Raw genomic sequence first — 72089 nt, 5'->3', positions numbered from 1 at the left:
GAACTGTGCCAAGAATTCAAGATCCAACACCACAACTCTTCCCCGTATCGGCCAAAGATGAATGGGGCAGTCGAGGCAGCCAATAAAAACATCAAGAAAATAGTGCAAAAGATGGTTGTCTCATTCAAAGACTGGCATGAGATGTTACCCTTCGCTCTTCATGGTTATAGGACTTCAATACGTACATCTACAGGAGCTACTCCATTCTCCCTCGTCTATGGGATGGAGGCAGTTCTGCCTGTCGAAGTCGAGATACCTTCTCTAAGGGTAATCATGGAAGCAAAACTTTCCGAGGCAGAATGGGTTCAAAGCCAATACGACTAGTTGAATCTTATCGAAGAGAAACGGTTGAACGCCATATGCCATGGTCAAGCCTATCAGAGAAAGATCAAAAGGGCTTTTGACAAGAAAGTCCACCCTCAAGTCTACCACGAGGGAGAGCTGGTAATGAAGAAGTTACTACCGGCTCAAAAGGACAAAATCGGAAAGTGGGCCCCAAATTACGAAGGACCATACGTGGTGAAGCGAGCCTTCTCAGGAGGAGCATTAATCCTCACGGTCATGGATGGAGAAGAACTTCGATACCCAGTCAACGCTGACGTGGTAAAGAAGTACTATGCTTGAAGACATTGCTTGCATAGGCCCGCTAGGATGAAAACCCGAAAAGGGCGTCCTAGGCAAAAGTTAGGGCAAAATAAAAAGCCCGCCAGTACAAGGGTACTAGGTAAAACAAAGGCAAATTTATCCCCGCTAGGATACGTCCTAGGCAAAAATTAGGGGCAAAAGAATAAGACACAAAAACAAAGCAAGCAACGATTACTTGAACCAAAAACCGAAAGGCGGTTCAAGTGATTATCTTCTAGAAGCAAGCGTCTTGCAGTGTCTACACTCCTGGCTCAGGCATCTCACCCGAAGCAATTAGGGGAACGTAAGAGCAACAATTACAGATATAATTGTTAAGCCCAATGTATATAGCCTACCCTGGCCATCCATTCTTCAGAAATTCCCTCTATATATCCTTCTATAAAAACATTTGTGAATATCAATAAAATATCTATTCATTTCTCTTCTCTCTTGACCATGTGATTATGCCTCTAAATTGGTGTTTCTTTAAAATTGTACGAAATTCCTTTAATAATCGGTCAATAAAGAAAGTTGGAGGGGTTCCTATAAAATCCGTAATCTCCTGCGCAAGAGGCTCACAGAAATCCTCCCTCACGTCGACGACAGAAATTCCTCCAAAAAGAGGAGGATAGGGAGAGCCATTCATTTTTCTAAAAACATTAACAAAATAATTAAACTTGCATTTTATGCATCACACACATTAGTTGCACATTCAAAGACCTTATTACGAGGCAATCGCATAAAATAGAAAAATAGGAAAAATTCTTGTGTATGACAGCAGAAAAACAGAAACAGCCGAAATCGACAAAAAAGGCAGAAAATTCAACAAACTGAGCCTGGAGAGGCTCGCCGAAATAATACTCCCCAGAGACATCTCAGCTCGCACTCTTGGGCTGAATTCCCAATGAAAGCTATCAAGAGCAAGATCAGCAAGATTCCCTAATGGAAGCTTGATCATCCAAACAGAATATCCGAGTCACAGGACTCAGACTTCCTCAGTGGAAGATGGCTTTCCAACTCAAGCGACGAGTGAAGCTAAGCCTGCAGAGGCTTTCTAAATAATACTCTGGGATTCACAAGATCCTCAATTCTCATTCGCCTACTCAGAGGCACCCCTTCAAAAAAGGAAAATCAGAAAAGATCAAAATAACATAATCCCCCAGCGGACAACAGCCTACGCAGAGGCAACAAAACCAGCACAATCAAAAAAAAGTCACCCGAATAAGGATAACCGGGATACTCCACAAACGCCGAAAGGACGTCAGCCAATCATAAGGCATCGCTCACATCAGAAAGAGCATCTTTGTGTCTGTATCCCCAAGGAATCAGAATTTCCCCAGTGGGCACCAACTACGCAATGGAAAGTTGGGACACAAGAACCTATGAGTAACTGGACATCCCCTAGACGGATCCCTGCATTATCCAGCCCTCAGCGGCACCAAAATCGAAAACAACTGTCGAAGCAGCATCGTGGACTGTGGAGACAAAATCATCACAAAACCCTGGAGAGGGAAAACTCAAGCTGCCGAGGTTGTCAGAAACACCGAGGTATGCAACGAGCCTGGAGAGGCGACGACTAATACTCAGCTACCCCGTCGTCAGAAACACGGAGGTATGCAGCTGCCAACGTCGTCAGAAACACGGAGGCATGCAGACCCTGGAGAGGGAAAACTCACGCTACTGAGGTCGTCATAAACACCAAAGTATGCACGAGCCTGGAGAGGCGACGACTAATACTCAGCTACCGACGTCATCAAAAAAACGGAGGTATGCAGCTACCGAGGTTGTTAGAAACACCGAGGTATGCAACGAGCCTGGAGAGGCGACGACTAATACTCAGCTACCGACGTCGTCAGAAACACGGAGGTATGCAGCTGCCGAGGTTGTCAGAAACACCAAGGTATGCAACGAGCCTGGAGAGGCGACGACTAATACTCAGCTACCCCGTCGTCAGAAACACGGAGGTATGCAGCTTCCAACGTCGTCAGAAACACGGAGGCATGTAGACCCTGGAGAGGGCAAACTCACGCTACTGAGGTCGTCAGAAACACCAAAGTATGCACGAGCCTGGAGAGGCGACGACTAATACTCAACCTGGAGAGGCTACTCAACAGTTTTCCCACCTGAAGACACTACAAGTCAGAAGGGTGGTTACTCCCTAGACTATTGGGTCAACTCCTTTACTTGTCAACCGGTACACCAAAAAGTCGTTCGACTAAGTAAAGGGCGGGCAGCTGTAGACCCCTAAAATTGTCCGGGTCGGAAATAAAGCTCAAAGACTCTCAAAGACCGAAGGAAAGTCAGCCGGAAGGACTTCTGGAAGACCCTAGGATGATTCTTTGTAGGTCTAGAAGTCTTAGAGTAGCTTAGAATAAGGGTGTGTGAGGATTGGAGCTCAATACGCCCTCCTAGAGGTTCAGTACGGCCGTATTGAGCTTTTTGAACTACAATACGGCCACACTGAAACCAATACGGCCGTATTGGGCTTTTTGAACTACAATACGGCCACACTGAAACCAATACGGCCGTATTGAAGTTTTTGAACTTCAATACGGCCGTATTGAATTCAATACGGCCGTATTGTAGTTCAAAAACTCAATACGGGCCGTATTGACCTCCCAGGCCGTATTGCGCCTCAATCCTATAAATAGGACGTCATTGGCACGTCCTCCCACACTTTTTACACATTCCTCAACCCTCCTGCTGAGGATTCTTGGGTTTTTGAGCTATTCTCTGCCTAGAAATCTGTCCGGGAGCCGATCCGACGAAGTTCTTGAGTCATGAGCCATTAGCTTGAGATTCGAACAAGTCGAAGGGAAATCTCTCTGATTTCCATAGTAAAAATTATCTTTAGGGGAAAGGAGCGAGCGGACGTGTAGTGGGAAGGAGCGCCAAAAAGCCTCCTAAACTTCATTTTGAATATATAAAAGCCCGCTTCGAAGGTTTCTTTCTAAATCCTTTCCTTTACTGCTTTTATTTATTGCTTTTTGATTATTGCATTGCATGTTTAGAGCTTTCATCATGTAAATATTTTATCTATAATCGTTTCTAAAAAATAGGGGTAATCTAGTAATTTTACATTGTTATTTATGAAATAATCCGTCATAGGGAACCCGAAAGGGGCGTTGTGGGGTGCTAACACCTTCCTCGCACGTAACCGACTCCCTTACCCGACTCTGGTTGTAATGGCCAAAGTTGATTTATGAAAATCAATTGCCTTATGTCTTTTTCCAATGTTTTGAGTAAAATATTGGTGGCGACTCCAAGAACCCTTCTTTTTACGAAAACCACTAATCCATGGAGGGTCCCGCTTGGGATTAACATGGATTGGTGAGAGTCATTTAAACAAAATTGTTAGCTCGATGAGGTCTCAGTTTGAGAATAAGTCGTTCTAACAATCCATCATTTTTCAAAACTTAAAAAGCGTCCGACCATCGTCGCGAATGCCAATGTCCGTTTCGGCGGGTGGCGACAGGAGGGTTTTCGTCTGAAGATAGTTTTAATTGACGATAAGCGTTAGACGAAGTTTTCAGTATATTAAATCAATCAAATAAAAGTGTGACTGAAACATAAAAATATTGCAAGTATTTTTATACTGGTTCACTCAAACTGAGCTATATCTAGTCTCCTTCAAATGAAGGGTTTCAGCTAGATAATCAATTAAGTATAAGTATTGTTTGTTTAGCCTCTTTAGGCTCGCAATGAGTATTATAGACCACCTAGGTCACGACCACTCCTGGTCCCAAGTATTCTCAACCACTTTTGGCTCGTTAACTTCACTCGCAGACGCTAGTATTCTTAAACCACTTCTAGTTGCCCGAGTATTCTCAACCACTCTTGGTTCGTCAACCTCACTTGCTGACGCTAGTATTCTTTGCTCAACCACTTTTGGCTCCCAGTGAGTATTATCGACCAACTCCTGGCCCGCCAGCTTCACTCACTAGAAGCTAGTATTCTTTAATCAGCCACGTATTCTTTGACAAGCCTCTCCAGGCTTTACAAGTGTACTATCCGTACCGCTATGCCGAGCTTGAGCTCGGCATCACAGCGCGGAGTGACCTCGGACACACGCTAGGCGACATCGGCTCGCTATCCAATTAGGTCATAAACTGATCTCGGGCCCAAGGCCCAACAAAACCCTAATACACACAAAGGTACATGCATTACTTATACGAGACTCATACACCGACAAACACTAACTTTAGCATCGGAGTCTCTTTTGCAGGTACCACCCCCATCTTGGAGCATCAAGCGTACCAGCGAAGGAGGCTCACCAATCTTACTCGGAGGATCATCTCTACAGCAGATTTCCGGTAAGAACATTTGGCGCCCACCGTCGGGCCGATCAAGACAGCTCTTATCGACCACTCTTATGGTTTCTACCAGAAGCCATAGCAGACACGCAACAGACGACCTAGATCACGCAACTACCATGGACAACGAAGCATTATTGAGAAGGCTGATCGAGCAGGTCGAGCAGATGCGGTAGCAACACACCGCCGATCTGCAAAACATGCGTGCCAAGCACGAAACTGACCTAGCCGCGATGCGAACCGCCAATGAAGCAGACCTAGCGGCGCTGCGCGCCGAGAATGAGCGTATCCGTGCTCAGCTACCACGACGCACCTCTGATCAACCCCCTCAACCGAGTCACCTAAACGAGGAAGATGGGCACTCGGTTTCTCAACCGCCAATAGCGCATAGGACACCGACTCCAAAGCCTGCCACGCATCGATCTCATGCACCGACACATAAATCGGCCTATGAGGTCAGTAATGCTCCTACTCATGTCGCGGGGGATCAACCAACTTTCTGCTGTCATCCTTTTGTGGATGGCATTATGGAGGCGCCACTCCCTCTCGGATGGAAGCCTCTCCACCTCGACCGCTACGACGGCCCGACAGACCTAGATGAGCACATCAACCTGTACACCACACAGGTAAACCTCTACACCAATAATGATGCTATTCTGTGTAGCGTTTTTCCGACCTCGCTCAAAGGGGCCGCGCTCAACTGGTACACCCAGCTACCTGCCGAGTCAATTGACAGCTTTGACACCCTGGTCAGACGGTTGATGACGCAATACGCAACGAGCCGACCTCATCACATCACATCTGCCGCCTTGGCCATCCTCAGACAGGGCGACAACGAACCATTAAGGACATTCATGGAGCGCTTCGCTGGCATCTCCGTCAAAATCCGCAACTTAAACCCCGAGGTCGCACTGCACTCCATGCTCATGGCATTGAAGCCAGGACCTTTCGTCGACAGCCTTTGCCGACGACCTCCTCCCGACATGGACGAGCTCCGAGCTCGCGCTGCTGGGTACATCCAAATGGAGGAGCATGCCGAGTTCCGCAAGGCAATTCGCGACAAACCGCAAGGAAAGCAAGACCAAGGTCAGGCCATGAACATTTAAAGTTGGCGACCTTGTTTGGCGATTACGGGGAGAAGCAAGAACAGACCCCTCCAAAGGAAAATTTGGAACTTGGAATTCCACCCACCTCAAATTTTATTTCTCTTAACTTGTAAATTCAGGGGATGTACTCTTTTTCCTCCTCAGCCTTTTTTCCCACTAAAGAAAAGGGTTTTTGGCCAAGGAAGGTTTTAACGAGGCACCCCTCAAAAATAAATCAACAAAGCAACTCCATTCCCATACATTTTCGGTATTGGCACATTAACCATGACGACTAACCAAGGTCGAGTTCGAACCTTGATATGCCAAGGTCGAATCCGAACCTTGATGCTAAAGTCGAGTTCAAACCTTGAGATCACATTTTCTTAACCAAGGTCGAGTTCGAACCTTGATATGCCAAGGTCGAGTTCGAACCTTGAGATCACATTTTCTTAACCAAGGTCGAGTTCGAACCTTGATATGCCAAGGTCGAGTCCGAACCTTGATATGCCAAGGTCGAGTTTGAACCTTGAGATCACATTTTCTAAACCAAGGTCGAGTTCGAACCTTGATTTGCCAAGGTCGAGTCCGAACCTTGATATGTCAAGGTCGAGTCCGAACCTTGAGATCACATTTTCTTAACCAAGGTCGAGTTCAAACCTTGATATGCCAAGGTCGAGTTCGAACCTTGATATGCCAAGGTCGAATCTGAACCTTGATGCCAAGGTCGAGTTCAAACCTTGAGATCACATTTTCTTAACCAAGGTCGAGTTCGAACCTTGATATTCCAAGGTCGAGTCCGAACCTTGAGATCACATTTTCTTAACCAAGGTCGAGTTCGAACCTTGATATGCCAGGGTCGAGTCCGAACCTTGAGATCACATTTTCTTAACCAAGGTCGAGTTCGAACCTTTATATGCCAAGGTCGAGTCCGAACCTTGAGATCACATCTACTTAACAAGGTCGAATTTGAACCTTCAAACAACAAATTTGGGAACTCCTCAGAAACCCCTTTGCTCTTACATCACTCGGTGCTTGGGGGGCTAGTGTACTGGCTAGCCGAGTTTCCGACTTGTCCCTCACCAATTTGCTGACTCGGTCAAAGGTTTACTAGCCTAACCAAGTAGTAAGCTCATTATTGCCGAGCTCCTCAGCCCGACCATGAAACATGGACATCGGAACACCACATTGGCCCAAAGAGGCCATGTCATCAAACAAATAAAAATACAATCTTGTCACCGCGCTGCCCACGCGTTATGGGAACGAGGTGACGATTATGACACATGGCGTCATGAAAAATAGGTGTACGTGAAAAGGCACGACCCCTTGTCAACCTCGGTCTTAACTCCGAAGACCTACGGTCTTCGGAGCTCGGGGGGCTAGTGTACTATCCGTACCGCTATGCCGAGCTTGAGCTCGACATCACAATGCGGAGTGACCTCGGACACGCGCTAGGCGACATCGGCTCGCTATCCAATTAGCTCATAAACTGATCTCGGGCCCAAGGCCCAACAAAACCCTAATACACACAAAGGTACGTGCATTACTTATACGAGACTCATACACCCACAAACACTAACTTTAGCATCAGAGTCTCTTTTGCAGGTACCACCCCCATCTTGGAACATCAAGCGTATCAGCGAAGGAGGCTCACCAATCTTACTCGGCGGATCATCTCTACAACAAATTTCTGGTAAGAACAACAAGTGTTCTTTCCCTAGCCTCTTCAGGCTTTACAAATATTAACTAGGCAAGTTTGGTTTGAGTGTTTAGGTTACTCTCATAGAGAGGATACACGGGTTGATACACTCACTAAGGTTTGCATCCTTAGTTTTTGCAACGATTAAGTGTGGTTTACTCTCACGGAAAGGATACGTAAACTTGTTACACACCCTAAGGTACATGTTCCTAAGTTACACTTAGAACTCCTTAGTCTACAGAGAGAAATACACTAAGGTACATTTGACTCTATATGCTCTGTCTCTGGCTTCGTTGCTATATGGGCTTGATATCACTTTTGTTCATATTCGAAAAGCCCAGGGCTAAGCCAACCTTTTAAGGTTTGAGGTAGTGATATATATAGTCTTGCAAAATCTGCCCATTACAAGTGTCCGTTGAAGCAGATATAATCATTTATGAATAGTTTGATCTTCTCCGATCACGTAGCTGTAAGGCGTTGTCCTTTTCTGAAAAATTAATGTACTTTTTCTGACACATGCATGCTTTTACTTTTGCATTCGTTTCTTCTTCTTCTTCTTTTCTTCCTTTAATCACACTATTACGTTGAGAGTACTTATGTGATCGTAGACGATGCCTGAATAGTCCTTTGAGACTTGATTCTTTAAGTGTTGGCATGGTAGTCTTCGTCTGCGTCTATTAATCTCATGCGTCTCATGTCTTGTTCTTTATTTGAGTATTTGAAGTTGATATTTTGACTTCTTCTATGGTCTGGTCAAAATTTTAGATGGACAAATTTTGTTTTTGTCTAGAATATCTTTCAGTCTGTGCTGTCCTTAGTCTGATGCATGAATGATTTTCCTCTGACTTTTGACACATGCTTTGTCTGATTTTCACTTTCGAGCAGTTGCACTTGACATTTTTTTGTTTGTGTTGCAGGTTGTCCTTGACATACCTTTGTCTTGATATTAGACTTTATGATTGTAGACCCCTAAAATTGTCCGGGTCGGAAATAAAGCTTGAAGACTCTTGAAGACTGAAGGATAATCAGCCAGAAGGACTCCTCGAAGGCCCTAGGAGGGTTCTCTGTAGGTCTAGAGGTCTTAGAATAGCTCAAAATAAAGAAGTGGAGGGAAAAAGCCCAATACGGCCGTACTGAACCCCAATACGGCCGTATTGAAGCTTCAATATGGCCACAGTGAACTCAATACGGCGTATTGAAGTTTCTGAAACTTCAATACGGCCGTACTGAAATCAATACGGCCGTATTGAAGCTTCAATACAGCCGTATTGAATTCAATACGGCCGTATTGAAATTTCTGAACTTCAATACGGCCGTATTGAACTTCAATACGACCGTATTGAAGTTCAAAAATTTCAATACGGCCGTATTGCCCCTGTAGGCCGTATTGCGCCTATTCCCTATAAATATGACGTCAATTGGACGTCATTCCACACTTTTTGACTGAGTTTTGACTCCCTCCTTGAGTATTCTGGGGTTTTTGAGCAGTGTTCTGCCCTAGAAATCTCTCTGGGAGTCGATCCGACGAAGTTCTGGAATTCCGAGCACTTAGCTTGGAGATTCGAACCTAGTCGAAGGGAAATCCTCCGGATTTCCATAGTTAAAAGTTTTAGGAAGGAGCGAGCGAGCTTGTAGAGCGAGGGAACGCCAAAAAGCTTCCCAGTTTTACTCAATATATAAAAGCACGCTTCAAGAGGTTTCTTCTTAAATCCTTCCTTTTACTGCTTTCTGTGTGCATATTTAAACTGTCATCATGTAGATAGTTAATTTATAATCGCTTATAATAAATAGGGGTAATTTAGTAATTTTACGTTGTTATTTTAGAAAATAATCTGTCATAGGGAACCCGAAAGGGGCGCTGTGGGGTGCTAACACCTTCCCCACGCGTAACCGACTCCCTTACCCAACTCTGGTTGTAATGGCCAAAGTTGATTTATAAAATCAATTGCCTTATCCCTTTTTCCAATGTTTTGAGTAAAACATTGGTGGCGACTCCACGAACCCTCCTTTTGCGAAAACCACTAATCCATGGAGGGTCCCGCTTGGGATTAATATGGATTAGTGAGACTTTTAATAAAATTGCTCGTTTGGCGAGGTCTCAGTTTGAGAATAAGTCATTCTAGCAATCCACATTTTTAAACAAAATAACGAGTCCAACCATCCTTCGCGAATGCCGAAAGCCCGTTTCGGGCCGGTGGCGACAGATGGCGACTCCACTGGGGAAGCCTTGAGAGTCAGTCCCATTTAGTGACAGATTATTTTTAACAAATAATAGTTAAAATTACTTTATTACCCCTCACTTGTATGATAACATGTTTATCTATTTGGCTTTAATAACTGTTGTATTTTTAAATTTACGCAATTGTTTGAAATAAAAACTGTACACAAACCTTTGCACACAACAGTTCCCTCTATACCCGGGGGCATGAGTGATTAACCATAGGGAGTGGATGTTAGTACGGCCGGTTGTCGAATGGGTCTATAGGTGCCCGTAGACCGTTGTCGGAAAACATCACTCAAGGTGATAACCATGAACTTGAGTCCGACGGTGCGTTGGAACTTTCCATCGACCTACGACGAGAGGAATTGGGTCCCTATAATGGGGGCACCTTGGGGGCCTTGGACTGGTGAGAACAGTTAGAACCTACCTTGAATATGCACCATTTCTGCAGGAGACCCCTACCTCGTGATTCGCTCGTGACTGTTCGTGGATGAGTGAATTGTTTGTGTAAATGTTTACGTGCAATTGTTTGTGCATTAATAAATAACCTCGTGATAAGGTCTAAAAATAATCCCCATGCATAAAAAACCATGACATGAGAGGAAAGACCATGTGTGAAAATATAATAAAAGTGAGAAGCATGTACATCATTACCAATAAGACATCATGCATCCTCATAAAAACATACATTTTAGGATCACCAATACCTCTTGACATGAGTGAAAGAGACCCATGACTATAGAGATTCTCCGTTGGGGAGAAATCATAGACAAAGAAGGGTGGTAAACTTCCGTCTTAAAAAGGCAGCGCCTTAAAGATGGAGGTTTATCAAGCTCATGTTAAAGAGTGTATTCATTCCGTAAAATAAACTAACTAAACATTCATTTTAGAAAGTGGCTGGTCATCTCTCTGTCCTTACGCGCGCACAGAAAATCAAGAAAATGGAAGCATTGGAAGAGCAAAACAAAAAGCTCACAACCGAGCTTTCACAGCTTAAAGAGCAAATGGCGCAAATGATGGAACTCATGCGTCACCACAACGTCCATGGATCTCATCACAGTGAGCATGGGTCCCATCATGAGGAAGAGGAGGAAGAGCATGAAAAAGATCCTCCAAACGCCGTACCCCTTGGGGCAGGAATTATAATAAAAGAGCCCGAGGTATCAAAGGAACAATTCCATGCCCTCGAGGATCGGCTAAGGGCTATGGAGGGGCACGACTTTGACATTAAGGATGCCGCCGACATGTGTTTAGTGAGGGACATTCAATTCCCTCCTAAATTTAAAGTGCCAGATTTCCCAAAGTACGTGGGATCGACTTGCCCTAAAAGTCATCTCACCATGTACTGTCGCAAGATGGCTGCATATGCCACAAATGAAAAGCTCTTGATCCACTGCTTTCAAGAGAGCTTAGCTGAAACTGCACTCAACTGGTATATGCAGCTAGATGGAAATCTAGTACACACATGGAGGCAGTTGGCCGACGCCTTCCTCAAGCGCTACAAATACAACATTGACCTAACACCCGATAGGTCTGATCTTCAAGCCTTGAGTAAAAAGAACGATGAATCCTTCAAGGCGTACGCCCAACGTTGGAGGGAGTTGGCGGCACAGATAGAGCCCCCGCTGTCGGATAAGGAGACGGTGTCCATATTCATCAACTCGTTGACCGGTCCCTATTACGATAAAATGATAGGGAACACAACGACACTCTTCTCGGACATCATCACCATTGGGGAAAGGGTGGAACAAGGATTGAAAAGTGGGAAGCTAGCTAAGCCTTCCCAATCATTCGAGGCTAAGAAGACCTTCAGGAAGAAGAATGAGGGAGGAGTCAATGCTATAACCATATCCTCCGCTTCTTCCACTTCGAAGTCAGGAAGATCGCAATTCATCCCTGTGAAGAAGTTTGATAAACTTCCGACCACTTATAGCGATCTCCTTCCGAAACTAGTAGAAGCCAAACTTCTAGCTCATGTTCCACCAAGGAAGATCGACCCACCTTACCCCGATTGGTACAAGCCACAAGACAAATGTTTATACCATTCGGGGGCACCAGGGCATTCAACAGAGAGATGCCTAGCTCTCAAATACAAGGTCCAAAACCTTATTGATGCTGGGTGGGTCACCTTCGATTCGACAGCGCCCGACGTGAGCAAGAATCCTCTACCAAAGCAGGAGTAGAGAATGGCAAGCCACAATAGGGCCCCTTCATATTTTTCTTTTCTTTTAAGGGACTCATGATCAGTACCCGAGATCATGAGAACCTTTTCATGTAAATAAGGGTTTTACAGTTTTTTAAAATATCAATAAAGAGGCATTTTTCACATTACTCTCTTTTTTGTTCTTTTCTCTCTTTCCTCATTAACATTAATAATTCTAAACCTAAACAGAACCAATAAAATAATTATGTCTGTAATTGTTCGCTCTGACCGGGATCCGAAGGTGAAAGGGTTGAGTTGGACAGTGATGAGGAAACCATTTCTCTGGATCTGCAAAGATTGCTAGATCAAGAAGCTCGTCAAGAGAAATTGGAGACTATAAATTTGGGGCATGGCCGAAAGATAAAAGAGGTCAACATTAGGACCCATACCAGTGATGAAATAAGAACACATGTTTCCGCTATGATTATAATAAAATCATTCTTCATTGCTTCTTTTCTTGCTTATAATAAAATTCTAAACCACATTATTTTTAACCCTGTTTGAATAAACATGAATGAGGTTAAAATCATCTTAATGATAATAAACCCACATCATTTTTATGTGGAGGTGTGTGCGACAACTTGGAGCACCTTCCCTTGGCCTCGACAAGTGCCATCATGGGTAAAAAGAAATCTTTCAAAATAAAAGAAGCTCGGCAGGAAACCCAAAAAGGGGACTGCGCAAAAATAAGAGCAAAAGACCCGCTAGGAATCCCACGAAAGGGTGACCTAGGCAAAAGTTAGGGTTACAATAATAAACAAAAACAAAGGTCCGCTAAAACGCCACAAAAGGGTGTTTTAGGCAAAAATAAGGACAATCAAAAAACAAAAGAAATCCATGATGGTACCATGAACCAAATTCAAAAAGAAAGGTTCAAGGGAAGCTATCCAAGTTGTCGAATCACAACACGATTTTTTAACTTCATAAGTGTTTAATCAAACAAGCCTAAACACATAAGCCTACCTTGGCCATCCATTCTTACAAAAACTATTTTGAAAAATAAATCCCCTCTAAAACACAAACTTCAGAATAAAAAATATTTTTCCCTTCTTTTCTCTCTTGTCCCAAAAGATTTTAGAATAATCTAGTGGAAGCATGGAGAAATAAATCATCACTGATAATGGATCTAATCTGAACAACAAAATGGTGGAAGAACTGTGCCAAGAGTTCAAGATCCAACACCGCAACTCTTCCCCATATCGGCCAAAGATGAATGGGGCAGTCGAGGCAACCAAAAAGAACATCAAGAAAATAGTGCAAAAGATGGTTGTCTCATTTAAAGACTGACACAAGATATTACCCTTTGCTCTTCATGGTCATAGGACTTCAGGAGGCAGTTCTACCCATCGAAGTCGAGATATTCTATCTAAGGGTAATCATGGAAACAAAACTTTCCGAGGCAGAATGGGTTCAAAGCCAATATGACCAGTTGAACCCTATCAAAAAGAAACGGCTGAACGCCATATGCCATGGTCAAGCCTATCAGAGGAAGATCAAAAAGGCTTTTGACAAGAAAGTCCACCCTCGAGTCTACCATGAGGGAGAGTTGGTAATGAAGAAATTACTACCAACTCAAAAAAGGCAAAATTGGAAAGTGTGCCCCAAATCACGGAGGACCATACGTGGTAAAACGAACTTTCTCAGGAGGAGCATTGATCCTCACAAACATGGATGGAGAAGAACTTCGATACCTAGTCAACACTGACGTGGTAAAGAAGTACTATGCTTGAAGACGTTGCTTGCATAGGCCCGCTAGGACGAAAACCCAAAAAGGGCGTCCTAGGCAAAAGTTAGGGCAAAATAAAAAGCCTGCCAGTACAAGGGTACTAGGCAAAACAAAGGCAAATTTACCCCGTTAGGATACGTCCTAAGCAAAAGTTAGGGGCAAAAGAATAAGATATAAAAACAAAGCAAGCAACGATCACTTGAACCGAAAACCGAAAGGCGATTCAAGTGATTATCTTCTAGAAGCAAGCATCTTGCAGCATCTACACTCCTGGCTCAGGCCGAAGCAATTAGGGGAACGTAAAGAGCAACAATTACAGATATAATTGTTAAGCCCAATGTATATAGCCTACCTTGGCCAGCCATTCTTCAGAAATTTCCTTCTGTATATCTTTCTGTAAAAACACTTGTGAATATCAATAAAAATATCCATTTGTTTCTTTTCTTTCTTGACCATGTGATTATGCCTCTGAATTGGTTTTTCATAAAAATTGTACGAAATTCCATTAATAATCGGTCAATAAAAGAAAATTGGAGGGGTTCCTGTAAAATCCATAATCTCCTGCATAAAGGCTCACAAAAATACTCCCTCGCGTCAATGACAGAAAGTCCTCCAAGAAGAAGAGGATAGGGAGAGCCACTCACTTTTCTAAATAAATGAACAAAAATAAAAAATTGTATTGCATTTGTGCATCACACACACATTAGTTGCACATTCAAAGACCTTATCATGAGGCAACCGCATAAAATAGAAAAATAGAAAATTGCTTGTGTATGACAGCAGCAAACAAAATGCAAAGATTCAGAAAATCAACAGCGTCATACAGAATAACTGAGCCTGGAGAGGCTTGCCGAAAGAATACTCTCAGAATAACTGAGCCTGGAGAGGCTTGCCGAAACAATACTCCCACAGAATAACTGAGCCTGGAGAGGCTTGCCGAAAGAATACTCTCAAGATAATTGAGCCTGGAGAGGCTTGCCGAAAGAATACTCTCAAAATAATTGAGCCTGGAGAGGCTCGCCGAAATAATACTCTCTCATAATAACTGAGACATTTCTGTACAGAAAAAGCCAAAAAACAGAAAAGGCAAAAATACAGAAAAAGCCAAAAAATGACAAAAAAGGCAAAAACACAGAAAAAGCCAAAATCGAAAAAAGGGCAAAATACAGAAAATCCAACAAATCATACAGAATAACTGAGCCTGGAGAGGCTTACCGAAAAATACTCGTACAGAATAAATTGAGCCTGGAGAGGCTCGCCGAAATAATACTCCCGCAAAATAACTGAGCCTGGAGAGGCTCGCAGAAATAATACTCCCCAGAGGGAACCTCAGCTCAAGCTCACGGAAAAATCCCCAGCGAGAGCTATCAAAGCAAAATCGACGCAATCCCCAATGGAAGTGCGATCATCCAAACAGTATATACAAGTCAAAGGACTTAACACTTCCTCAGTGGAAGATAGCTCTCCGACTCAAAGCGCTGAGCGAGGCTAAGCCTGTATAGGCTTCCTAAAAATACTCTGGGGTACGTAAGATCCCCAAATCCCCAGTCGCCTACTCAAGAGGCATTCCTACAAAAAGCAAAAGATCAAAAATTTCAATAAATATTCCCCAAGCGGAATGCGGCACTCAGCCAAACACTGAACATCAAGATAATTCGCCTACTTAGAGGCACTTCTTCAAAAAGAGAAAATCGAAAAGATCAATAATAATTCCCCAAGTGGAATCTGGCTCTTAGCCAAACATCAAGCGTCAAGATGATACGCCTAACAGAAGAGGCTAATCAAAATGAATGACAAAATCCCCCAGCGGACAATAGCCTACACAGAGGCGACAAAAATCAGAAAACCCAAAAGAGATACCCGAATAAGGATAACCGGGATACTCCACCAACGTCCAAAGGACGTCAGCCAATCATAAGGCACTGTTCATCTCAGAAAGAGCATCTTCGTGTCTACACCCCAAGGAAACAGAAATTCCTCAATGGGCGCCAACTACTCAATGGAAAGTTGGGACACAAGAACCTATGAGTAACTGCACATCCCCTAGACGGATCCCTGCGTTATCCAGCCCTCAGCGGCACAAAATCAGAAAAACAAACCGTCGAAGCAGCATTGTGGACTGTGGAGACAAACTATACTCAACTACCTCATCTTTGAGAGGCAAAGTCTGGAGAGACGATACTCAAACGAGGTCTGGAGAGACAATACTCAAACAAGGTCTGGAGAGACGGTACTCAAACAAAGTCTGGAGAGACAGTACTCAAACAAAGTCTGGAAAGACAGTACTCGAAGTCTGGAGAGACAGTACTCAGAGTCTGGAGAGACGATACTCAAATAAAGTCTGGAGAGACAATACTCAAACAAAGTCTGGAGAGACAGTACTCAGAGTCTGGAGAGACGATACTCAAATAAAGTCTGGAGAGACAATACTCAAACAAAGTCTGGAGAGACAGTACTCAAGGTCTGGAGAGACAATACTCAAGGTCTGGAGAGACAATACTCAGCCATCAGCGTCGTCAGAGGCACGTTGGTGTTAAAATCAGCTACCGAGGATGTCAGAAGCGCCGAGGTATGCACCCACCTGGAGAGGCTACTCAACAATTTTCCACCGGAAGACATTACAAGTCAGAAGGTCGGCACATCACCCGGACAATTGGGTCAACTCCTTTACTTGTCAGCCGGTACACCAAAAGGCCGTCCGACTAAGTAAAGGGGGGGCAGCTGTAGACCCCTAAAATTGTCCGGGTCGGAAATAAAGCTTGAAGACTCTTGAAGACTGAAGGATAATCAGCCAGAAGGACTCCTCGAAGGCCCTAGGAGGGTTCTCTGTAGGTCTAGAGGTCTTAGAATAGCTCAAAATAAAGAAGTGGAGGGAAAAAGCCCAATACGGCCGTACTGAACCCCAATACGGCCGTATTGAAGCTTCAATATGGCCACAGTGAACTCAATACGGCGTATTGAAGTTTCTGAAACTTCAATACGGCCGTACTGAAATCAATACGGCCGTATTGAAGCTTCAATACAGCCGTATTGAATTCAATACGGCCGTATTGAAATTTCTGAACTTCAATACGGCCGTATTGAACTTCAATACGACCGTATTGAAGTTCAAAAATTTCAATACGGCCGTATTGCCCCTGTAGGCCGTATTGCGCCTATTCCCTATAAATATGACGTCAATTGGACGTCATTCCACACTTTTTGACTGAGTTTTGACTCCCTCCTTGAGTATTCTGGGGTTTTTGAGCAGTGTTCTGCCCTAGAAATCTCTCTGGGAGTCGATCCGACGAAGTTCTGGAATTCCGAGCACTTAGCTTGGAGATTCGAACCTAGTCGAAGGGAAATCCTCCGGATTTCCATAGTTAAAAGTTTTAGGAAGGAGCGAGCGAGCTTGTAGAGCGAGGGAACGCCAAAAAGCTTCCCAGTTTTACTCAATATATAAAAGCACGCTTCAAGAGGTTTCTTCTTAAATCCTTCCTTTTACTGCTTTCTGTGTGCATATTTAAACTGTCATCATGTAGATAGTTAATTTATAATCGCTTATAATAAATAGGGGTAATTTAGTAATTTTACGTTGTTATTTTAGAAAATAATCTGTCATAGGGAACCCGAAAGGGGCGCTGTGGGGTGCTAACACCTTCCCCACGCGTAACCGACTCCCTTACCCAACTCTGGTTGTAATGGCCAAAGTTGATTTATAAAATCAATTGCCTTATCCCTTTTTCCAATGTTTTGAGTAAAACATTGGTGGCGACTCCACGAACCCTCCTTTTGCGAAAACCACTAATCCATGGAGGGTCCCGCTTGGGATTAATATGGATTAGTGAGACTTTTAATAAAATTGCTCGTTTGGCGAGGTCTCAGTTTGAGAATAAGTCATTCTAGCAATCCACATTTTTAAACAAAATAACGAGTCCAACCATCCTTCGCGAATGCCGAAAGCCCGTTTCGGGCCGGTGGCGACAATGATTGCCTGGTGCATATTCATATTCCATATATTCATCTGTTGACGTTCAGTTTCCTCTATAATTTACTTCATCTACTATCTGTCTTGACTTGTTTGATCCTTATGACGTGCCTTGCTTCGATTATTCTTCATCTGAGTTGATCGTTGGACTTTATATGAAGGTTTCATGAATTTTGTCTGATGTTCAACCTTTTTTTGTCTTGTTCTTGATTTAGTCTTGTTTTGGTGCTTGTCTGGCCTTTGTTTGATACTTCAAGACTTAGACTTGTGGTAAGCCTTGACTAGTACTTGAACCTTTATCTGGCTTTTGATCAGATTTAGCCTTGTTGCTTGATCAATCGTTATCTAATGTTCTAGTTTTTATTCGTTCCATGTGTAGACCCCTAAAATTGTCCGGGTCAGAAATAAAGCTCAAAGACTCTCAAAGACCGAAGGAAATTCAGCCGGAAGGACTCCTGGAAGACCCTAGGATGATTCTTTGTAGGTCTAGAAGTCTTAGAGTAGCTTAGAATAAGGGTGTGTGAGGATTGGAGCCCAATACGCCCTCCCAGAGGTTCAGTACGGCCGTACTGAGCCATTTGAACTGCAATACGGCCGTAGTGAACTCAATACGGTCGTACTGAAGTTGTTGAACTTCAGTACGGCCGTACCAAATTCAATACGGCCGTACTGTAGTTCAAAAACCCAGTACGGGCCGTATTGACCTCCCAGGCCGTATTGCGCCTCAATCCTATAAATAGGACGTCATTTGCACGTCCTTCCACACTTTTTCCACATTTCCGGACCCTCGTGCTGAGTATTCTTGGGTTTTTGAGCTATTCTCTGCCCTAGAAGTCTCTCCGAGAGCCGATCCGACGAAGTTCTTGAGTCATGAGCCATTAGCTTGAGACTCGAACAAGTCGAAGGGAAATCTCTTTGATTTCCGTAGTAAAAATTATCTTTAGGGAAAGGAGCGAGCGGACGTGTAGTGAGAAGGAGCGCCAAAAAGCCTCCCAAAACTTCGTTCTGAATATATAAAAGCCCGCTTCGAAGGTTTTCTCCCAAATCCTTTCTTTTATCGCTTTTATTTATTTTTTTGCTGCATTGCATGTTTAGAATTTTCATAATGTAAATATTTTACTAATAATTGTTTCTAATAAATAGGGGTAATTTAGTAACTTTACACTATTATTCATGAAATAATCCGTCATAGGGAACCCGAAAGGGGCGTTGTGGGGTGCTAACACCTTCCTCGCACGTAACCGACTCCCTTACCCGACTCTGGTTGTAATGGCCAAAGTTGATTTGCGAAAATCAATTGCCTTATATCTTTTTCCAATGTTTTGAGTAAAACATTGGTGGAGACTCCAAGAACCCTTCTTTTTGCGAAAACCACTAATCCATGGAGGGTCCCGCTTGGGATTAACATGGATTGGTGAATCATTTAATAAAATTGTTAGTTCGATGAGGTCTCAGTTTGAGAATAAGTCGTTCTAACAATCCACCATTTTTCAAACTTAAAAAGAGTCCGACCATCGTCGCGAATGCCAGTGTCCGTTTCGGCGAGTGGCGACAGATGGCGACTCCACTGGGGAAGCCTCGAGAGTCAGTCCCATTTAGTGATGGATTATTTCTAAAATAATAGTTTAAAATTACTTCGTTACCCCTCGCTTGTATGGTAATATGTTTTATCTAATTGGCTTTAATAACTGTTGAATGTTTAAAATTTTCGCAATTGTTTGAAATACAAACTGCACACGAACCTTTGCACACAACAGTTCCCTCTATACCCAGGGGCATGAGTGGAAAGCCATAGGGAGTGGATGTTAGTACGGCCGGTTGTCGAATGGGTCTATAGGTGCCTGTAGACCGTTGTCGGAAAGCATCACTCAAGGTGAAAACCATGAACTCAAGTCCGACAGTGCGTTGGAGCTTTTCATCGACTTACGACGAGAGGAATTGGGTCCCTATAATGGGGGCACCTTGGGGGCCTTGGACCGGTGAGAACAGTTAGAACCTCCTTGAATATGCACTTTTCTGCAGGATACCCCTACCTCGTGATTCGCTCGTGACTGTTCGTGGATGAGTGAATTGTTTGTGTATAGGTCTATGTGACATTGTTTGAGCATACATTGCATTCTTTAAACATACAACATTCCCTTTTAAAATAAGAATAAATAGGAATAAGAATCTTCCATTACATGGTGTTAACATCTACCTTCATCACATTCATATAGGTAGTTTCCCTTTTCACCCAAAAAAATACAAAAAACAAAATACCCAAAAAAGATATTTATCCAAACCAAGCAATATCATGCATCATCTTAGGAGCATCCCGAAAACATGATAATGCTTAGTTGAAATAAACACAATGCATGCATATTCAACACCATCATCTCATATCATGCATTCTTATCGAAGATCATGGAGGGATCTAGGGGAGTGCATTGCATACATCTCTCCTAGTAATTCATTAATAACATTAATAAAAAGAAAGGATTAATCGATGCGTATGTTCAGAATGGATCGCACGCCGTTTGTTATTAAGTGTAAGCCAACAACCGCGCCAAGCGAACGCACATCAACTCCGTTGTTGGTAATCAAGACGAATAAAGGGGAAGGTCCGACACCGTTAAGGATTACTGCTCCAGGACCTTTTCCCTACAAATCGAATAAGGCTGTGCCATGGATATACGACATCCATTCTTCTGCCGACAGCGATATCTCTAACATCGCTGGACTTGGGGGCATGACTAGGAGTGGCAGGATCTACACTCCCGAAGATCTTCATGATAAAGCTCCCAAGAATAAAGGAAAAGAAAAAGAAAAAGAGAAAACTGAGGAAAATAAAGAATCCGAGGAGGAGACTGACGAGCTGTTAAAATATATCCGACAGAGCGAGTACTCCATCGTGGATCAACTTCATAGGACGCCTGCAAAGATTACTCTGTTGTCGTTGACCCTAAGCTCCGAACCGCATCGACAAGCTCTGTTGAAAGTCTTGAACGAGGCATACGTGTCGCACACTATCTCCCAAGATAAGTTTGAGGGGATTGTTAGTCACATCACGGCTAATGATCACCTCACTTTCACCGATGAAGAGATCCCCGCTGAGGGACCGAATCACAACAAGCCCTTGCACATCTCTGTAAAGTGCAAGGAATATCACATCGCTAAAGTCTTGGTGGATAATGGATCTTCCTTGAATGTAATGCCAAAAAGAACGTTCGATCAAATGGCAATCAAGGGAATCCAAATGCGCTCGAGCAACATGATCGTCCGAGCTTTCGACGGTTCTAAAAGAGAAGTGGTGGGAGAAATCAATCTTCCAATCCAAATTGGACCCACCATCTTTAATGTCGAATTTCAAGTGATGGACATTACTCCCGCATACAGCTGTCTCCTCGGCCGACCTTGGATTCATGATGCGAAAGCTGTTCCCTCTACGCTCCACCAGAAAGTCAAATTCATAGTGGGTGACAAGCTGGTGACCGTACAAGCTGAAGATGACATACTTATCAGCAAGCCATCTGCCATACCTTACGTGGATGCAGTAGAGGAAGCTCTAGAGACCGCCTTCCAAGCATTGGAGATCGCCAATGTTGAAACGTTTCCCCGAGAAATGAAGAAGGTAGCCTACATGCTCACCAAGAACGGATACTTGCCTGGACAAGGACTTGGCAAGGATTCCCAAGGAATTCCCGAGCTACCCATTATTAAGGAAAATCCGGGGAAACAAGGGTTAGGATACAACCCTAATAAAGATCAAAGGACGAAGAGGAATCAAGATCCTTCTCGACGTTCTTTAAGCCAGATCTTTAGGAAGGCCGGTTCACAAGCGTCAAGGCCGGTCGTCGTCATCAAGTGCTCTTCTCCTTCCGATAGGGATGTATAGACCTGATGACTGTTAGAGATTACTCCTCGGGGACAGCCCGACCCCCGAGCCTCGATAGGGCACATGTTTCCGCTATAATTATAATAAAATCGTTCTTTATTATTTCTTATTGCTTCTTTTCTTGCTTGCAATAAATTTCTAGACCACATTATTTTTAACCCTGTTTGAATAAGCATGAATGATGTTAAAATCGTCTTAATAACAATAAACCCGCATCATTTTTATGTGGAAGTGTGTATGACAACTTGGAGCACCATTGCTTGGCCTCGACAAGTGCCATCATGGATAAAAAAGAAATCCTTTAAAAACAAAAATCATAAAAACAAAAAAAGCTCGGCAGGAAACCCAAAAAGGGGGCTGCGCAAAAATAAGAGCAAAGAACCCGCTAGGAATCCCACGAAAGGGTGACCTAGGCAAAAATTAGGGTTGCAAAAACGAACAAAAACAAAGGTCCGCTGAGACACCACAAAGGGGTGTTTTAGGCAAAAATAAGGACTATCAAAAAACAAAAGAAATCCATGATGGTACCATAAGCTGAATTCAAAAAGAAAGGTTCAAGGGAAACTATCTAAGTTGTCGAATCACAACGTCAATAACAAGACTTTATTAACTTCATAAGTGTTTAATCAAACAATCCTAAACACATGAGCCTACCTTGGCCAGCCATTCTTACAAAAACCGTTTTCAGAACAATAAATAATCCCCTCTAAAACACAAACTTTTGAACAAAAATATCTTTCCTTTCTTTTCTCTTGTCCCAAACGATTTTAGAATAATCTAGTGAAAACATGGAGATATAGTGGTCAATAGGAAGGTTAATACATCTTCTAAAGGAAGGGAATGATCACTGGGTTGATGACACCAATCCCGATATAACACGCATCATTCCTCGGTTACAGAAATCGGCAGCGCACAGCCCATCTAGAGGAATGACAAAATCCAAGCAAAGAAACGCATCGGTTAATTCTTTTGAAAAATAAATCAAATAGAATTAGGTGCATCATACCGCATACATGCATACAGATGATAGGTGTACTAGAAGATCACTTATTCTCTGTTTATTGAAAAAAATAAAATAAAATAAAATAAAATAAAAAATAAAAATAAAAAATAAAAAATAAAAAATAAAAAAATAAAAAATAAAAAAATAAAAAATAAAAAATAAAATAAACTTCAGAAAAAAACAATGCGCCCGTACCATGTTCAGTACGCCCGTACTAAAATTAGGGTTATGAACAAATTTTCAACTCAATACGGGCGTACTGAAATGAATACGGCAGCATTGGCCATAACGACCACACCAATACGGGCATATTGAATTCAATACGGCCCGTATTGGCCCATTCTTTTGTACATCAACAATAAGATCAGTACGGCCATACTGAATTCAGTATGGGCCGTACTTTTTTCTATAAATATGTCCCTCCTCCTCTCATTCATCACAACATCTTCATTCCTCTGCATACTTTATCTGTGAGTGTGTTTGAGATCCTTCCGATTCCGAAAAAAGCCGAAATCGACGAAAAAGGAAAAAATTCAGAAAATCCAATAATCGTACAGAATAACTGAGCCTGAAGAGGCTTGCCGAAATAATACTCCCCAGAGACATCTCAGCTTGCACTCTTGGGCCGAATTCCCAGTGAAAGCTATCAGAGCAAGATCAGCAAGATTCCCCAATGGAAGTATGATCATCCAAACAAAATATCCGAGTCAAAGGATTCAGACTTCCTCAGTGGAAGATAGCTTTCCAACTCGAGCGACGAGTGAAGCTAAGCCTGCAGAGGCTTTCTAAATAATACTCTGGGATACATAAGATCCTCAATCCCCATTCGCCTACTCAGAGGCACTCCTCCAAAAAAAAAAAAAAGGAAAATCCAAAAAGATCAATACCCATTCCCCAAGCGGAATTCGGTATTCAACCAAACACCGAACGTCAAGATAATCCGCCTAACAGAAGAGACCAATCAAATCATACGACAGAATCCCCCAGCGGATAACAGCCTACGCAGAGGCAACAAAACAAAAAATCAAAAAGTCACCCGAATATGGATAACCGGGATACTCCACCAACGTCGAAAGGACGTCAGCCAATCATAAGGCATCGCTCACCTCAGGAAGAGCATCTTTGTGTCTGCATCCCCACGGAATCAGAATTTCCCAGTGGGCACCAACTACGCAATGGAAAGTTGGGACACAAGAACCTATGAGTAACTGCACATCCCCTAGACGGATCCTTGCGTTATCCAGCCCTCAGCGGCACCAAAATCAAAAACAACCGTCGAAGCAGCATCGTGGACTGTGGAGACAAAATCATCACGACAGAATTCCCCAGCGGATAACAGCCTACGCAGAGGCAACAAAACCAGAAAATCAAAAGAGTCACCCGAATAAGGATAACCAGGATACTCCACCAACGTCGAAAGGACGTCAGCCAACCATAAGGCATCGCTCACCTCAGAAAGAGCATCTTTGTGTCTGCATCCCCAAGGAATCAGAATTTCCCTAGTGGGCACCAACTACGCAATGGAAAGTTGGGACACAAGAACCTATGAGTAACTGCACATCCCCTAGACGGATCCCTGCATTATCCAGCCCTCAGCGGCACCAAAATCAAAAACAACCGTCGAAGCAGCATCGTGGACAGTGGAGACAAAATCATCACAACAGAATCCCCCAGCGGATAACAGCCTATGCAGAGGCAACAAAATCAGAAAATCAAAAAAAGTCACCCGAATAAGGATAACTGGGATACTCCACCAACGTCGAAAGGACGTCAGCCAACCATAAGGCATCGCTCACCTCAGAAAGAGCATCTTTGTGTCTGCATCCCCAAGGAATCAGAATTTCCCCAGTGGGCACCAACTACGCAATGGAAAGTTGGGACACAAGAACCTATGAGTAACTGCACATCCCCTAGACGGATCCCTGCATTATCCAGCCCTCAGAGGCACCATAATCAAAAACAACCATCGAAGCAGCATCGTGGACTGTGGAGATAAAATCATCACAACAGAATCCCCCAGGATAACAGCCTACGCAGAGGCAACAAAACCAGAAAATCAAAAGAGTCACCCGAATAAGGCTAACCAGGATACTCCACCAACGTCGAAAGGACGTCAGCCAATCATAAGGCATCGCTCACCTCAGAAAGAGCATCTTTGTGTCTGCATCCCCAAGGAATCAGAATTTCCCAGTGGGCACCAACTACGCAATGGAAAGTTGGGACACAAGAACCTATGAGTAACTGCACATCCCCTAGACGGATCCCTGCGTTATCCAGCCCTCAGCGGCACCAAAATCAAAAAGAACCGTCGAAGCAGCATCGTGGACTGTGGAGACAAAATCATCACAAATCCCTGGAGAGGGCAAACTCACGCTACCAAAGTGACCAGAAGCACGGAGGTATGCAACCCTGGGGAGGGCAAACCGCAGACCCTGGAGAGGGCAAACTCACGCTACCAAAGTGACCAGAAGCACGGAGGTATGCAACCCTGGGGAGGGCAAACCGCAGACCCTGGAGAGGGCAAACTCACGCTACCGAGGTTGTCAGAAACACCGAGGTATGCACGAGCCTGGAGAGGCGACGACTAATACTCAGCTACCCCGTCGTCAGAAACACGGAGGTATGCAGCTACCGAGGTTGTCAGAAACACCGAGGTATGCACGAGCCTGGAGAGGCGACGACTAATACTCAGCTACCCCGTCGTCAGAAACACGGAGGTATGCAGCTACCGAGGTTGTCAGAAACACCAAGGTATGCACGAGCCTGGAGAGGCGACGACTAATACTCAGCTACCCCGTCGTCAGAAACACGGAGGTATGCAGCTACCGAGGTTGTCAGAAACACCGAGGTATGCACGAGCTTGGAGAGGCGACGACTAATACTCAGCTACCCCATCATCAGAAACACGGAGGTATGCAGCTACCGAGGTTGTCAGAAACACCGAGGTATGCACGAGCCTGGAGAGGCGACGACTAATACTCAGCTACCCCGTCGTCAAAAACACGGAGGTATGCAACTGCCAACGTCGTCAGAAACACAGAGGCATGCGGACCCTGGAGAGGGCAAACTCACGCTACCGAGGTTGTCAGAAACACCGAGGTATGCACGAGCCTGGAAAGGCGACGACTAATACTCAACCTGGAGAGGCCACTCAACAATTTTCCCACCGGAAGACACTACAAGTCGGAAGGATGGCTTACTCCCCGGACAATTGGGTCAACTCCTTTACTTGTCAACCGGTACACCAAAAAGCCGTTCGACTAAGTAAAGGGGGGCAGCTGTAGACCCCTAAAATTGTCCGGGTCGGAAATAAAGCTCAAAGACTCTCAAAGACCGAAGGAAAGTCAGCCGGAAGGACTCCTGGAAGACCCTAGGATGATTCTTTGTAGGTCTAGAAGTCTTAGAGTAGCTTAGAATAAGGGTGTGTGAGGATTGGAGCCCAATACGCCCTCCCAGAGGTTCAGTACGGCCGTACTAAGCCATTTAAACTGCAATACGGCCGTAGTGAACTCAATATGGCCGTACTGAAGTTTTTGAACTTCAGTACGGCCGTACCAAATTCAATACGGCCGTACTGTAGTTCAAAAACCCAGTACGGGCCGTATTGACCTCCCAGGCCGTATTGCGCCTCAATCCTATAAATAGGACGTCATTTGGACGTCCTTCCACACTTTTTCCACATTTCTGGACCCTCGTGCTGAGTATTCTTGGGTTTTTGAGCTATTCTCTGCCCTAGAAGTCTCTCCGAGAGCCGATCCGATGAAGTTCTTGAGTCATGAGCCATTAGCTTGAGACTCGAACAAGTCGAAGGGAAATCTCTTTGATTTCCGTAGTAAAAATTATCTTTAGGGAAAGGAGCGAGCGGACGTGTAGTGAGAAGGAGCGCCAAAAAGCCTCCCAAAACTTTGTTCTGAATATATAAAAGCCCGCTTCGAAGGTTTTCTCCCAAATCCTTTCTTTTATCGCTTTTATTTATTTTTTTGCTGCATTGCATGTTTAGAATTTTCATAATGTAAATATTTTACTAATAATTGTTTCTAATAAATAGGGTTAATTTAGTAACTTTACACTATTATTCATGAAATAATCCGTCATAGGGAACCCGAAAGGGGCGTTGTGGGGTGCTAACACCTTCCTCGCACGTAACCGACTCCCTTACCCGACTATGGTTGTAATGGCCAAAGTTGATTTGCGAAAATCAATTGCCTTATATCTTTTTCCAATGTTTTGAGTAAAACATTGGTGGCGACTCCAAGAACCCTTCTTTTTGCGAAAACCACTAATCCATGGAGGGTCCCGCTTGGGATTAACATGGATTGGTGAATCATTTAATAAAATTGTTAGTTCGATGAGGTCTCAGTTTGAGAATAAGTCATTCTAACAATCCACCATTTTTCAAACTTAAAAAGAGTCCGACCATCGTCGCGAATGCCAGTGTCCGTTTCGGCGGGTGGCGACACCATGCTTTGTAAATCTTGTATTTAATGCATTTGATCTTGCATTAAATGTTTGCTTGCCAGGTCTGTGCCATGAGAAGTCTTTTGTGCAGTTTGTTTACTTCTATGTATGACTTTAATCATGACTTAGATGTGTCTGTACCTCTTCTAGCATTTTGGCTGTGAGAGTGTTGTCTTTCTCTGAAGAGTGGTTGTACTTGCTCTAACACACGTAGCTTTGACTTGTGAACTCATGGTTTTCTATTTGTCTTCTTTTTCTTCACACAATTTGATGTCTTTGTATCTTCTTCTTATGCGTGTAGATGCTATGTACCATTTCTTATTGTTACTTAGCTTAAATTAAACGGTTTTCCATGCTCTTCGTTTGTATCTGAAACTTGAGTCTCCGTCTCTGAACCATTTCTTCGTCTCCTCTTTATCCAATGTCTGATATTTGATCTTTGACCTTTGAGCTTTATTTTGATGTTTGTTCAGTACTTGATCATTCTTTTTGGTCTTAATTCATCCTTTTGTCTAATGTAGTCTAGTATAGTTTGAGCGTTCATTTTGCTCTTGATCAGACTTGTTCTTGTATCGTTTGAGGCATGATCATTTTCCCTCTTGTGCTGGGCTTGGCTTTATTTAATCTCTTCAATTGATGTCCTATAGCTTTTACCCTTGGTCTTAGTTCTGATGTGGTAAGGTTGCACATGGTTCATTTTACCTGTTCTTATGTTTATTTGTGTTTTACTGAAACACTAACACACTTGTTAGAAATAACAATATGTATTATATTTGTCTCATTCAAAGCCTTGCTGGGATTGCTTCGTCTGACTCAAAAATCTCCCCCTTTTTGATGATGACAAATATAATTGATCAAATTGTTTCAAATAAAACTTAATAAGAGAATTTCATGATTCATAGCAAGTAAGTTCATATATTGCTAATGTATTACGGCTCTCCCCCTTAGTGTATGCTCTCCCCTTTGTCGTTTTGATTTAGATAGTGTTCTTACTGGAGATCTGTCGTAGGGGACGATCTGCTGGGTAAGATTGGTGAGCCTCCTTCACTGGGTACGCTTGCTGCTCCAAAGTGGGGGTGATACTTGCAAAAGAGACTCCGATGCTAAAGTTAGTGTTTGTGGGTGTATGAGTCTCGTATAAGTAATGCACGTACCTTAGTGTGAATTAGGGTTTATCTGGGCCTTGGGCCCGAGATCAGTTGTGACCTGTTCAGATGATGGGCCTTTGTCATGGCCGATGTCGCGTGATGCATATCCGATGTCAAGCTGCACTATGATACCAAGCTCAAGCTCGGCCTTGCGATGCGGATAGTACACTAGCCCCCCGAGCTCTGAAGACCGTGGGTCGAGGAGTTAATGCCGAGTTCAACGAAGGGTCACGACGCTCCGTGTACGCTCCCTTGACGTGATGCCATGTGTCATAAGTGTCACCTCGTTCCCCGAAACGTGTGGGCGGCGTGTTAATGGGAGGTGACAGTTATGTAATCTTGGGGCGCACTCGTCATAATGGCCCTCATTTACTGTGGCGTCAGTTTTTTCGTTTCCACCATGTGTCACAACTGTTTTTGATTTTGCAAATTCCCTTTTCCCTCTCTCCTCCGCGCCCTCTCAGATTCACTTTACTCTTTCTTCTTTGGCGTGTTCTCGATGCTTTAACCTTCTCCGCTCACTCTTTATCTTCTACCTTCCTCGTCTCTACTCTCCTTCGTTGTTGCCGTTTCCGGCAATTAGGTCCTTGTCCTTCGCCATTGTTCTATCATTGTCAAAGGAGTACCAAGTACTTCGCCTCCTCTGTCTTCTCCTCTTATTTTCCCCTTTTCGAGTCTTTTCGTCTCTCGATGGCTGGTGAGAGTGGTGCCGCACCTTCTACGCCAGCCAAAGGTAAGGGCAAGGCACGCGGCAAGGCGGTGGCTGACGAGATGGCCGCCACTGAAAAGAAGAGGGGTGGGAATAACCCTAAAGATTCTCACCCCGCCATTACCGTTCCGGGCTATGAGTGGGTTAGAGGGGACGTCGGAGAGTTCCAAAGTGTCTTTAAATCATTTATTGAGGTCAATCCGATGTGGAGATCGCATAGAATCTTCCAAGCGTCCATTTCCAAGCTCATCCAGGTTGAGCCTTGTCAACCCGGTGAGCGTGTGTATATGGGGGGTACTTCCACTATCCCTTTTTTCTACATGTACCAGTGTTTCTTTAGGGATTTAGGTGTATGTCTGCCCTTCACACACTTTGAGTGTGATTTTTTGAATTTCATCAACGCGGCTCCCTACCAGTTGCACCCCAATAGTTGGGGTTTTTTTAGGGCTTTTCAAGTCCTATGCTCGACCCTGGGGATAGGGTTGTCACTGCCCGTGTTTCTCCATTTTGACCAACTCAAGTTGGGTGACCCTCCCCTGGGCTGGGTGTCTTTGAACGGGGGTAAGGTTGGGGGATTGTTCTCGCTTTACTCCAAGTCGTATAAGGGCTTCAAACAAGAGTTCTTCTGAGTTCGGCCTAAGGAAGCCAACCCGCTAGTTGATGAGGTTTTTCACTTCGGTGGGTTGCCGAGGTTCCCCCTTTTTAGGTAGCAGAATCCGATCAATTTCAATGGGTTAAGCGGTCTCCAGCTATCGGAGTCAAATACTACTGCCATTGCCGATCTAGCTGCGCTCCCTCGTTCGTTGGATTGCAAGCTCGTCCTGTCGCTTGCTAACTTTGCGGACAAGGAAAGGGATTTAGATAGTGAGTATTTCGTCCCCTTAGTTGTTAGATTCTCTGTCTTTTTCCTTCTGCTTATGTGTTTGGTTTTTGTGCTTATAGGTATAATAGGGAGAAGCAAGTGGCGCGAGCTGAAAGCCCGCTACAACGTGGAGGAGCTCGAGGTTCCCGAGGTCACTGAAGAGGAGGTCGCTCCCCTTGACACTCGTAGGAAAAGAAAGAAGGGAGAGAGTAGGGTAGGGGAGACCTTGGCTCCTCGTGACTCTGAAGAGGTGACCTCGAAGGCCGCTGATGCCGACCCAATCGTCCTAATTGGGAGTCCTCCGCCTGAGGGATCATCCAGAGTGGCCGTGGAGGAGGTTGCTCATGAGACACAGGTTTGTGTCTTTATTCTTATGGTTTTTCTTCCACACTGTGTGATTTCCTTGTTTAGTAACTTAGTAACTTTTTCGTGTTTTGTGTAGGCGGGCTATGCTGACTTCCGCCGAGGCTTAGGTGGAGCCGAGCTCAGAGGCGCCAGGGCCAAATGCCTCAGCTGCTGCGCAGGAAACACCCACTTCAACTCCTGCCGAGGCCCGCGGAGAGGGGCCGAGCTCTAGGTCCCCAACGCCAACTCTGGCGACCGCTGTGCCGCCTCCTCCTCTGCCAGGGGCGCCAAGGGGGAAATGCATCGTAAAACGCTTCGATGTTACTCGCCCCCTGGCGAGGTTGGACCATGTGAGCGTGTCATCAGATGTGGACTCGATGTGGAGCTCGAAGGTGACCGCCGAGACCTTCTACCCGAGAAGTTCACTCCGCTCGGCTGGCAAGGCGATGATTGAGAAGGTCGGGCTAGTGGAGGGCCTAGACTCTGCGGAGGTCTTCATGCAGAGGTCGATCACCATTTTGGACCATTGGAAATGCAAGTGGTTGAAGCTACAGGGGGAGCTTGAGAGCGCTAGGAGCTGAGTTCAGCCGCTAGAGGAGGAGAACCGGGCCTTGGGGGCCGCTCTGAGTGAGGTGGTGAAGAAGAATGAGCCAGAGCTGCAAGCCACGAGGAGGGATCTTTCAAGGACTTAGAAGTCTTTGGAGATTGCTCTGAAGGCTAATGAAGTTTATGCTGCCCAAGTGGGTGATCTGCAAGAAGTCGCCAATTTTATTCGAGGCCGGGCACGCTCTCTAGAGGACGAGGTCTCGGCGTTGAGGGCTGAGCTGGCGGAAGAAGCCGAGAGGCGTCTTTGTGACGAGGTACTTCTAGTTGGAAATGAGGAGGAGGTCAGTGCTCTGAAGGCTGACCTTGATAAGATGGTCGCGGCTAAGGCAGGCCTAGAGAGTAAGCTCGTCGAGACTGAGTGAGCTGTTTTGGTGGAGCACAAGAGGGGTTTCGTCAAGGCAACTCATCAAGTGAGGTTACTTGCACCAGGGGTCGACCTCTCTACTATGCATGTAGAGAAAGAGGTGCGAGGTGGGCAGCTGGTGACGGAAGACGACCTCCCTGATAGCTCGAGCGAGAATACCACTGCCTAGGCTGTTGTCTTGTAATGACTTAGTTTATTTTCTTGCTTTTTGAACTCATGTTTTTTGTTGATGAACTTGTTATGTATATAATTTGCTTTTCTCATTTTCGGTTCTTGTCTCGCTCTTTTGATGATTCTCGTTTGGATAAGGTTCAAGTTTGACCTTCGACTTTAGTCTAAGAATTGAATCTAGATTTTTGGGCTTAGTCGTAACCTGCTTTTGAGGTTCGAAACATGCCCTGTATTGTGCGCTTTGAGGCTCAAGCTTGTCCTGTGAAGGTTCAATCCTGACCTTTGTTTGTGATTTTGATCGTGTCAAGGTTCGAACTCGACCTTGACCTAGAGTAACATGATTTGCGCCGAGGTTCGAATTCAACCTTGGCTTAGCGTGATATAGGTCGTGCCAAGGTTTGAACTCGACCTTGGCTTAATGTAATATAATTTGCGCCGAGGTTCGAATTCGACCTTGGCTTAACATGATATAGGTCGTGCCAAGGTTTGAACTCGACCTTGGCTTGGAATTCAACCTTGGCTTAGCGTAGTGTAGTTTGTACCAAGGTTCGGATTCGACCTTGGCTAAACATGATATAATTTTTGCTAATGTGGTGCAAAATTAAGAAAATATAAGTGGAATGAGTCATTTTATTAATGTTGAGGGTATGCCTCGTTAAAAACCCTCTCAGCCAAAACCCATTTTTCTGTTTTTTGGGACAAAAGACTGAGTCGGGAAAAGAGTGCATAACCTATTTGTACATTTCAACTGAAGTAAAACTTGAGATGCGTGGCATTCCAAGTTCGTGGGATGGTTTTTCCGCTGAGCTCTTCTAGTAGTCGCCACACCAGGTCGCTGACCCGGAAAGAGCGAGGTCGGACTCGTGTGTTGTATCTTCTGGAGGCAAGAAGTTTGTAGGCTTCTTCATGGATTCGAGTTTCCTCTCTGAGCTCGTCAATCAGGTCCAGGTTGACTGCCGTTTGTTAAGCATTCTGCTCGCTGTCAAAGGTGTGGCGTCGATGAGACGTCTCACCGACCTCCGCTAGGATCATGGCATCGGCTCCGTAGGTCAACCTGTAAGGCATTTCCTGCGTTGTTGATTGTGGGGTACAGTGGTACGCCTAGAGGATGCTGGGGAGCTCGTCGACCCATTGTCCTTTGGCGTTTCCTAGCCGCTTCTTTAGCTCTCAGAGTATTACCTTGTTAGTGGCTTCGACTTGGCCATTGGTTTAGGGATGCTCCACCGAGGTTGGAAGGTGTTTAATTCTGAGTTCTTGGAGGAAGTTCTCAAAACTTTGCGCGATGAATTGCCTGCCGTTGTCAATGACAAGGGAATGTGGGAGACCAAACCTGCAAATAATGCTCTTCCAGGTGAACTTCTGCACATTCTCGGCGGTAATCTTCGCAAGTGGGCACGCTTCAATCCACTTGGTGAAATAGTCGACTGCTACAAGGAGGAACTTGAGTTGGCCTTTCACGAGGGGAAATGGTCCGAGGATGTCCATTCCCCACTGGGCAAAGGGCCATGGTGACACCATCTGGTGGAGGACTTCATGATGAAATCATACTTGGGAATGCAAGAGGTGACACACTCAAAGATCCAAGAGGAGTGGGCTAGACATGGAAGATTGGGCCAGTCAAGGCCCAATGGGGCCTATGGGCTTGGAAGGCCCAAACCAAGTTTCAACATGGGCCTATCTTGTTATTAACATTCTTATTATATTTTTGTTAGCATAGTTTGAATATATTTTGGTCTTGTATTTTGGACCACACAGAGTAGCATTTTAGGTTTTAGGCTTGTTGGGCCTAGTTTTGGGCTTCATGGGCCTTTGGGCTTTTGGTACCCAATATTGGGCTCATTTTCATTCTTGTAATTTTTACTTTCCATTGTAATTGTTTGACCAATGTAATTAGGTCATTAGAATAGGAAAATACAAGGAATACTAAAGTATGCTAATTAGGTTAAATTAGGTTTAATTTGGAAGTCATTTAAGTTACATTTGAGTCACATGTTTAGCACCATGGGTGGCTGAACATGTGCCACTCAAATTAACCCTAAATAAATTTCAAATCAAACCTAAATGCACCTTGGTACCTAAATTTTCGGACTTACACATGTGCACCAAAGTTTGAATTCAAATTTCAAATTTGAATTCAAACTTTCGGCGCCAATTTGTGAGGCTTTAGTTTAGGCACCTATGGGTCACAGTTCCGTGCATACTTAAGCCTTTCTTTCACCTTTTGTATTCACTTTTGAGAATAATGAAATTTGAGAGCTTATTCAGCTAAATTTCGTTCAAGAGTCACCATGAGAGAAAGCTTCACCTTAGGAACCCTACTAGGTTTTCCTCCTCTTTGAAGTGAGCTTTCCCTTGCACCTTAAGCTTGGATGCTTCCATCCAAGGCTTAAGCCTCTTCCATCCGTGATACTTCCTCTTTCTTTGGTTCATTGGTTCATCATTTCGTGTTCAATCTCCTTTGAAGAAGATCCGAGTTTAAGGAGTAGCTAAGGAGAAGTCAACTGTCACTCCACCTCACCTTCTCCATCAATTTTGGTATCAAGAGCAAGGTTCTTCAAGGAGATAAGTTTTTCCTAAATTTTTTTTGTCCATGTTTTATGTTCATTGTGTTCTTCTTGTCTTGTTTGAGTTTATTTTCGGATCTATATGTTTTGAATCACATTTTGCTCCATAGTCCATTGGTTGATTGTTTTTGAATTTTCTTCCACAATCAACATGTTTAGGACCTATTAGCTTGTGCTTATTTTTGAATTTCTTTGAGTCTCTCCATTCTAGTATGTGTCCGTGATTGGACTCCATGAATTGCATTAGATTTTGGTTTTTAATCCATGTTTTGTCTTAGGATGTTTGTTTAGTCCTTATATGTTCAAAAATTCCTTGAATAACATGTTGACCTAATTTGCTTTTAGTACATTGTTCATTTTGTTGCTCTCGGTTTTGCTTCTCTTTGTGCTTACCTATATGTGCTTTTCCTTTTACCTTATTGAGTTCATAATTTGCTATTAGTTCTAGCAAATTTCTTTAGAGTTAGGTTTCTTTTATGTACTTAAGTTTTCAAATCACTTTCCATTGAAAAATCTAAGAAAATTTGTGTTACTTAAATTTTCAAGTGCTTAACCTACTTCTAGTGCACTATTTCTTGTGGATTCAAATTAAAAAAAAAAAGAGTATTAAGGCTGGAAAACAGAGTGAAATACAGAGCCTAAAGCGTTTCAAAAGATCAAAGAAAAGTGTACAAAAGAATCCAAAACAAAACCTAAAAACTAGTGCACTAGTTTCCTTGTTTTCACTTGAATTTTGACCTAATTTTGTAGTCACGGTTTCTATAGCTTGGAATCATAAATTTTTTTTAAACAAAAGGCAAATACCTTCTCTGGAATCTCAATTTGAATATATAAAAAATAAAGAATTAAAAAAAATAGAGAAAGCATTTTAAAGTGAAAAAGCCGAGAGGTGTTCATTGGTAAAAATTCACTTGATTCCTTGATATTGTTTTGACTACTATTTGTTCTATACTTATCCAATTGCTTTCAAATTTTTTTGGTTTTGCTCATCTACTCTAGTACCTATCTAGGAACCTTCCTAAATGTGTGCTAGCTTTATTTGGAGTCTTAATTTTCAGTTTTACTTGTTGAACCTCTTGAGTCTTGTCACATACACCTATTACTCTTCATTTTTTTGGTATAAGCTTTTCAAATTGTGCTTTGTTGCTTGTCTAGTTTTCTTTCATTAAATTCTCTGTGCTGGAAGTGGCCTCAAATCCTTGCTTAAGGATCAAGCATTTCTCAACAAAGAGTAGGAAAAGTTTGGACACTAATATCACAAAAATTTGACCTAATTTAGTGACCTAGCTTCTCCTAAACTTCCTTCACTTGAGTGATCATTCCTTTCACCTTGTGAGGCAGCCACCATTAATCTCTTTTGTTTTGTTTATTGTGCAGGTCCAGGCATCTGATTTGAAGGATTAGTGGCGGATTAAACACTTAAATAAGTGTTAGAAAAGTTCAACAACAAATCCGTCACTAATTGGTCATCAAAACCGCCATTTATTGCTTTCTAGGCTAGTTTAAATTTTGCAATCTCTCTTGTATTTTTAAAACAATTTGTAAAGCTTGGAGGGAGTATTAAGAAGCTGGTCAGGTATATCTAACTCCTTGATAGCCTTCTCACGTGTAGTACTAGTGGAAGTGGCTTGGAAATTTCATATGTTTCAAGCTTCCACTTAGGGTTATACGACTAGCTACTTATCCTTGCTTCTTTTAAGTTTCTTGTCCATAATTTTGTTTAATTTGCTGCCCTAATTCGTCTAGAATTGTGTAGTTTTAATTGCTCACATTTAGTTAGTTTCAAAAACAAACAATTTGTGAAAAACATACAAAACTTTTTGTGAAAAGTTTTGGGGAATTGGAAGTACCACAAAGGAGTTTAGTGATTTCCACTTGAAAAGGCTTGGTTATTAAGTGGCTCTTTGTAGCTCACCTCCCTTGATAGCGCAACTTGTACACTTAGACTCCTAAGTGCTATTTTCATTCCTAGAAAATAACAAAAACATTTTATATCTTTTTGCATAGCATACAAATTCTTATTGCTTAATCATGAGTCATCATTCTCAAAGTAGTAGTGACTTTGAAACTCCTAAAAGTTTTAAAAGAATTATCAAGGAGGTTGAAGCACTAAAACTTTGGAAGCATGAAGAGGTACTTCAAAAACAAAAAGAAAAGATTCAAAGAGAAGTACAACTTATTGCTTTAGAGGAAGAGATACAAAAGATTAAGCAACGAGAAGAAAAACTTTTGAAAAAAATAAATAAAAGTAAAAGTCAAAAAAGTTCCTCAAGGAGCTCAACCAAGAGTTCTAATGATTCTCAAATCCAAGAAAATGATGGTAGTTTGAATATGGATGCATACTACCAACCTACACCTAGGAGAGTCATTAAGGAACCCAAAGTGAGGGAATCAAGGGTTGATCTCCCTTACTTTCATGAAAAGAGGATGTAGATGCCTACTTGGATTGGGAGATGAAAGTGGAGCAAATCTTCACTTGTCATAAAGTAGGTGAGGAGAGAAAAGTTTCCCTAGCCACCCTAGCTTTCCAAGGACAAGCCATGTATTGGTGGACATCCTTGGAAAGAGAGAGAAGACTTCACAATGACCCTCCAATCACTTATTGGAATGAGCTGAGGAGTGCTATGAGAAGAAGGCACATTCCTTCTTATTATAGTAGGGAGCTTATGGATAAGCTCCAAAGACTCCAACAAAAGAACATGAGTGTGGAGGAGTATAGATAAAAAATGGAGTTGTATCTCATGAGGGCTGGGATAAGGGAGGAAGAAAGATTGACCATTGCCAGATTTTTGAGTGGTCTAAATTTTGATATAAGAGATAGGGTTGAGTTACTCCCTTATAGGGACCTTGATGATTTGGTCCAACTTTGTATAAGGGTGGAACAACAAAATTTAAGAAAAAATTCTTTAAAAGGAAAAACTCAAGCTAACTCTTATATCAAGAAGGACTACAAGAGGGAGGGTCAACATGACTCTTCTACAAACTCTAGTAAGGGTCTAGAAAAAGAAAAAGATAATGAAAAAGAGAAAAATAAAAATGTCATCACTTCTAGTAGTAAGACTAGTGACATCAAATGCTTTAAATGTCTTGGGAGAGGCCACATAGCTTCTCAATGCCCAACTAAAAAGGTAATGATTTTGAGAGGGCAAGACATTTATAGTAGTCTTGATGAATCTAGTTCTACCACTACAAGTGATAGTGAGACTAGTAAGGAAGATCATCCAATTGAAAAGTTATATCCTGTTGATGGTGATCTTCTTATGATCAAAAGGCTTCTTGGAAGTCAACCTTGTCCCACTTCACTATCTCAAAGAGAGAACATATTTCACACAAGATGTTTGGTTTCAAAAAGAAATTGTTCTCTCATTGTTGATAGTGGATCATGCTCTAATTGTTGTAGTACAAGGTTGGTTAACAAGCTAGCCCTTACCACTATTCCTCACCCTCAACCTTATAAACTTCATTGGCTCAATGAAGGTGAGGAATTGGAGGTGAACCAACAAGTGAAGGTCAAGTTTTCTATAGGGGGATTATAAAGACAAAGTTTTATGTGATGTGATCCCTTTGAAAGCTTGTCATATTTTGCTTGGTAGGCCATGGCAATTTGATAAACAAACTATACATGATGGCCTTACTAACAAAATAACCTTCACTCATAAAAAAAAGGAAATTGTTTTTAATCCTTTAACACTGCCCCAAGTGTTTGAGGATCAAAGGAAAATGAAAAGAAAAAGAAATAAAGAAAGAAAAGAAGGAAAGAGTGTGGAAGAAGGGGATTCCACTAAAACCTTTGTGACTAAGGAGAGTTATTTTATGACCAAACAAGACTTGAAAAGAACTCTCTTTATTCATAAAAGTTTTGACTCTTATCCTAATGCTGCCACTAATCTTAAAGTTGAGAATGAGGAACAAAATAAATTTCAAACAAAGAATTCTCAACTTCGAGATATAGTGAAGAAGGAGTGAACTATTCCTAGTGTTACTCCTTATACTACTTCCTTGAAGGTGCACAAGGAAGGAAGTATTTATTTGAATTTCATAAAGCACCCAATTTTCGGTTTACATTGTTTAGTAGGTACAACTTGTAATAATCTATATCCTATGTTTGATCTTATGGGAAGTTCTTACTCTTTTGAACTTAATATGTTTCCTTCCCTACAAGATAAATATAGTTTATATGATTATGAGTATCTAGTAAATAATCAAATTCAAAATTGTTTACGGCCTTTTCTAGTAGTTTTTTCTTTATATTTTAGGAAAAGCCTAGGTTACCATTTAGGGTACTTTAGGCAAGATATTGTAGTGTTTAAAAATCAATCTTTTCGTTGTCTTAGTCATAATATTATCATATTTTTAGGTTTTACTTCTAGGTTATGCTTAGGAGAGGAGCCTATTTCTATTTCTAGAGAGTCTAATATTTTATCTTTCTTTGTTAGGTTAGATAGTAGGACTCCTCTTAGGATCCATGATTTCTTCTCTTACCATGTCACTTCTTATTCCTTGCATGTTTTACATGTAGGTGCTAATTTTTCTTCCATGCATCCTCTAGATTTGAGGACAAATCCTTTTCAAGAGGGAGGGGATGATGGAATCATACTTGGGAATGCAAGAGGTGACACACTCAAAGATCCAAGAGGAGTGGGCTAGACATGGAAGATTGGGCCAGTCAAGGCCCAATGGCCCTATGGGCTTGGAAGGCCCAAACCAAGTTTCAACATGGGCCTATCTTGTTATTAACATTCTTATTATATTTTTGTTAGCATAGTTTGAATATATTTTGGTCTTGTATTTTGGACCACATAGAGTAGCATTTTAGGTTTTAGGCTTGTTGGGCCTAATTTTGGGCTTCATGGGCCTTTGGGCTTTTGGTACCCAATATTGGGCTCATTTTCATTCTTGTAATTTTTCCTTTCCATTGTAATTGTTTGACCAATGTAATTAGGTCATTAGAATAGGAAAATACAAGGAATACTAAAGTATGCTAATTAGGTTAAATTAGGTTTAATTTGGAAGTCATTTAAGTTACATTTGAGTCACATGTTTAGCACCATGGGTGGCTGAACATGTGCCACTCAAATTAACCCTAAATAAATTTCAAATAAAACCTAAATGCACCTTGGTACCTAAATCTTCGGACTTACACATGTGCACCAAAGTTTGAATTCAAATTTCAAATTTGAATTCAAACTTTAGGCGCCAATTTGTGAGGCTTTAGTTTAGGCACCTATGGGTCACAGTTCCGTGCATACTTAAGCCTTTCTTTCACCTTTTGTATTCACTTTTGAGAATAATGAAATTTGAGAGCTTATTCAACCAAATTTCGTTCAAGAGTCACCATGAGAGAATGCTTCACCTTAGGAACCCTACTAGGTTTTCCTCCTCTTTGAAGTGAGCTTTCCCTTGCACCTTAAGCTTGGATGCTTCCATCCAAGGCTTAAGCCTTTTCCATCCGTGATACTTCCTCTTTCTTTGGTTCATCATTTCGTGTTCAATCTCCTTTGAAGAAGATCCGAGTTTAAGGAGTAGCTAAGGAGAAGTCAACTATCACTCCTCCTCACCTTCTCCATCACTTCAGGTGGTTGCCGATGTGCGTTACTGAATTGCTGACATTCTTTGCACTTCTGTACGTTAGCTTGGCAGTCCAACTTTAGTATGGGCCAGTAGTACCCAACTCGAAGTACCCTGGTCGCCATTGAGCAGGCCCCAGAGTGCATCCCACAGATCCCTCGGTGGATTTCTTCGACGACGTAGGTGGCCTGGGATTCTGTTAGGCATTTCATAAGTGGAGTGGAGATGCCATGTTTGAACAGCTCGTCTCTAATTATGACGAACTTAGCCGACCTTACCCTCATCTTCCGTGCTTCATCTCTGTCCTCGGGTAGAGTACCCTCCTTTAAGTAGTTCCATATTCCTGTCATCCATCCTTGGTCTTCACTGTCACTAGCGTTGACAGTTTCTCGTCTAGACTGGGTGAATTCAGGGTCTACTAGATGATGGTCCGATGTTTCCCAGGGCTCTTTATGATGGCAAGCTTGGACAGGAGATCAACTCTGGCATTCTGTTCTCGGGGCACATGGTGTATAGTGAACTCGTCAAAGGATGAGATCCTCTGGGATGCGACATGAAAATACCTTTGTAACAGGTTATCCTTGGTCTGGTATGTCCCACTGAGTTGCTCTACCATGAGTTTTGAGTCGCTATTACAACTCCCTCGTTGTGCTCCGAGGTCGTGTTCCAACCTCAATCCTGCAAGTAACGCTTCGTACTCTGCTTGATTGTTGGTGACTTTGAAGCCGAACTTGAGAGATTGCTTTACGATGACTTTATTTGGTCCCTCCAAAATGATACCTGCACCACCACCTTTAGAGTTGGAGGATCCATCAACGTGTAAAGTCCATACCTGTTGTTCTTCAGCCGAGGTTGGGGTGAGTTTAGCCACAAAATTTGCTAGGCACTAGGCTTTCAAGGGGCCTCGACTTTCATATTGGATGTTGAACTCGGATAGCTCCACTGACCATGCTATCATGCACCCTGTGAGTTCTGGTTTTCTCAATATCTGCTTGATTGGGTAGTCAGTTTTGACGACCACCTAGTGACTCTGGAAATAAGGTCGGAGGCGCCGAGCTGCGGTGACGAGTGCTAGTGTCAGCTTCTCGATCTTCTGATATCGTTTCTCCATGTCTTGAGGGACTCGGCTGATGAAGTAAATGGGCATTTGCACTTTATGGTGTTGTTGCACTATTACTACACTTATTGCGCCTTCTGCCACGACCAAATAGAGGAGGAGGTCAGAGTGGTGATCCAGCCTTTGAAGGACTGGAAGAGTGGTGAAGAAAATTATGAAGCTCTTGAAAGCTTCTTCACATTTCTTAGTCCACTTGAAGTTTTGCGGCTTCCGTAATAGGGTGAAGATGGGCCCTGCTATCTCTGCCAACCTGGGGATGAAGCGAGAAAGAGAGACTAACCTTCCTGCCAAGCGTTGGACGTCCTTGACAGTCTAGGGACTCTATATCTGTATAATGGCGTTGCAGTTCTCCAGGTTGGCTTCAATTCCCCTGCTGGTAATCATAAAACAAAGAAATTTACCTCCCTGGATGCCTAAAACACACTTCTCTAGGTTTAGGCACATGTTGTGTTTTTGGATTTGGCTGAACACCTCGACCAGATCGGGGATGTGAGCCTTGGCAGACAGTGTTTTGACGACCATGTCGTCCACGTATACCTTCATATTTCTCCCAATTTGGTGCTGGAAGACCTTATCCATCAAACACTAGTAAGTGGCTCCAACGTTCTTGAGGCTAAAAGGCATCATTCGATAGAAAAAGCTGGCATGATCGGTGATGAAGGTTGTGTGCTCCTCGTCTGGTGGGTACATCATGATCTGATTGTACCCGAAATATGCGTCGAGGAAGCTGAGGAGGGCATGGCCGGACGTGCCGTCAACCAACCTGTCGATATTCGGTAGGGGGTGCGAGTCTTTGGGGCATGCTTTGTCGAGGTTGGTATAGTCGACACACATGCGCCACTTCCCCGAGTTCTTTTTTACTAGTACAATGTTTGCCAGCCACGTGGTGTATCTGACCTCGCAGATGAAGCCCCCGTTCAGCAGCTTTTGTATCTCGGCGATGATGGCATTGCGTCTTTCCCCTCCGACTTTCCTTTTTCTCTGAGCAATCGGCTTTGCTTCCTTGTGGATGGCTAACTTGTGGCAGATGAGGTTAGGATCAATACCTGACATGTCGGCACTCGACCATGCAAAAAAATCAGTATTTTTACAGGTTTCCTCTATGAGCCACTATCGCATCTCTGGGTTTAGCTGATGGCTTATCTTCATGCACTGTCCAGGGAGTTTGCCGACCTGAAGGTCATCGAGCTCTTCGATGGGGCTTGGTCGGTCTTCGTGGGATTCCGACCTTGGATCCAAGTCAGTAATGTCAACCTGGGTTATTTGGGCTACTGTAGGGGGTCACTTCTGTGGCGCTCCTTGGATGGCGAGACCTTCAAGCTTTCAGCATAGCATTGTCGAGCTGTCTTCTGATTTTCTCTGACTGATATGATCTTGCCATTGCTCCCTGGGAACTTCATCGTCAGGTGTGGGGTGGACACCACAGCTCCGAGTTAATTCAGGGTCGGCCTGCCGATGATGATGTTGTACGACGTGTTGGCCTCAACGAGGAGGTATCTGACCATGATTCTCCTTGAGTCAGGAGGTGTCCTAAAGGTTGTCAACAAGTCAATGTATCTGCAGGTGTGGACTCGCTCTCCTGCAAAACTGACTAGTGGTTCTGTGTGAGGTTGGATAAAGGAGTGAGGAATGTCTAACCTTAGGAATGTCGGCCAGTATAGGACGTCAGCCGAGCTTCCCTAGTCGATCAACGTCTTGTGGACTTCCCAATTAGCGAATTCCACTACGATGACCATGGGATCATCCAAGTTTGGACAGATGCTAGTGTAGTCGTCGTCCGTGAAGGTGATGGGTGGTGTGTTGTGGTGCGGGGCCGAGGTGGAAGTATGGACATTGTTGATGCTGCGCATGTGTCTTTTGCGCACCGAGCTACTAGAGCCTCCCCCCGCGAAGCCACCTGCAATTGTATTGATGACTCCACGTAGGGGAGTCATTTCTGTGTCATGACTTACCTCAGCCTGCACTGCTCCACTGGTGTTCTGTTGAGACCCGGAGGGTTGGTCTGTTCGAGTCCCGGAACCTCGACCTCGTCCTCGTCCTCGTTCGTGGTAGCCTCCTCTGTGAGATTCTTATCGTTGGACGTATTGTCCGAGGTGCCCTCCTTGGAAGAGTTCCTCGATGCGGTCTCTGAGTGCGCGGCACTCCTCGGTTGTGTGACCATAGTTTCTATGGTATCGGCAATGCTTAGATTTGTCCGCACTGTTGGGACTATGTCCGGGCAGTGGTAGAGTGAGTAGATTGGTGCTGCTGGCCTCTTCCAGGATGTGTACTCGAGGCGCATTCAGGGGGGTGTAGAAGTCATACCTCCCTCCTTTGTTTGCCCTAGCAGCCTTCTTGAATTGGCTATCGTTGGTGACTTTCATCTTATCTTTGTGGTCGTGGTTTGGCTTCGCCTGAGATTTTCCACGAACTTTGTCGCGGAAAGCGGTGTGCTCTTCCATCTGAATGTACCCTACAGCTCAGGTATGGAGTTCGTCCATATCTGGGGGAGGTCGTCGACACAGGCTGTCAACGAAAGGTCCTAGCTTGAGTGCCATGAGCATGGCGTGAAGGGCGACCTCGGGGTTTAGGTTGCGGATCTTGACCGAGGTGCTAGTAAAGCGCTCCATAAATGCCCTCAGTGGTTCATCGTCGCCCTGTCTGAGACTGGCCAAGGCAGCGGACATGATGTGATGAGGTCGACTCGTCGCATACTGCGCCGTGAATCATCTCACCAAGGTGTCAAAGTTATCTACCGATCCCGCTGGTAATTGGGTGTACCAAGCAAGTGCCGATCCCTTAAGCGAGGTCAGGAAAACCCTACACAGAATAGCATCATCGTTAGTGTATAGGTTTACCTAGGTGACGTACAGGCCGACGTGCTCATCTGGGTTGGTGGTGCCATCATAGCGGTCGATGTTGAGAGGCTTCCATCCAAAAAGAAGGGGCATCTTCATGATGCCGTCAACAAAAGGAAGGCGGCGGATGCTTACCCTATGTCCTGGGGCTTGGGCAGGTGCATTGCTAACTTTGTGGTCTAACCTATTCGTCAGTACGTGTGATCGATGAACAGTAGACCTATGGGTTGCCGCCTTGGGTGCAGTTGGTGGCTAGGAAACCGAGTGCCCCTCATCCTCGTTTTGATTACTCGGTGAGGGGGTTGATCTGAAGGGCACCAGGGAAGCTGGGCGCGAATGCGCTCATTCTTAGCATGCAGCGCTGCTAGGTCGGCTTCATGTCGGGCATGGATGTTTTCCAGATCGATAGCGTGTTGTTGCCGCATTTGGTTGACTTGCTCGATCAGCCACCTCAATGTCGCTTCGCCTTCCATTCTGGTTGCCTGATCTTGATCATCTATTGATCGTCTACTATGGCTTTGGGTGAAAACCATAAGCGTGGCCGATAAGAGATGTCTTCATCGACCCCACGATGGGCGCCAAATGTTCTTACCGGAGATCTGTCGTAGGGGATGATCTGCTGGTAAGATCGGTGAGCCTCCTTCGTTGGGTACGCTTGCTGCTCCAAAGTGGGGGTGGTACCTGCAAAAGAGACTCCGATGTTAAAGTTAGTGTTTATGGGTGTATGAGTCTCGTATAAGTAATGCACGTACCTTAGTGTGAATTAGGGTTTATCTGGGCCTTGGGCCCGAGATCGATTTTGACCTATTCAGATGATGGGCCTTTGTCTTGGCCGATGTCGCGTGACGCATATCCGATGTCAAGCTGCGTTGTTATACCGAGCTCAAGCTCGGCCTTGCGATGCGGATAGTACAGATAGCATATTTGATTAATTCTTTTCTATTTCTCTCCCTTTGTAATCATCAAAAAGAAATAGATACCAGAGTAAATATCAAGATTATTTATCATAGCCAAACCATAATGTTTGATCGGAGCATGAATATCAAAACCTTTTAGCAGAGCATTCTATTTATCAAGATGTTAACTTTGCATGAACCATATATACTTAGTTAAACTAGATTAAGTTGAACTGCAAACGTACATGGGAGAGAAAAAATGTGTACGATAAAAATAACATCTTATTATTTTTCTCATTTGTAGTCATCAACATGGATGAGTTTCTAAGGGTAATCAGACATCAGAATGTTAAGTCAGACAAAGCAATTCGTAAGCCCCACTAAGGTTTTGAATGAAGACAAATATAATGCATGTTGTTATTACTAACATGTGTATTAGTGTTTCAGAAAAATATGAGAACAGGGATTGGGCTGAACGAAATATCATACAAGACCATGCCAATGTACATGATTAAAGCCTGCGAAATCATCAGATGAAGCATGACAAATAACCAGACAAAGAACAGACAAAGATGTAGGTCAACTAAGGTGCCAAGAGAACAAGTAACAAAAGATGAAGAAGCATTCCAAACGAAATCATAATCGTCTATTCTCACACTGGACCAAGACGGAGTCTAGAGTCTACCTCTCAGACAAAGATTTAAGTATCTAGATGAAGTTGGAGAATAGTGAAACATGTGTGAAGCTCATAGCAAACATCGTCCTCAAATCACAAAGAAACACACGAGGACATCAAGTCTAAAAAAGAGAAAGATTAAAGAATAGGCAAGCGCAAATCCACAAGTCAAAACTACGTATTTTATAAGAAGGACACCTACTCTTTAGAGAAAGACAACGTTGTGCAGTCACACTAACGCACAAAGTACAAGGATGCCCAAGTCATGATTAGAGTCAGACATTAGAAGGAAACAAGTCGTTCAGAGAAATCTCACGTATATAAGCAAATGCATTAAATGAAAAGATCTACATAACAGTGAAGAAATCTTCTATGTCCATCAACAAAAGAGTTCCTCGTTAGCAGACACATCCAAATTCAGACGACGAGCAGATTTATGTGGCCAAAATCATTCAAAAATAATAACAATAAGATCAAAGGACGGAAAGGATGAACATGCGCCAGACGCAAATTAATAGCAGAAAAAGGTGTACTATGCACAATCGAGAATGCAATATACTAGGTGAAAGATAATAAATACAAATAAGAAGAGTCAGCTGCATGACAAGAAAAACAACACAAACCAAAGAAGAACTTAGACAAAAACAAAGTCTATCTACAGAGTTGACTAGACTAAAGGAGAAGTCAATGCATCAATACAGTGACGAAGTTCAAAGTTCTAAATTACGCATTGACTAATCTAATCAGAGAAAGTTTGTAACGACCCACCCTAGGCCGTCACATCCAGAACCAACCAAAGATAAATAATATATATTAAAGAAACTAGAACAAGGGCCAACTACACTAGAGTGTAAATATACAATAACATATAAAATTATTTCTAAAATATATAACATATTTTTATAACAAAGTCATTATCCTCAGTAAGGTTATACAGTAATCCAAAAAGGTAATATAATTACAACGTCATGAAGACATCAAAATAAGACACCCTAGGTGCTGGTCAAGCTCTAAACCTAGCCACTTCTCAAAGCAGCTATCCAAAAGACTCCTTGCTATCCCAAGGCCTCATACCTGATCTGCTCCCCCACATAGTGAGATCATCACAGTCCATCATGGAAATATAAGGGTTAGCACATATAAAACCAATCATAGTACATCATAATAAAATATCATTAAACAGATATTTATCCATAGTATTTATCCAGACCAACAAGTCATTTCCAAGCTAAATATAGACCAATCCAAAATATAATGTATACACATCCATGCCAACGCACACATATTTTATGATAATAAAGAATCCATAACCAATGTATACAATCCATACCATATGTATACATATTCCACATCCAAAACAAAGTCACACCACTGTATAATCCATGATGTAACCAACACATCCAAACCAAATGTTGGCCTCAACACATCCAAACCAAGTGTTGATACAGTGAAACATGTCATCAACCCATGTTTCACGCCTAAGCTCTCATGGAAAATATACAGTTGGATTACGTCGTCACGTAACCCTGGTGATCGTGGCCACCTCATCCATCGGTATGACTCGGCCTGGACCCATACCGGTAGCAAATAGAATACTTAGAGGAGTACTTTAGAATCCACCTAACATCTGAAGTGGTTTATTATATAACCTTTGGAAAAGTTCCATATTGGAATCCTCACCATGGGACTCCTAATTCCATATTTTTCCAAAGATTATATCCTGATCTCACCAAGAGATCTAATCCATACCATAACCTTACTCCTCTAAGTTCTATTAGCTTTCCAAACCACACACATATAGCATATTCCATAATTACATACAAGCTTTTCCATAACCATGCCAAATCATTCAATATAATAACAAATAATTAAACACCTAAAACAACCATTGACTTAAACACATGACAATCTTCATATAAAAAAAATAGCATATTAAAAATTATACTACCCCTATCATGCTCATACATACTAGATTAAGTCTTATAAGTACTACCCTTACTTGGATAAACCTGAACTGAAACTCGGGCAGAACCTCCTCTACTGGATTCCTCTTCCTCTCTTTCCTCTTTTCTTTCCCCTCCTCTCCCTTTCTCTCTCTAGGAATTCTTCTCTCTCAAGGCATGCAATTCCAACACCCCAAGGCCCCTATTTATAGCATTTTTGCCCCTCCTACCCGGAACGGCCCGTTCCAAAAGCGGAACGCCCGTTCTGGGCCTGAAAAATCTATGAAAATTTTTGAAGTGGAACGGCCGTTCCGAAACTAGAACGGCCCATTCCGGGACTCATCCAAAATGGTCCGTTCTCCTTCCAGAACGGTCCGTTCCAACTATGGAAACGGCCCGTTCTACTACTTCAAACTCAGTTCATTTTTGGTGCTTGGAACGGCCCGTTCCGGTTTTGGAACAACCCGTTCCAAGTTACCAAAACACCATATACCTTAAAAAAATTTACGAAAATTTCATTAATAGATAATAAAAAAATGGGTATTACAAAGTTAGATGAAGATCCAAAACTTGAGAAGCACATGAAATGATCAAACGTAGACAAAAATTATCATGAAGAATAGAATCAAATCTCAGAGGAAAACTTAGACATCGTCCACAATCATACAAGAAGCTCTCAACGTTAAAGGAAAGAAAGAAAGAGAAGAGAAACAAGTCAAAATAGAAAGCATGCATGTGTCAAAAAAAGTACGTTACTTTTCAGATAAGGACAACGACTATATTCCTACATGACCAGAAAATGATAAACAATTCCTAGGTTATCAGATAAAGTCAAACACTGCTGCCAACAAGACAAAGAACAATATACGCAATGTCTAAAGATAGGAAGCAACATTTAATGCAAGATCTTGAGAATTAAATGAAGGATCAAACTGGTCATGAACGACTATATCAGCTTCAACGGACATATGCAACGGGTAGATTCCATGAGCCTACAAATATACAATAACCTCAAACCTAAAGAGGCTGGCAAGGAGCAACGAAAGAATGACTATAGGCATTGCCCTGGGCTTTTAGCATTAAGCACCAAAAGTAATATCAAGCCCAAAACAAAAAATAGAGAAATTAGAGATTGATTCTTCATAGTCAAATCTACAATGTATCATTGTATTCATCTTTATAGTCTAAGGTGTTCCGAGTGTATCTTAGGAAGGAGACCTTAGTGAGTGTTGTAATCTTATGTATCCTCTTTGTAAAGAGTAACCCACACATTCAGAATCTCTGTAGGACTAAGGTAGTGAAACATTAGAGAGTGTAAATCATATATGTATCCTCTCTGTAAGAGTAACCCAAACACTCAAACCTAATTATACATCTATCATCTATAAAGCCTGAAGAGGTTAGGGAAAGAATACTTGTAAAGCCTGGAGAGGCTAGTCAAAGAATACTCACTGCTAGCCAGAAGTAGCTGATAAGAATATTCTAGCGTCGACGAGTTAAGCCAACGGGCCAGGAGGTGGTCGAGAATACTCACTGCTAGCCAGAAGTGGATGATAAGAAAATACTAGCGCTGGTGAGTAAAGATGGCGGGCCAGGAGTGGTCGAAAATACTTAGAGAACCAGAAGTGGTTTAAGAATACTAGAGCTGGTGAGTGAAGCTAGCCAACCAGGAGTGGTCGTGACCTAGGTGGTCTATAATACTCATTGCTAGCCTAAATGATAGACTATGTCCAAGGCCAAGGAATCCAAGAGGTGATATTTTAAAAGAACCAAGAGGAATGGGATGATCTTAAAGACCTTTTCATATGTTTGTACATATAGTAGTTTCTTTGTATAGGCTTATTTTTGCCATTGTATTTGTGAGGCACTTTACTTGCTTTTATTAGTGATTGGATATTGATTTTAGGGTGGGTTACTTGGAGAGTTTAACTCCATTTAACCTCCTTTGTTAATACATTCATTTTATATTTTTTCAGTAGGGAAAAAGGGGTGGCTTTTAGCAAGGCTTGAGGGTGTGACTAGTAATTGGGCCAGAACTGGGCCTAGGCAAAATTTTGCATATTAGACTCATTTTGCTCCTAATTTTTCATAGATTTGATTTAGCTAGGTCTCATCATCATATGATGAACCTAACTAAACCAAATCAAATATTTTTGAAATAAATCATGGAGCATTTTTGAGCCTTGACCGCCTAGCTCATTCCTTTTGTTCTTGGCCGAAATTTCTAGCTTCTCCTACCATCTTTGAAGCTTGCCTTCCAAGCTTCTAAACCTTAGTAGGTTTGGCTGACCTTACCATGGTTCTTAAGTGAACCATGGTCAAGGTTAGCTTCTCCTACAAGTTTTAGAAACCATGGATGGTTAGCTACACCTTACCATGGTTCCTAGTGAACCATGGTTAAGGTTAGTTACACTACAAGCTACCTCTCCTTATATATTTGTAATCTCTTCACTTGTATTCACTTTTGGACATTTATGAGAAAAAGAATTCAGAATTCTCTCTCATTTTTCAAGAGTCAAAACCGTGAGAACCTAGTTCCTAGTTCTCTCTCAAGGTTCCTTCTCCTAGAAGCTTGGTTCCTCAAGCTTCTTCACTTCTTCAAGAAGTGACCGAACCTCTCTTAGGTTCTTCTCCACCATTGGAGAATCCTCCAAGGTGTTTCCACCACTTCAAGGAGTCCAACCTCAAGAACATTTCGGTCCTTGCATGGAGAGCTTGGAAGAACATTCATCTTCTCCAAGTGTTTCCATCATTTTTGGTATCTAGAGCCTAGTGCTCTTGAGGTTTTGTGTTCTAACTTTTTTGAGTGAATCCGTGTTGTATCTTCCTTCTATTACATGTCTTCTTATGTTTTCTGAATGGATCTAGATTTTATATACATTTTGATGGATCCAAAATGTCACATGATAATTGTTTGATTCATATTTTCTTGTTCTTCTAATTCTTGAATCAAACCGGTTTTGTTGTGCACCTAGGTTCCTATACTTGTGCGTTTTATGTTTTGATTGAGTCTCTCCATTCTATAACATGTGTCCGTGATTGGACTTCATTCACATTGCATTAGTTTTATTTTTGAATCAATTGTTTTGTCTTAGAAGTCATGTGTAGTCCTTTACATGTTGTAAATTCCTAGACTAGCTTGTTTGACCTAATTTTGTGTGTTGTTTGTGTCCGAAATTTTTTGTGTATTTTTCTTATTGAATCTGAACCTTACCTATATGTGATTTTGTTTTACATATTTGTGTTCATAATTTTCTATTAGTTCTAGCAAATTTCCTAGAGTTAGGTTCCTATTATGTCTTGTTAAAAGTTTTGGCAAAAAAAATTACTAAACACTAATTCCTATTAGGTTTCCTTGAGTCTTATTGTGTGGCTGAAACTTTTAAAAAAATTTATACATTAGAAACAGAGGCAAAACAGAGGTGTATGTGTTCTAAATGCATGAGAAAAACAAAAGAATGAGTGCTTAAAAATTTAACCTAAAAACACTACAAAATTGTGAAGCACTAGTTGAAATATGCATGTGAACACCTCTTGTTTTGTATAAAAATTTTTGCAGCAGATTTTGGTGCTTAAATCTGAGACTTATACATTTTTAAAAGGCATTAAACTCCTGTTCAAAAAGAAAATAAAAAGAGCAAAATAATTTACAAAAAGAAGCATAAAAATAAGAGTACAAGAAAAAGCCAAGGAGTAGAAAATTGTGTGCAAATTTGTCTCGGATTTTGTTGTGTAACTTTCGGTACAGCCATATATTTGTGTCTTATTTTTGTTTGTAATCTTAGTTTCTATTTTGTAATCTACTCTAGTGCCTTTGTTAGGACTTCTTTTGTGTGCTAGCCTTTCAAATTGTGCCTTAATTTTTTGCTTGTCTTTCTTTGGAATTCCTTCTAGTCTTGTCTCATTTACTTCCACCAATTGGTGTAGCTGTTCCTAATTGTTCCTTTTCAGTTTTTTTACTAATATTCCAGCATCTTAAGGTGTGTTGAGTGCCTCTTGGAAGGTGTTGAAGGCCAAGCTCAAGGATAGCCAATATTGAAGGATTTTGGTGGTGACTTAGGAGCTTGTTTCTCATTGGATTGGATTCTTGGAAATTCAAACACCTAGGAGTAACCATCATCAAGGTTGGTTCTAAAAGAGGAGTGAAACACATTGTGAGGGGTGCAATCTTGGTGGCTGAATTGGAGAAAGAAGGAGAAAAATTTTTTGTGAAAATTTTGTGAAGGATTTAGTAACAAATTTAGTGACGGAAATTTGTCTTCAAAAATTTTCAATACCAAATCCGTCACTAAAATTGTCACTAAATTAGTGGCTGAATTTTTGTTTCTAAAACTCTTGGTGCAGCCACTAAATTTTCTTTAAGTGAATTTACATTTCATTTAAATGTGAATTTGCATTTCATTTGGTGTAAATTTACATTTCATCTTTGTAAATTTTTCAATTTCTCATTCTTGTACAAGGCCTTTATAGGAGTGACTTGGAGTGCCTTTGGTGTATCTCCATCTCTCCTTAGTGTTTTCATTAGGGTAAAACTGTGCAGTACTTGTGAGAGTGGTCCTTAGAGGTCTTTGGTGCTTTCCAAGCTCTCACTTAGGTTTAATTGCTTAATCGCCTAGTTTATGTTTTCTTGTCTTTAAGTTTTATTGCAATTTAGGTTTTCACACAATTTATGTTTTAAGCAATTTATGTTTTCAGCAATTTAAGTTTTCAAGAAATTTATGTTTTCATGCCATTTATGTTTTCAAGCAATTTATGGTTTCAAGTATTGATTGCATTGTTTGAATTGTACACAAATAGGCACTTGCTTGTTATTTTTCTTTGAAAAAGATCTTTGTGAAATTGCTTTGTGCAAGGCAAATGTACAAGGGGGTTTAGAGATTTTTACTTGAAGAGGCTTGGTTATTAAGTGGCTCTTAGTAGCTCACCTCCCTCCAAAGTTCAATTTATTTTCTTAGACCTCCAAGTGTCAAGTCTAAGCACTTTCCCAAAAATATTATTTTCTTAAAAAATATTTTTGAGTGTAGAAAAATCTTTTTGTGTTAAAATGTCTCAAAATTCCTCCAATAGTGAAAGTGATGGCTCTCCAAAAAGTCTTTCATACATTACTAAAGAGCTTAAATCACTTAAACTATGAAAAAAGCAAGAGTCTCTTCAAAGAGAAAGAGATAAAATTGAAAGAGAAGGACAACTTGCTTACCTTGAGGAAGAGTTGAGAATTTTAAGACAAGAAAAGGAAAAATTGAAAGAAGATATGAAGAAACATAGAAAAAAAAGTAGGACCTCACATTCCCAATATACATCCCCTAATGAAAGCATGAATCAAGGGGATAACTACCAACACACTCCTAGAAGGACCATAAGGCCTAGGGAAGTCAAAGTTGACCTCCCACAATTCTTTGGCAAAGATGATGTGGAGTTGTATCTAGATTGGGAGATGAAAGTTGAGCAACTCTTTGCTTGCCACAAGGTAAGTGAAGAGAGAAAAGTCCCTCTGGATACCCTTAGCTTCCAAAGGCATGCCATGTATTGGTGGATGGCCTTAGAAAGAGAGAGACGCCTCCATAATGATCCTCCAATTCAATATTGGAATGATCTTAAAAGTGCTAAGAGGAGGAGGCACATTCCCACCTACTATGGAAAGGAGCTTATGAATAAGCTCCAAAGGCTCTAACAAAGGGATATGTCTGTAGAACAGTACATGCAAAAAACAGAGCTTTACATGATGAGGGCTTGTATAAGGGAAGAGGAAGCCACTATAGTAGCCAGATTCATGAGTGGTCTTAACTTAGAGATTAGAGACCAAGTGGAGCTACTACCCTACAGGGACCTAAATGACTTGGTCTAACTTTGTGTAAGGGTAGAACAAAAAATATTGAGAAAATCTTCTAAAAGAGAAAACTATCACTCTAGATCTCTTAAGAAAGACTACATGGAGGAGGAAAAACCTTTTGAAAAGAAAATTATTTCAGAACCCTCCAAAGAATTGGCTAAGAGGAAAGAGAAAAAAAAAAGATAAGGATAAAGATCTCATCACTCTACACACTAGCATAAAGACTAGTGATATTAAATGTTTCAAGTGTCTAGGGAGAGGCCACATTGCTTCTCAATTCCCTACAAAAAAAGTCATGATCTTAAGGGGGCATGACACTTATAGTAGTCAAGAAGAGACTACTACCTCCTCTTCTAGTGAGAGTGAGGTTGAAACAAAGCTTCAAAGGTCCAAAGTGGAGCCAGTTTATCCTTATGAAGGAGAGCTCCTAATGCTTAGGAGAATCCTTCATAATCAACCTAGTGGTACCCTATCACAAAGAGAGAACATATTTCATACAAGATGTAATGTTTTAAATAATGCTTGTTCTTTAATTGTTGATAGTGGTTCATGGTGCAACTGTTGTAGCACTAGGTTGGTTAAAAAGTTGAGTTTAATTACTATGCCACATCCTCAACCTTATCATTTGCAATGGCTTAATAAGGATGGTGACATAGTAGTTGACCAACAAGTGAAGGTTAAGTTTTCCATTGGGAAGTATGAGGACCAAGCTTTATGTGATATAGTACCAATGGAAGCTTGTCATATTTTGTTAGGAAAACCATGGCAATTTGAAAAGAAAACTGTACATAATGGTCTTACTAATGAAATCGCCTTCACTCATAAGGAAAAGAAATTTGTACTTTATCCTCTCTCACCTCAACAAGTGGTTTAGGATCAAGCACAAATGAAAAACAAAAGAAAAAGAGAAAAAGTAAGGAAGAGTAAAGAGGAAGAAATATCCTCTAAGAGAGTTATGTTTAAAGAGAATTGCTTTATCACTAGTGAACCTATGAAAACTATTCTCTTTATTCATAAAGACCTTAATTTTTACCCTCACACAACCAATAGTCTTGAAGAAGAGGACAAATCCATTATTTTTAAAGAAAAAGAATTTCATCTTCAAGATTTGGGGAAGGAAAAGTGGACTTCACTTAGTTCCACTTCTCATGCTACTTCCTTGGTGGTGCCCAAGGTAGATAGTTTTTCTTTGTGTAGGACTTTTCCTACCTTAGTTGTTTCAATAATGCACCCAATTTATGGAATATATTATTTTTTGGATATAAAATATGAACCTTCAAGGTTCCTTGTGACAAATTATTTTCATAACTATCCAACAAATAATATAATCCAAAATTGTTAAGGAAATTTCTTAGTAGTATTTTCCTTATTTTCTAAGAAATCCCTAGGTTACCATATAAGGTACTTTAGCCAAGATGTTTTAGTTTTTAGGATTAAGTCTTTAATGTGCTATAGTTTTAGTTTTAGCACATTTTTAGGATTTAGTAATATACCTAGTCTATGTTTAGGAGAGGATCCTATTCATTATATTAGAAGGTCTAGTATCATAGATTTCTTTAGGTTCCATGAAAGGATTCCTTCTAGGATATACCTTTCACATTTATTAGTTGAGAATATCACCTCTAATGAATTTTATTATATATTTGTAGGTGTGGCCAATAATCATGAAGACCCTCGAGATTTGAGGTCAAATCCTTTTCAAGAGGGAGGGGATGATAGACTATGGCCAAGGCCAAGGAATCTAAGAGGTGATATTTTAAAAGAACCAAGACGAATGGGATGATCTTAAAGACCTTTTAATATGTTTGTACATATAGTAGTTTCTTTGTATAGGCTTATTTTTGCCTTTGTATTTGTGAGGCACTTTACTTGCTTTTATTAGCGATTGTATATTGTTTTTAGGGTGGGTTACTTGGAGAGTTTAACTCCATTTAACCTCCTTTGTTGATACATTCATTTTATATTTTTTCAGTAGGGTAAAAGGGGTGGCATTTAGCAATGCTTGAGGGTGTGACTAATAATTGGGCCAGAACTGGGCCTAGGAAAAATTTTGCATATTAGACTCATTTTGCTCCTAATTTTTCATAGATTTGATTTAGCTAGGTCTCATCATCATATGATGAACCTAACTGAACCAAATCAAATATTTTTGAAATAAATCATGGAGCATTTTTGAGCCTTGGCCGCCTAGCTCATTCCTTTTGTACTTGGCCGAAATTTCTAGCTTCTCCTACAAGCTTTGAAGCTTACCTTCCAAGCTTCTAAACCTTAGTAGGTTTGGCTGACCTTACCGTGGTTCTTAAGTGAACCATGGTCAAGGTTAGCTTCTCCTACAAGTTTTAGAAACCATGGATGGTTAGCTTCACTTTACCATGGTTCTTAGTGAACCATGGTTAAGGTTAGCTTACACTACAAGCTACCTCTCCCTATATATTTGTAATCTCTTCACTTGTATTCACTTTTGGACATTTATGAGAAAAAGAATTCAAAATTCTCTCTCATTTTTCAAGAGTTAAAATCGTGAGAACCTAGTTCCTAGTTCTCTCTCAAGGTTCCTTCTCCTAGAAGCTTGGTTCCTCAAGCTTCTTCACTTCTTCAAGAGGTGACCGAACCTCTCTTAGGTTCTTCTCCACCATTGGAGAATCCTCCGAGGTGTTTTCGCCACTTCAAGGAGTCCAACCTCAAGAACATTTCGGTCCTTGCATGGAGAGCTTGGAAGAACATTCATCTTCTCCAAGTGTTTCCATCACTAAAGAGGCTGATAAGAAAATACTAGTGCTGGTGAGTGAAGATGGCAAGACAGGAGTGGTCGAGAATACTCGGGTCCAAGAGTGGACGATAATACTCAATGCTAGCTTGAAGAGGCTGATAAGAAAATACTAGCATTGATGAGTGAAGTCAACGGGCCAGAAGTGGTCGACAATACTTTTGTACTGAAGTGCATATTTAGTGGAACCCTTCAGTTGAAGGAGACTGGACGTAGCTCGGTTTGAGTGAACTAGTATAAAATAACTTGCACTACTAATTCCTATTTCTCAGACACATATCTTCATTACTGGTTAAATCTTTGTGAAAAACTTCGTCCACCCAGAATCTCTTAGTGAAATCATTTTTCAGACATAGACACAAACTTTGTTTAATATATATTTAATACACTAAAAGTTTTATCTACTACTTATCCTTAACTGAATCTATCTTGAAAAGGAAAATGCAAGAACTTTAATCATTATTGTTATATGAAGCATTTTCCTTTAGCAGACGATAAATCTTTCAGACGCAATGACCTTGTGTTAAGCAAATTCTGCATAACCGTTTGGTATCTAAAAGTGCATTGGATGAAGAACATTATTCTTGTGAAAATTGTTTAAAATTACTTCTTACACACACACATATTCAACCCCCCTTCTATGTGTTTCATGTCTAACTTCACAGAAATATTTATATAGTAAGCGAGATGCTTAGGGAGTAAGAGAATCCTATAGTCATGAGCAGATCAATTTATACATCAACAATAATTTTAAAACACATGCATTGATTAGGATAAAAAATATGTGCAGCATGAAGAGTCTGTACAATCAAGTGAAAACACCTTTTTCTATTATGATTATTCAGATGAAATGGTTAAGTTTCTAGAAACAGTCTGATACTAGAAGAGTTATCATATCCAGCAAGAATAGTATTTAATAGATTATTCCATATGTCAACCAAGAATCCTAGATAAGAAAATGTATATATATCATTGACTTGACTTAGAAATATGTATATCATGAGAAATTTACATAGAAAAGTTTTTAGCGCGGTTATCCCTATTTTCTTATTTCTTCTACAGTGATCACAAAGACGGAAGTGGATCTTTGAAAGGTTGCGACGTCATCAAGTTGAATAGACGATTCAACTTCCTGTATTGGTCTGTTCTAAACTTATTGTATATCCAATAAGATCATATTGCTTTCCAGGTTCAAACGTAGAGGGAAGGAGTTTAGAGTGGGTAGACAACATTATTTATGTATTTATACATTGATTCTAATGACCACTATTGTGGGGTTAGATGTGTAGGAAAAGTGAATAAAACTTATATTTTTGGAAATGAAGTTTTAAGGGGTCAGGATGAACTCTTGATAAAGGAAATGAAGGTTGATGTAGGAGGACGATTAAGTTGGTTGTTTTGGCTTTGCCTTTCATGCTTCAACGTAATTAGTTCCTTCTCCTACTCATCGTATTGTTTGGCTCTACTGTAGATGAGCTTGTGGCTTTTGCCTCTCTTCTTCTTCGTAGCTTCGAGTTCTTGCTTTTTCGCCGATGCTCATTCCTCTTTTTCTTCTTCAGCGCCACCTTTCGAGTAATTGTTTTCACTTCTTAACCCATCTCGTGTTGTGGCCTCCTTTGTGACTCCTTGATGTTTAAATACTCGAGGATTTCACAGCTGGTCAAATCCTCGTAGATGATTATCTCCCATTCGTTCATCTGGCTTATGTTGAAGTGATGCTCCAGATATTTTACTGGCTTTACCTTCGAGGTGAAGGTATAGGCACAGTTGATGACTTCGCGCATTTCAAAATAATTCATCACTGGTGTAGCGTTTATCACATGTGCATCCATTGTAGTGGATGAAGAACATTTAGAAGAGAATGGAGTGTTGGAATTTAGAAAGGCTTTTGAAGTCTTGAGAGTTTAGGAGTGTGAAGTAGCATGCTAAGTGCGAGAGAATTTATAAAGATTTTTGATGCAAAGGAGTTTTGTTTCAATTATTATTATTATGACGTGGCGCCCCTTGTTCTCCTCGTTCGACGAAACGTGCGACGTGCATTAAATTTTGGATAAGGGAAACGTCTTTTTCAAGAGGATCCCTGAGTGACGGTCATGCTACTCATTAATTTAAAGATTTTATCCCCTTTAATAATTTTTTAAAAAAAATAGATAATTGTCATTGTCGCAACCCGAAAATTTCCGATCTCGCGACGAATGGTTTAGACATCCTTTTGAAAATCTCATCAATTAAGGAATGCCCAGACACCAGACTAATCCTTAATTAATGGTTTTGAAAATAGGTTCATGGAGTCGCCACCAATGTTTTACTCAAAACATTAGAAAAAGAAAAGGTCTTCAAAAGTCCAATAATGGTCTTGATAACCAGAACTGGGTTCGGGGATCGGTTACGTGTAGGGAAGGTATTAAGCACCCCTACAACGCCCTTAATTGGTACCCTATGATGAAATTAACACGATAAGAATTAATAAACTAAATATTGAATCCCCTTTATTAATGTTTATTTACATGCTTAAAATATAAATTAAGCGATTGACCCTAAAATATCTACATTATGACGTTTATTATAACAAAAAAAGAGATAAAGATGAGGAATAAAAGGAAGAGAAGAAGATTGACTGAAATACCTCTTGAACAAGCTTTATTGAATCTTTAAATATGGAGAAGGTGTTTTGTGGCTACCTTTCACACTACAAATCTCAAGAAATACAATAGGAGGGAGAGAGAAGATAGTGATGCGACACAAATCTCAAGAAATACAATAGAAGGGAGAGAGATAGAGAATTTTCGTGCCCAAAGGAGTCTTATTCAAAATTTCTCTGGCTTCCCTGAGAACTGTGCCCGAAGCTTCTATTTATAGGAATCAGAAGGGGCCAGAATGGCCTGTTCGAGATTCAGAACGGCCCGTTCTGGCCCAATTGTTATGTGCAAATTTCGTACCCTGGAACGGCCCGTTCTGAAAACGGAACGGCCCGTTCCAGAGTAGAAATTAACACAAATTTTCCCTTTCCAGAACGGCCCGTTCCAAATTTGCCTTGTTTGGAACGGCCCGTTCTGATATTGGAACGGCCCGTTCCGGGGTTCAAAACGGCCCATTTTGATTTTGGAATGGCCCGTTCCGGGGTTCAGAACAGCCCGTTCAGATTTTCGAACAGCCCGTTTCGGGCTACTAAAACCACCTTATTTGGCCTTTAGGCCTTATGATGTCCTGTCTTGTTGTTTGCCTGCTTTGGAAGCTCCTTCCCTTCATAACGGAGGTCCATTTCTTTGTTTGTGTGACCCCGGATGAAATTGGGTGTCTATAGTTGCCCCTCTTTACTTGTCCTTTGGAGTAGCTATGTGTTGTTTTTCCAAAGGCAAGTAAAGACGTAGATATTTCGTCCGGGTCTCCTCCTCGTCTCTTTGGTGTTGGCGCTTCTACGTTCCTTCTCTTGGATAGGTGTATTTGCTCGTGTCCTCGCCCTTTAGAGTAGTTGAGTGTTGGTTGCATACTCTATTGGGTAACAAGGCTGACAAACTGTACACCTGATCTTCGATCTTCAAGTAGATGCTCCATTGTTTCTCTTGTGATAGTGCGTTCTTTTATTTGTAGCTTGTTGAAGAGGGAGTATTTTCGTAGCTCAGCTTCCCTCACAGCTTTGTCGTATACTGGATTGGGATGCGAGTACAGACTCTCTAGACCTTTCCCTCACGGCTTTTTCGTATACCGGATTGGGATGCGAGTACAGTCTCTCCAGACCTTTCCCTCACGGCTTTTTTGTATACCAGATTGGGATGCGAGTACAGTCTCTCCAGACCTTTGTTGTATTTTGAGGAAATTGTCGGTGCCCTCATTAGTTTGCTTGAATTTTGGTAGATATTGTCCCAAGGATGTTGGGCAGGAGGTGTGTCATGATGCCTCTGATTTGGACTGCTTTTGTCTTTTGTTCAAATGCTGTCAATTGGAATTTGTGTTTCCTTTTTGGCTTTTCTTGTTGGTGTTGTGGGATGAAAGACTGCCCCTAGGTGGATGGGAAGGAGATGTTTGATGTGCCCTTGTGTCGGTGGGCAAAGTGGATGGGTGACGGGAATTCTGGTGCTGCCCCGTGTAAGTATTGTGATGCCTCTCCAGGCGCTTGTTGCAGAGTCCTTTTGATTCATTGATGATTGATTGTTTGATTGTTGACGGATGCCCCATGGTGAGTATGGATGCATGGATGCACATGAAAATGCAAGACAGGAATGGATTGGATTTTTTTATTATATTTATTTATTTATTGTAAAGTGAAGTTATACCCTTTTGTGCACACTTGTGCCCTATGCATGCTATGCAATGATGCCTCCATGCTAATGCTTAAATGCAGATTGATTTTACTTTCAAGAAATTAATCTATGCGCATTGATCAATGACATGGATTGTTAGCCTTTTAGCCGAGTCGAATTTAGTGTTGCTTTTTTGAACCTGAGGTTTGTGTAGTTCGGCCCTCTCGCTTGTACCGAATATGATATGTTAGCCCTTAGATCAGGTGTACCTAGACTCTGTTCTAGGACACCTCCATCTTTTCCTTGTGAGTGTTCACTGTGCATATTCCATGTATCTTTCAAATTTATCTTAATGCCAGAGGAATGAGAGGAAGGGGATATATACATATATTTTTTTTCTAAAAGTTTTGTTAGAAAGGATTTTTTCAAAAATGGTTTATAGAAGAATGGTTGGCCGAGGTAGGCTAGTGGTTTAGGCTGATGAACAAGCACATTCAAAGTGATGAAATCATTTTCCGAGTTAGCTTATTATTTCCTTCAAAGTTAAGCGATGACTTGGGATTGCATATTGATTAAATGATCTTCTCGAGCCGCCTTTCGGTTTTCAGCTCGGGATGCTGCTTTGTCCTAACTTTTGCCTAGGTTACTTGAGATGTGTTCCCTAGCGGACATTTTCTTTTTTCTTTGATCCTCACTTTTGCCTAGGCTACCCTTTTTGTTTGTGGGTCTCCTAGCGGACCTTGCCCTAATTTTTGCGCAGCCCCCTTAGTGGGTTTCCTACCAGGCTTTTGTCTTTGCAGTATTTGTGATCATCTTTCATTCCTTCAATAAAGGGGGGTGCCCCTTGCACTGATTTCTCTTGGACTTTTATCCATAAGTCATGCCAAATATGATTGATCTTTATGTGTTCCTTATTGCGTATTAAGTCATTGTTTCTAATGACGTCCTTATTTCAAATGTACTTGTTCATTTAAGGTTTGTTAATGAGGCTTATAGTAGATAAGAGGGAGAAGAGAAACGAAGTAGAAAAATGTATGGCATTAAAAAAAGAATTTTCAATCTACACGTGCCCATTTAATGTAGCTCGAGGGCTCGGGCATGCCCCGAGTTCGTGATTCATACACAAAGAAGTAGAGGGAGGTTGCCCCTCAGAGAAGCCTAGGTCATCTAACTGTAGCGCTAGTCCTCCACTTGCTTGGATGGCGCTTCAGAAGATCTCGTGTAGAGGGAGGGCGCTTCAGAAGATCTTATGTAGATAGAGGTCCTTTGACTTCTTCTCTCGTAAAGGTATTTTCGACTCATATCCTAAGAAATAGGAATGGGTAGAAGCGATGATAGAGCTTTCCATGGAGTCTTACTTCTCGAGAGGAACATTCAAGCTGTCTCTTAATTTTCAGCTCGAACAAACATTGCTTCACAATTTTTAATTTTTTTATTTTACTTTAATTTTTTTTTTTTTTTTTTTTTGCCTAGAATGCCCTTTGCGGGTTTTTATTCTAGCAACTTCTTAACAAGCAATGTTTCTCTCTTGTTGAAATCACCTTTCGAGAAAGCTCTATTCACTTTGCCTTAGTGTTTGAGGGATTCGTCCTCCTCAGATTCTCTTATTAGCTTGTAACTCGTTGGGAGTGTGGATCCATCCATTCCTAGTCGTTTCTCCTATTCTGCTTGGATTTCACGGTTGCATGACACGACTTTATCCTCTTGGGGCAAGAGTTGGCATCTTGAAAAATTTTTATGCATATGGCTTGTTTTCCATTATTTTCGACTAACGCACATAGGTCAATTTACTTTTTTATTCTCATTTATTCTTTTACAAGGAGGGATATGTTCTAAATGGATGTAATGCAAGCATGTAGAGAAAGTTAAGAATAATAAATATCAGTCTCATTGATTTGTTTATTTGTGAATGCTCAAATAGATTTTGACAGTATTGAGCGAGAATCTGTATTAGATTCTTAGAAGACTTAAAACATATCAAAGCAATAGCCCAACCATAGTATTTTTTTTTAAAATTAATTTGGGCTTTTCTTTAAAGCGCAGATACTGTCGCATATTAGAGTATTCACTTTTTTTTAACTTTTTATACGTACTGCAACCTAATCCTTCTTAGCTAATAAAATAAAATGAATGAAATTAATGAGCTAATCTAGAATGTATGTCATTTTTTTCCTAATCTTTATCATGTTTCTATTATCTAAAGAGAAATGATGCATGGTAAAGATGAGATTTCTTTTATTCATTTTTTTTTTAAAAAAGGAAACTATCTATATGATGTTAATGGAATGATGACCTAAGAATGTACAAAAGGGTATAAAATTTTATTATTATTATTATTTTATTATATTTTTTTTATTATCTGTTTGCTTATTTTAAAATTCCAATCCACTCTTATTAGAAGAAATAATACAAACAAATGCACACACACATGCTCAATCAATATACACCCACGAACGATCGTATTCAAATCCTTGGTTTGTGGTCCCTGTAAGAAAAGTGCATTGTATAGGATGGTTCTAATCTCACTGGTTCTCAAGGCTCCCAAGGTGCCCCCATTGTAGGGACCCAATATCTCTGTCACCGTCACCTAGCAAACTCTAAGGTCTGTCACAGTATTTCGGGCTAGAGTAACCGGTTATCACCTTGAGTGTGATTTCCGACAAGGCTCGCAGGTTCTAAGGCCAAACTTGGGCCGGTCGTACGTCAACCACTCCCTATGTTTAATACCCACATGCCCCCGGGTGTAGGGGGAACTGTTGTGTGCAAAGGATTGTGTACAATTTAATTCAAACAGATGCGGAATTTAAACAAGCAAAACAAATAAAAAACAAAGTAAAGGGGAAAAAATATTTAAATTATTATTCCTATTTTACTAACTTCATCATTTATTAGGCCTGATCCTCTTAAAACTTCCCCAATGGAGTCGCCATCTGTCGCAACCCGAAAATTTCTGATCTCGCGACGAATTATTTAGACATCCTTTTGAAAATCTCATCAATTAAGGAATGTCCGGACACCAGACTAATCCTTAATTAATAGTTTTGAAAATAGGTTCATGGAGTCGCCACCAATGTTTTACTCAAAATATTAGAAAAAGAAAAGGTTTTCAAAAGTCCAATAATGGCCTTGATAACCATAATTGGGTTCGGGGGTCGGTTACGTGTAGGGAAGGTATTAAGCACCCCTACAACGTCCTTAATTGGTACCCTATGATGAAATTAACACGATAAGAATTAATAAACTAAATATTGAATCCCCTTTATTAATGTTTATTTACATGCTTAAAATATAAATTAAGCGATTAACCCTAAAATATCTACACTATGACGTTTATTATAACAAAAAAAGAGATAAAGATGAGGAATAAAAGGAAGAGAAGAAGATTGACTGAAATACCTCTTGAACAAGCTTTATTGAATCTTCAAATATGGAGAAGGTGCTTTGTGCCTACCTTTCACACTACAGTATGACTCACAAATCTCAAGAAATAAAATAGGAGGGAGAGAGAAGATAGTGATGCGACACAAATCTCAAGAAATACAATAGAAGGGAGAGAGATAGAGAATTTTCATGCTCAAAGGAGTCTTATTCGAAATTTCTTTGGCCGCCCTAAGAATTGTGCCCAAAGCTTCTATTTATAGGAATCAGAAGGGGCCAGAACGACCTGTTCTAGATTCGGAACGGCACGTTCTGGCCCAATCGTTATGTGCAAATTTCATACCCTGGAACGGCCCGTTCTGAAAACGGAACGACCCATTCTGAAAACGGAACGGCCCGTTCCAGAGTAGAAATTAACACAAATTTTCTCTTTCCAGAACGACCCGTTCCAAATTTGCCTTGTTTGGAACGGCCCGTTCTGGTATTGGAACGGCTTGTTCCACCCAAAATGTTTAGTTGTTTTTAGTTACGTTGGAACGGCCCATTCTGATATTGGAACGGCCCGTTCTGGGGTTCAGAACGGCCCATTCCGGGCTACTTAAACCACCTTATTTGGCCTTTAAGTCTTCTGATGTCCTGTCTTGTTATTTGCCTGCTTCGGAAGTTCCTTCCCTCCATAACGGAGGTCCATTTCTTTGTTTGTGTGCCCCCGGACGAAATTGAGTGTCTACAATCACGACTGATTTGACTGACGCATTGTTTGATATTGACGATCATTTATTAGGAGTGTGGTAGACTGAATTTCTCATACGCAAGGACAAAGTGTTCAGACGCAGGGAAACCTTTCTAGATGCTTCACCTGATAGAGATTTTCCAGATGCAGTAATTTCTTACTGCACTCTGAGGAATAATTAAACATTGTTTTTTACTACGTTTGTTTCTCTAGTGTGTTTCAAACAAAATTGCATAAGCACACATAATGTCCTACCCTATCAGATGTAATTTATTCTCATAACATAAGCATTATGCATCATTTGAAGTAGATGATTTGATACTAGGTTTTCCTATACCAGTCATTCATCTTCCTTGGTCTTTAGCTTTCCTTTGTCCTTTATTCTTCTATGGATCGTTATGTACCCCTGCATTGTTAGATGCTCAATCTAAGGGGTCAAGCTCTGATACCAATTGAAGTTAGATGAGAAACACATAGAAGAGGGGGTTGAATATGTGTGTGAACAAAGGAATTTTAAAAACTTTTTCGCAAACAGACTCTCTTTCGTCTAGTAAAATAATATCAGTGAATGCTAAACAGAAACTACCCAGGATTGGTGTAACAAAATCATTTTGCATCTGGGAGTTTCATCGTCTGCCCAGAGAAAAAACTTTTTAAACAAAAACCCTTCTTTTAGGATAATCAGTTGAACAAGTATGGGTTTTGTCTGAAGATAGTTTTAATAGACGATAAGCATTAGACAAAGTTTTCAGTATATTAAATCAATCAAATAAAAGTGTGACTGAAACATAAACATATTGCAAGTATTTTTATACTGGTTCACTCAAACTTAGCTACATCTAGTCTCCTTCAAATGAAGGGTTTCACTAGATAATCAATTTAGTACAAGTATTGTTTGTTCAGCCTCTTCAAGCTTGGAGTGAGTATTATAGACCACCTAAGTCACGACCACTCCTGGTCCCAAGTATTCTCAACCACATCTGGCTCGTCAGCTTCACTTGCAGATGCTAGTATTCTTAAACTACTTCTGGTTGCCCGAGTATTCTTAACCACTCCTGGCTCCTAGTGAGTATTATCGACCAACTCCTAGCCCACCAGCTTCACTCACTAGCGCTAGTATTCTTTAATCAATCACTTTTGGCTCTTAGTGAGTATTCTCGACCAACTCCTGGGCCGTTGACTTCACTCATCAACGCTAGTATTATTTACTCAGCCACTTCTGTCTCATAGTGAGTATTCTTTGACAAGCCTGTCCAAGCTTTACAAGTATTCTTTCCCTAGCCTCTTCAGGCTTTACAAATATAAACTAGGAAAGTTTGGTTTGAGTGTTTAGGTTACTCTCATAGAGAGGTTACACGGATTGATACACTCACTAAGGTTTGCATCCTTAGTTTTTGCAACGATTGAGTGTGGTTTACTCTCACGGAGAGGATACATAAACTTGTTACACTCCCTAAGGTACACATTTCTAAGTTACACTTAGAATTCCTTAGTCTATAGAGAGAAATACACTAAGGTACATTTGACTCTATATGCTCTGTCTCTGGCTTCGTTGCTATATGGGCTTGATATCACTTTTGTTCATATTCGAAAAGCCCAATGCTAAGCCAACCTTTTAAGGTTTGAGGTAGTGATATATATAGTCTTGTAGAATCTGCTCGTTGCTGTAGACCCCTAAAATTGTCCGGGTCGGAAATAAAACTCGAAGACCCTCAAAGATCAAAGGAAAGTCAGCCAGAAGGACTCCTAGAAGACCATAGGATGGCTATCTGTAGATTTAGAGGTCTTAGAGTAGCTTAAAATAAAGAAGTGGAGGGAATGAAGCCCAATACGGCCGTACTAAACTTAATACGGCCGTATTGAAGCTTCAACACGGCCGCAGTGAACTCAATACGGCGTATTGAAGTTTCTGAAACTTCAATACGGCCGTACTGAAATCAATACGGCCGTATTGAAGCTTCAATACAGCCGCAGTGAACTCAATACGGGCGCATTGAAATTTCTGAATTTCAATACGGTCGTATTGAACTTCAATACGACCGTATTGAAGTTCAAAAATTTCAATACGGCCGTATTGATTCTGTAGCCCGTATTGCGCCTATTCCCTATAAATATGACGTCAATTGGACGTCATTTGACTTTTTTGAACATAGTTTCAACCCTCTCCTTGAGTATTCTGGGGTTTTTGAGCAGTGTTCTGCCCTAGAAATCACTCGGAGAGTTGATCCGACGAAGTTCTTGAGCCCCGAGCCATTTTGCTTGAGGATCGAACCTAGTCGAAGGGAAATCCTCCGGATTTCCATAGTTAAAATTTTATAGGAGGGAGCGAGCGGGCTTGTAGAGCGAGGGAACGCCAAAAAGCTTCCCAGTTTTACGAAATATATAAAAGCACGCTTCAAAGGTTTCTTCTTAAATCCTTCCTTTTACTGCTTTCTGTGTGCATATTTAAACTGTCATCATGTAGATAGTTAATTTATAATTGCTTAGAATAAATAGGGGTAATTTAGTAATTTTACGCTATTATTTTAGAAATAATCTATCATAGGGAACCCGAAAGGGGCGCTGTGGGGTGCTAACACCTTCCCCACGCGTAACCGACTCCCTTACCCAACTCTGGTTGTAATGGCCAAAGTTGATTTATAAAATCAATTGCCTTATCCCTTTTTTCCAATGTTTTGAGTAAAACATTGGTGGCGACTCCACGAACCCTTCCTTACTACGAAAACCACTAATCCATGGAGGGTCCCGCTTGGGATTAACATGGATTGGTGAGCCTTTTAATAAAATTGCTCGTTTGACAAGGTCTCAGTTTGAGAATAAGTCATTCTAGCAATCCATATTTTCAAACAAATAAACGAGTCCAACCACCCTTCGCGAATGCCGAAAGCCCGTTTCGGGCCGGTGGCGACAGATGGCGACTTCACTGGGGAATTGGGGTTCGCGTCGAGAGTCAGTCCCATTTAGTGACAGATTATTTTAACAAATAATAGTTAAAATTACTTTATTACCCCTTGCTTGTATGATAACATGTTTATCTATTTGGCTTTAATAACTGTTGTATGTTTAAAATTCCGCAATTGTTTGAAATACAAACTGTACACAAACCTTTGCACACAACAGTTCCCTCTATACCCGAGGGCATGAGTGATTAACCATAGGGAGTGGATGTTAGTACGGCCGGTTGTCGAATGGGTCTATAGGTGCCCGTAGACCGTTGTCGGAAAACATCACTCAAGGTGATAACCATGAACTTGAGTCCGACGGTGCGTTGGAGCTTTCCATCGACCTACGATGAGAGGAATTGGGTCCCTATAATGGGGGCACCTTGGGGGCCTCAGACCGGTGAGAACAGTTAGATCCACCTTGAATATGCACTTTTCTGCAGGATACCCCTACCTCGTGATTCGCTCGTGACTGTTCGTGGATGAGTGAATTGTGTGTGCATTCGCTATGTGACATTGTATGAGCATACATTTGCACCTTTTTAAACATACAACATTCTTGTTTACAATAAAATAAGAATAAATAGAAATAAGAATCTTCCATTACATGGTGTTAACATCTACCTTCATCACATGCATATAGGTAGTTTCCCTTTTCACCCAAAAAATACAAAAAAATATATAATAAATAAAAATACCCAAAAAAGAAAAAAGGGTCATTTATCCAAACCAAGCAATATCATGCATCATCTTAGGGACATCCTAAAAACATGATAATGCTTAGTTGAATAAACACAATGCATGCATATTCATCGCCATCATCTCATATCATGCATTCTTATCAAAGATCATGGAGGGATCTAGGTTTGCATTTCATACATCCCTCCCAATAAATCATTAATAAACATTAATAAAAAGAAAGAAATAATCGATGCGTATGTTCAAGATGGATCGCACGCCATTTGTTATTAAGCGTAAGCCAACAACCGCGCCAAGCGAGCGCACATCAACTCCGTTGTTGGTAATCAAGACAAACAAGGGGGAAGGTCCAACACCATTAAGGATCACAGTTCCAAGGCCTTTCCCTTACAAATCAAATAAGGCTGTGCCGTGGATATACGACATCCACTCTTCTGCCGACAGCGATATCTCTAACATCGCTGGACTTGGGGGCATGACTAGGAGTGGCAGGATCTACACTCCCGAAGATCTTCATGATAAAGCCCCCAAGAATAAAGAAAAAGAAGAAAATAAAACCGAGGAGAATAAAGAATCCGAGGAGGAGACAGACGAGCTGTTAAAGTTTATCCGACAGAGCGAGTACTCCATCGTGGATCAACTTCATAGGACGCCAGCAAAGATTACGCTGTTGTTGTTGATCCTAAGTTCCGAACCGCATCGGCAAGCTCTGTCGAAAGTCTTGAACGAGGCATATGTGTCGCACACTATCTCCCAAGACAAGTTTGAGGGGATTGTTAGTCACATCACGGCTAGTGATCACCTCACCTTCACCGATGAAGAAATCCCCGCTGGGGGACCGAATCATAACAAGCCCTTGCACATCTCTGTAAAGTGCAAGGAGTATCACATCGCTAAAGTCTTGGTAGATAATGGATCTTCCTTGAATGTGATGCCAAAAAGAACGCTCAAGCAATTGGCAATCAAGGGAGTCCAAATGCGCCCGAGCAACATGATCGTTCGAGCCTTCGATGGTTCTAAAAGAGAAGTGGTGGGAGAGATCAATCTTCCAATCCAAATTGGACCCACTATCTTTAATGTCGAATTCCAAGTGATGGACATTACTCCGGCATACAGCTGTCTCCTCGGCCGACCTTGGATTCATGATGCGAAAGCTGTACCCTCTACGCTCCACCAGAAAGTCAAGTTCATAGTGGGTGACAAACTGGTGACCGTACAAGCTGAAGATGACATACTCATCAGCAAGCCATCCAACATACCTTATGTGGATGCAGCAGAGGAAGCTTTGGAAACCGCCTTCCAAGCATTGGAAATTGCCAATGTTGAAACATTTCCTCGAAAAATGAAGAAGGTAGCTCATATGCTCACAAAGAACGGATACTTGCCAGGACAAGGATTGGGCAAGTACTCCCAAGGAATCCCGGAGCTACCCATTATCAAGGACAATCCGGGGAAACAAGGGTTAGGATACAACCCTGTTAAAGATCAAAGAACGAAGAGGAATCAAGATCCTTCTCGACGTTCTTTAAGCCAGATCTTTAGGAAGGCTGGTTCACAAACGTCAAGGCCAGCTGTCGTCATCAAGTGTCCTTTTCCTTCTAATAGGGATGTGTAAATTCAGTGACTATTAGAGATCACTCCTCGGGGACAGCCCGACCCCCGAGCCTCGATAGGGCACATGTTTCCACTATGATTATAATAAAATCATTCTTCATTATTTCTTATTGCTTCTTTTCTTGCTTGCAATAAATCTCTAGACCACATTATTTAACCCTGTTTGAATAAACATAAGTGAGGTTAAAATCTCTTAATAATCAATAAACCCGCATCATTTTTATGTGGAAATGTGCATGATAGCTTGGAGCACCTTTTCTTGGCCTCAATAAGTGCCATCATGGATAAAGAAATCCTAAAGATAATAAGCTCGGCAGGGAACCCAAAAAGGGGACTGCACAAAAATAAGAGCAAAAAACCCGCTAGGAATCCCACAAAAGGGTGACCTAGGCAAAAGTTAGGGTTGAAAAAAAATGAATGAATACAAAAGCCCGCTAAGACATCACAAAAGGGTGTTTTAGGCAAAAGTTAGGGCCGTCAAAAAAAAGAAAAAAAAAAAAAACAAAATAAATCCATGATGGTACCATCAATTGAATTCAACAAGGGGCTCAAGAAAAGCTATCCAAGTTGTCAAAGCACAATCATTAATAACAAAGATGTGCTTAACCTCATAAGTGTTTAATCGAACAAGCCTAAACACTTAAGCCTACCATTGGCCAAGCCATTCTTACAAAATCCATTTTTCAAAAAAATAAAATAATCCCCTCTAAAACACAAACTTTTGAAAAATATACCCTTTCCTTCTTTTCTCTCTTGTCCCAACGATTTTTGAATAATCTAGTGGAAACATGGAGATATAGTGGTCAATAGGAGGGTTGACACATCTTCTAAAGAAAGGGAAAAATCATTTGGTTGATGACACCAAAATCAAATATGCATCATTCCTCGGTAACAGGAATCGGCAGAGCACAGTCCGTCTGGAGGAATGGCAAAATCCAAACACAAAAACGCATCGGTTAATTCTTTTGAAAAAAGAATCAAATAGAATTAGGTGCATCATACTGCATACATGCATACAGATGATAGGTGTACTGGAAGATCACTTATTCTCTGTTTATTGAAAAAACAAAAAAAATAAAAAATATAAAAAACAATGCGCCCGTACCATGTTCAGTACACCCGTACTAAAATCAGGGTTATGAACAAAATTTCAACTCAATACGGGCGTACTGAAATGGATGCGGCCGTATTGGCCATAAAGAAATTTTCAAAGACCTCGTCATGAGGCAATTGCATAAAATAGAAAAAATAGAAAAAATTGCTTGTGTATGACAGCAGCAAACAAAAAGCAAAGATTCAGAAAATCAACAGCGTCATACAGAATAACTGAGCCTGGAGAGGCTTGCCGAAACAATACTCCCACAGAATAACTGAGCCTGGAGAGGCTTGCCGAAAGAATACTCTCAAAATAACTGAGCCTGGAGAGGCTCGCTGAAATAATACTCTCTCAGAATAATTGAGCCTGGAGAGGCTTGCCGAAATAATACTCTTACAGAATAACTGAGCCTGGAGAAGCTTGCCGAAAGAATACTCTCAGAATAACTGAGCCTGGAGAGGCTTGCCGAAACAATACTCCCACAGAATAATTGAGCCTGGAGAGGCTTGTCGAAATAATACTCCTTCAGAATAATTGAGCCTGGAGAGGCTTGCCGAAATAATACTCCTACAAAATAACTGAGCCTGGAGAGGCTTGCCGAAATAATACTCTCTCATAATAACTGAATTTAATTTCTTTAGCACTTTTAATTTCTGTACAGCAAAAGCCAAAAACATAAAAAAGGCAAAATACAGAAAAAGCCAAATCAGAAGAAAAGGCAAAATACAGAAAAAGCCGAAAATGAAAAAAGGCAAGGATATAGAAAATCCAACAAACAGATTGCACAGAATAACTGAGCCTGGAGAGGCTTGCCGAAATAATACTCCCGCAGAATAACCGAGCCTGGAGAGGCTTGCCGAAACAATACTCATCAGTTTGTACAGAATGATTGAGCCTGGAGAGGCTTGCTGAAAAAATACTTCCTCAGAATAATTAAGCCTGGAGAGGCTTGCAGAAACAATACTCTCTCACCATATAGAATAACTGAGCCTGGAGAGGCTCGCCGAAATAATACTCTCAGAATAACTGAGCCTGGAGAGGCTCGCCGAAATAATACTCTCACAGAATAATTGAGCCTGGAGAGGCTCGCCGAAATAATACTCTCACAGAATAACTGAGCCTGGAGAGGCTCGCCGAAATAATACTCTCTCAGAATAATTGAGCCTGGAGAGGCTTGCTGAAATAATACTCCCCAACTGTACAGAATAAATGAGCCTGGAGAGGCTCGCAGAAATAATACTCCCCAGAGAAACCTCAGCTTAAGCTCATGGAACAAATCCCCAGCGAGAGCTATCAAAGCAAGATCGACAAATGTAACGACCCGCCCTAGGCCGTCACATCAATAACCAATCAATATAAAATATTATAAAATAAAGAAAATAGAGCAAAAGCCAGCTACGCTAGAGTGTAATTATACAATAACATATAATTTGTTTCCAAAATATATAATATAATCTGCTATAGCAGAGTCATCATCCCTAGTAAAGTTATACAGTAATCCAAAAGATAATATAATATAGACACCCTAGGTGCTAGTCAAGCTCTAAACCTTGCTACTACTCAAAGCAGCTATCAGAAGACTTCTTGTTATCCCAAGCCTCACACCTGATCTGCTCCCCCACAAAGTGAGATCATCACAGTCCAAACCACATGGAAAACATGCAAGGGTTAGCATATATAAAACCAACCATAGTACATGATAAAATATCATTAAACAGATATTTATCCATAATATATATATATATCCGCACCAAGGAAATAAACCTTATAAATAGTTATTTCCATGCCAAATATAAATCAAATCTAAAATCCA

General features: G+C 41.4%; 1 protein-coding gene across 1 annotated transcript; it reads right to left on the bottom strand.

Annotated features, from left to right (window-relative positions):
• Window positions 1-39476: 39476 nt before the first annotated feature.
• Window positions 39477-39857, bottom strand: LOC145958642 (uncharacterized). The gene has a single exon (XM_083076148.1). The coding sequence runs from the start codon at window positions 39855-39857 to the stop codon at window positions 39477-39479; it is 381 nt and encodes a 126-aa protein (XP_082932274.1).
• Between the last annotated feature and the right edge of the window lie 32232 nt (window positions 39858-72089).

Source organism: Cajanus cajan, chromosome 6 (assembly GCF_000230855.2).
Source record: "Cajanus cajan strain Asha chromosome 6, NIPB_CcT2T_4, whole genome shotgun sequence".
Classification (NCBI taxonomy): domain Eukaryota; kingdom Viridiplantae; phylum Streptophyta; class Magnoliopsida; order Fabales; family Fabaceae; genus Cajanus; species Cajanus cajan.
Note: the sequence above shows the minus strand (reverse complement) of the source record. Positions and strands in the feature narration are given on the sequence as shown.

What these genes read in the sequence shown, in the direction of transcription:
- LOC145958642 (XM_083076148.1), bottom strand. Translation starts at nt 39,857, where the DNA reads ATGACAGGAATATGGAACTACTTAAAGGAGGGTACTCTACCCGAGGAC.